The 60,948-nt window shown below is 35.1% G+C and overlaps 3 protein-coding genes across 3 annotated transcripts in view; 1 reads left to right on the forward strand and 2 right to left on the reverse strand.

Annotated features, from left to right (window-relative positions):
• LOC145666778 (facilitated trehalose transporter Tret1-like) overlaps positions 1–1,683 on the reverse strand; it is a 17,694-nt gene extending 16,011 nt beyond the window's left edge. The window contains exon 1 of the mRNA XM_081734332.1: positions 1,614–1,683. The gene's annotated coding sequence lies outside the window, so the exon portion shown is untranslated. The remainder of the gene's footprint in view (positions 1–1,613) is intronic.
• A 20,695-nt stretch (positions 1,684–22,378) lies between these two features.
• On the reverse strand, positions 22,379–52,861 carry LOC145666779 (facilitated trehalose transporter Tret1-like). The gene is made up of 3 exons (XM_081734333.1): positions 52,799–52,861; positions 45,583–45,715; positions 22,379–26,589 (listed from the first exon to the last, which is right to left on the reverse strand). Exons 1-3 carry the CDS (start codon positions 52,823–52,825, stop codon positions 25,277–25,279), a joined length of 1,473 nt encoding a protein of 490 aa, XP_081590459.1. The 5' UTR covers positions 52,826–52,861; the 3' UTR covers positions 22,379–25,276.
• On the forward strand, positions 39,708–40,824 carry LOC145667129 (trypsin eta-like). Its single transcript, XM_081734872.1, has one exon. The coding sequence runs from the start codon at positions 39,778–39,780 to the stop codon at positions 40,822–40,824; it is 1,047 nt and encodes a 348-aa protein (XP_081590998.1). The 5' UTR covers positions 39,708–39,777.
• Positions 52,862–60,948: the final 8,087 nt, after the last annotated feature.

Genomic DNA, 60,948 nt, shown 5'->3' on the forward strand with positions numbered 1-60,948 from the left:
ACAAAATGCTTGTATTCTGAATATACTTATAGTGTTTTTTTGTCAACAAATCAAAGTATTAGAAAATGGTAGTACCGTAACAATAATTTTAATCCCATAAGATTGCTTCATTAACCAGTCTTAATTCTTGCAAATTGTTTTCGCAAGGAGATCCAATCGTTTTGTCAAGATGATTAGCAAAGAGGAAATAATGCCGAAGGTTGCAAGTGAAATAAGATCTAAAGAACCGACATCGACCTTCTTCTTTCTTTTTTCGGGATCCAGGTTGCTTTGTGTATTTGAAGTTCGGCAGTGTCGACGATGCAAAGGAGTAAACCATAGATTCGAAGTGGCTGCATACGTAAAAGACCAGGTACGTACATCTCGTTTGTGAACAAGCTTTCGAGCATCTTCTTTGGACTTGACTTCAGTTTATCTCTTTTCAAATTATTCTTGTCCTGAATCGGTGCCAGAATGCGAATAAGCACAATTTCTCCAGAAATATTCAAATCTGAAAATAAAAGATGCAGTACGAGATGAATATCCGAGGAATTAGATTTTTGTCTCTTATTTTGCTCTGCAAATCGTGGATCGTTCCGTCGCGGAAAATATTATTTCACGAAAAAGTGTTCATTCTGTTTCACATGCGTAACACCTTAGAAAAATAGTGGGTAATGATTCAAATCAGAAAGGTTTAAATAATATTCTCAGAAATAGTTATACGAGTGGGAATGTAATAGCATTTTCAAGCGATGGTTGCGATACGCAATGCTGCGAAAGCCACAAAACGTAGTTTTATAATACACGCAGGGTTCGTCACCAATCACGCTGGTGTCTAGTAGAGCCTTCGAATCCCTTCTGTGTGATTCAATTTATATAGGCTATAGTTCGATATTTTCCAAAACAATAGAAATATTTATTTATAAAAATGAAAAGAACTGGATAAAATTATTTGTTTAAAAGATTGTATATAAACCTGTGAATAAAAATAAAAACTACAGAAAAAACATGTAACGAAGACGTAATCCCCCTCCTCCCCGTTGTCACAGTTCGTAACGCAAGGCCGAACCCCTCCCCCCCTTTACCGCGTTACGTAATATGTGAAAGACCCCTAACTGCACTCAACATCATACGCTCTGGCATCACACTCACGACCTCATGTTTACATAACCAATTCAATACTACATTCACTCGAACTCAAACTGAAATCTCCAGTTTGACCTTACGCTCACATCATTTGCAACTATCCCACACTCAACGTCACTCTCAATTTATGAGGGTGAGGTCAATGAAGAAGAGTTCCTTACTCTTGAGGAACGATATGAGTTCGGGCACTTTACACATATTAAACACACAGACAAGTCAAAAGAATTTTCCAGAACATTACGTTAGCCAAATCTTTCACTTTAGATCTAGAAAATATTTTTCCAATGGCCAAATGGAGTAAACAGAACTCCAAATGTCAGCTTTCGTTCTTAAACTTTTAAATTGTTACAAGAAAATCGTAATAAGGCCTTTCTGAACTCTGATCATAATCACAGAACTATGCAATGCTACTAAGTTACTTGGAAAAATACCATCTATAACTTGGAACTCGAATGTTGTTAATTAAAGTATAGAATTTTCACACTTACTTGCATTCGCTTAGTTTCAGAGTTTATACAAGAAGAGCAACGAGAATAATGTATTTACTGAATTTTAAGCATTAAATTAAGTAGTTTATGTCATAAGTAACCTAGATATATATAGAACGTAATTTGCGTTGCAGTCATAATCTTCGAGATAATTTATAGCAACTAACACTACACAAGATTACTGACGTATTTAAAATGTTTGCTTTTATAAACTATCTTCCAATATTTGCTAAATATGTCATTTCTGTTTTATTGTAGTAAATATTGCCGAGATATCTTCATGATGTTTCTTTATTCAGTTATTGGGTACTTTACTATTTCTTTCTTGCTTTTACTTTAGCTATTGTCGCAAGGTCAGGTTATTGCCCCTTTTGATAAGGATATTTGACACCTAAGCGGACTTTCGTTGATGACTCGATAAAAATAACATAAAGCTCCCTTGGAACATTTCCAAACTCATATAACGCTACGAATTTTCACTGACTCTCGTTACGGTAAATACCTCGACGTCTTTCTCAGGTATCTTTGGAACAGATTTAAGATCTAAATTTTCACAGTATGCTGTGAAAATAAGCACTAAGCTGGCTACTGCAATAAATATTTGTAAGATATGTTTCTTTGAAAGAGATAAATAACAAAAAGAGACTTAGATTACAGGGCCCGAGGGCAACTTAACTTTATCCCTCCATGCCTTTGATCTCATACAGAGAGATTTCTGGAGCGAATTCCGATTATAACTGTACGTGTTCAGCGAATTTCAGGGTTTGTAAACAGTTTTTAACATGTGTGCATTTGTATTCCCCATCTGACAATCTCAACTTAACCATGTGTGTTCTTCACCAGTTCTTTGCCTATCAACCAAGGACCGCTATACCTATTAGTAATGGACTCCTTATGTTCTGCGTAGTGTTGTAAAAAAACGGTTTTTTTTTCTGTGAAGTTTTTTTTCAATAAAAAACATCGTTCTTTTTCATGTTTTTTTCAAAGTCTGTTTTTTTTCTGGCAACTATTATTTATTGATTTATGTTGCAGATTATTGAAATAATCAACAGAACTTGAGTCGAAGCCCTCGTAATTTACAAATCGTTTGTTTCTTTGTACCTATACGAGCAAAATTGTGTGATAATTCCTTTCGGCCCCAGGTCATTTTTGGCGTATTCCTACATTTCCAGTTAGTGACTTATTGCTCAAAAACTATTCATTCGATTGATATGGTTAAGGCCTTGTTTTTTAGAAAATGGATGTGGCTATTTTTTGGTGTACGTTGCATTGCAGTGTTGAAAACAGGTGGGAAATTATTGAGGGAAATGTAGGAATGAAAATTTACAAAAAAATTCCCTAACTGAATTTCAAAATTTTTTGTATCTAGCACCACTGCTGCTATATGGGTTCAAGTCACTCAAACAAATCTTTGGTGTGTTGACAAGGTACAGTGAAATCCTGAAGTCGCTGGCTTCCATTCAAAGAGGGAAAGAAAAAATTCTGTCATACACATGAAATTTTGACACTTTTTACGCCTCAGAAGCAAAAATCAAATATGCCGGAATACAGCTTCTCTAATTATCCTATTGAAACTTTTTATAGTGCGTTCTGTAGGGCAAAGAGGAAGCTTTCAGGTAGTGGTACGTTTGTTTCAATGTAGCCAGTAAGAGGGTAATAATAGAGGGGAAAAGGAAAATTTTCCGAATTTTTCACCTAACAGCGGGAATTAATTGTTTTGGCTGGAAACGCTGCCACCAGACAGACGAAACTATCTGAAAATAAACCGTAGTACTCCAAGAATATATCCTACAAGTATCATGGCGATATATAACAAAGTAAGCATGAAATTTAAAAAAAAAATCTCATTCTATCCAGAAATTCACCATTTTCTTATCACTTCCAGAACATGGTTTATTATAAACCTCAACTGTACTTCCCCTAATTATTCTAGTGAAACTTTTTATGGTGCGCTGTGTAGACTAAGGATGAGGCTGTTAGACACTGTACATTTGTTCGAATGTAGCCAACAAGAAGGAAATAATAGAAATAAAAAAGGGAATTTTTTCCCAAAATTTGCCCCTAAAATCTGGAATTAAAATTTTCTGTAGCTGGCAACACTACTAGCAGACACACACAAACTATCTTAAAATAAGCTTTGCTGTCCATCTAATATATCCTACAAGTATTGTGACGATATCTAATAAAGTAAGCATGTCAATAAAAAATATCTCATTCTACCTTTAAAAAAATCACAGTTATCTTTCCAATTAGAGAACAAGGTCCACTGTAAACCTCAACTGTACTTCCCCTAATTATCCTATTGAAACTTTCTATAGTGCGTTGTGTAAAGCAAAGACGAAACTTTCAGATACGGGTACGTTTGTTCCGATATGGCCAACAAGTGGGAAATAATATAGACAAAACATATAATTTTTCCAAAATTTCCCCCTAAAATCTGGAATTAAAATTTTCTGTAGCTTGTAATACTGCTACCAGACAGACGCAAACTATCTTAAATTAAACTTTGGTACACCACTAATATGTCCTACAAGTATTATGGCGATATTTAAGGAACAAAGCTTCTAATTGCCGAAAATATATTACGGTAAACAGAAAAGTAAGGAAAAACTAGAAAAATCAAGGGTTAGAACCTAAATACGAATTTTACGTGCGCCCCCTAATTACCCCATTGTAACGATCTGTACTTTCGTTTGTTAAGTAAGGACAAATGTTCGATTGGCGTAAATTGACTTGCACTCGGACATATAGGTGCGGATTTATAAACAAAAATTTCTAATTTTTTGCCCAAATATAGGAGAATTTTAATTTCCCTAATTGACAACACTGCGCGCAGGCCCGTCCAATTGATGTCAAGAGTTAGGTATCCATCTGAGGTATCTACCTGGCAAGTCTTAAGGATGTTTTTCTACAACGAAGGAAGCTACAGGGAAAAAGAGTAAAGGAAATTCGACACCAGAAGAAAAAAAAATATGATAAACTATAGTCCAACCATATTTTGCAAGAATAATATCCCGATATCTTAATTAGTTTCACACAGGAGCGGATTAAACAAATGACACAACCGTGTGTGCCACTTTGGCCACCTGGGCCACCGAGTATACATTTGATTACATTTTTTTGACTACTAACTCGTGTTGTTGTTGTAGCTATAGTCTCGACTAATAATAATATCGTTGTAAACAATAACTTTATAAGGAAAATTTTCTTTCATTTTTACATCTTAGTTCCAACAGTGTTGGTGAGAAATGCAGGGTGTTTCAAAATAAATTTTGGGGTTTTAACTCTTCGTAGTACTTATTACATTTTACGTACAATTGTAAGCAATGCATCAAGTAAAAGAGCACCTCAAACAGTCTTTGCTACAAGTGTTCAATGTGAGATTCATTCGTTGCACGGCACACATCCAGTCGATAAGCGAGAAAGGCCCATAACTTTCCGCCATATGGCACAAAACACATTCAATTTAGGGGAGTTTCGCTTCAAGTGTACCATCTCCTGAGGATTTGTTGACGACCAGATGCAAACATTATGAGTGTTCACATTAGCTCTTAGGTGAAATGTCGATTTATCACTGAAGACGACACGATCCAGAATATCTTCATTGTTATGCAGGAATATTTCACTTGCGAAATTGGCACGTAAACCGCAGTCTGTAGGCTTTAGACCTGTAGCAACTGCAAACGATAAATACGTAGTTGAAAGCGTCTCCTTAATATTCTTCACACAGACGGTTGCACTGTACAGATTCAGTCTTTATTAAAACACAAAAAGCTTTCTGCTCTCTAGTCTACATTTTTGCTACTTGCTCTTTCTAACGGCGGACAGAAGAAACAATGCATGTACATGCGTGCGTACAAAACTGTTTGAGTTGCTCTTTCATTTGAAATAATATTTATAATTGTAAGTTAATTGTAATAGATACTACAAAGTTTCAAAACCCCAATATTAATTTTGAAACACCCTGCATTACTTCAAATTGAGTCATACTATATTCATGTCTTGTATACACATATCATCAGGGCCGGTCCTAGTCAATTTGTCTCCTCGTGCAATGGCATAATTTGCCGCCTCCCCCTTTCTCCAGCATGCTACTCCAGCATGAACAACAAAGGCGAGGGTAAGTGCAGTCGCACTCAGAAAGGCTTAATTACTTACTAAAAATGCAATTCCGTTGTGTCTGTTTTTTTCTTTAAATATTAATCTATTATGTTAGTGAAAGATAAAGCAAACACACCTGCAGAGGAAAGATGGTAATCCTTTTTATAGAATTCACTATCGAGCTTCAATCTCAGTGTATCAGTTTGCAATTCCAGTGCAACTAGCTCTTATCTTTATTTCTTGATTTTTTCTTCTACATCTTCTGACATTTTTTTTTTAAAAAAAACTAGTTTCTATCTTCAATGATAAGGAACTCGTTTTTGACAAAAACAAGACTAGTTTCATATCAAAACTGTGATAACTTACTAAATGGAACAGATATTCACTACTATTCGAGAATTGAATTCTTGCATTTGACAACAATCAAGCAATTTGTGCTCGGATTTATTCGACCATTTGCTTTAGCATTGTCCATGTGGCCTTAAACTAATGCAATCTAAACATAATTTATGAATGTAGTATTCAAATAGAAGGTCAGCTTAATAAATGTAACTACCATCATCATGAAGTCTGTTTCCAACAAGAAATATTTAATTTAAATAATATACTTGTGACAGATTTTGCCGGACCATCCAGGCTTGCCGTTCCACGCAAATGCACGTGTTGCATATATGCAGTGGCGTATTTAGGGGGGGGGGCCTTCCGGGCTTAAGCCTACCCCGAAATCTTACGTACTGTAGTAAAGTATATGAAATATCTTGCAGAATTTTCACATTTTAATCAAAGCCCCCCCCGAAAGTTAGCAAAGCCCCTCCCGAAACAAAATCGTAAATACGCCACTGCATATATGGTAGAGCCGGCTCTGCATATCATATATATCTAGTCGACAAATTATTTATATATGACTTTTAGAAAAATACTATTAGGCAAATTAGTATTAGTTTTTACCTTTAGACAAGTTATTGGAATTTTATACTGTTTGTGACATTATTTTAGTACTTATTAAAGGCCTGCTTTCACAAAAAAACAAAATTTCATTTCTACTTCTATTTCTTAGTTGATATTGATGAAAACTGCTGAAACCCGAATTGTTAATAGGTATGGTATTCATGTAAATTGTAAAATATTTGTAGCGTATCAGTATCTAGCGTTTAATTTATGTTGCATTTTACGGTGATTACACCAACATAAAAATATTTCATACTTAAATAGACGTAAGATGCATTACAAATGACTATTTAAAAAAAAACGAAATTTAGAAAAAAACGAGAGGCAATGTTTTTTTTCTAAAAAAACGTACATTTCTGAAAAAATACGAATCGTTTTTTTTCTATTTACAACACTAGTTCTGCGTAGGGGAGAAGATAGGTATAATTCGCACCCATATTTCTTGACCCAAGGGTTGAGTCTCCTGCCTCTATTGTACATTTTCCATATTCTTCATGTTTTCGATTCTGTATCTCATTTGCCCTGTGCTCTGGTGTTTTTAGGTGAAGTTCACATTCTAGGTAATCAACTTGAATATCACCTTTCTTTTACCTCTTAGCTCGAATATTAGATCAAGGATGTCAAATTTCCCTACCAATCTGCAGCAGCATGAATGGCGAAAATCCTATACTGGAATGTTTTCTTTTGAATTTAGAGCAAATTCAAGAAATTTTTCATTTCTCGTATTTTGCATTATAGACACCCAATAAACATTTAATATCTTTGATTATTTTTCTGTTTTGTTACCGCGCCCTCTAAAGGAACTTATAAAAATGTATATGAATCCAATACATTCAATCGCCCTCTTTTAAACATTGCAAACGAAAATGCTATGATATCTCTCATTCTCTGGTCGTTGGCAACAAACTCCGAAAGGGAAATTATTATGCATTCGAACACATTCTCAAAATAAAAAGTTTCACCAAAAGAGTAAAGGCGTCAACAAGAACTAAAAAGGATCGATAACCGCTGCCACTATTTTTTTGCAATTAGACCTAAATTATCGTCATAAAGTAATTTGTTAAGTGCATCTACTAGATTACATTCCATAAAACCAAATTTAGTGTTTATATTTTCCTTATAAATACTACACGGGACAGAAGCACAACAAAATTTCTTTGTCTTTACTAATTCCCTTCTAGCAAAATTGATGACAAATCTTGTCTAAAGTATCCACGTATGAAGGACGTTCTGATTCCTTTTCGATGTATGCCACTGCACAAACTGTAGCCCTCAGTTCCTAGGGAGACCCAAGTTTCCAGCTCATAAATTTTAACGATCTTCGTTAACATACTTTCGTCGTTAGAAATGTTACAAGGTCTATTTATTAATTAAAATTATTAAATATGTTATTAAAATTAAAAGAATTTCTTATTTTGAACACATTTATAACTGTTTTATTTGTTATGAAAATATCGGCCACTTATCATAATCTTGCAAGTCTTCGAGGCCATCTTGTCCTTTTACACACTTTTTTTCTTCACTGAGAGCAAGAATGTTAAACGATAGTTTGGACAACTTTCTCTTTTCACTTTCAGAAAATGAACATACAGAGCTTTTTATAAATTTTGATCATTTCATTTCTTTCAAATCTCTTCAGAAATTTTAGTTCTTTGCTACTTCGAACATGAATAAAAATACATTAGATAGAAGAGCATGCACGTCAACAAGCCTTTCCTCTTCAAATTCAACCTTTAAAAATTTTATGTTACATTCAGATTCTAACGGAATCATTTCAATTGCTTCGGGTGATCCTTCAAAATCTGGTCCCTCGATAAACCCATTTTTAGTCTGAAGAGGATGCTTACAAGATAGTATTTCCGGAAAGAAAAATAACACAACCGGGAAACGCATTTTTCTCGCTTTCCAGCGATCTTGCATTAGAGAAATTTTAAAAGGTGAACAAGAAATTGGTAGACTAGAACAGTTATAAGGATTCAGATGTGTTTTTGATTTTTTCCAAACTCTGATACTACATGAGAATGAGGACTCCGTAAAAAAAAAAAAAAAAAAAAAAAAAAAAAAAAGTTAAGGATGGCGTTATGGGTGCCTCTGTACCCAATTTCCTGCAAATTATGTATCTCCCTCCGCATCAGGCCGAGTCTATTAGATCGCGCAACTTATTGACTGAGAGATTTCTAAATCTGCGTAAAGTCACGAAGGTGTTTAGCTCTGTCGGGACGTTCAAGATACTTCTGTTTTCACATAGGTCACATCACCCACTACGAGGACTTTGTACAGGAATTTTGGTAAACGTAACAGCACCCTAAATTCGCACACTCCTCCTGATCGTTTATGTACTTCGGTACAGTTTTGTTTACGTATGCCTTAATTCCCCAATTTTTCTGCTTTATAAACTGCAGAGTTGACTGCCTCAGCTTCCAATTCTGTGCAGCACGACGAATCAACATTTACGAATCGCTTTCAAACAACTGCACTTTCGCCATCACCTTATTTCCTGATTTCACGGCTGGACGACTTGCAGATTTAACGTTAAACTCGTCTCTGTAAAATATCTGGAAGTTCCTTCGGAGTATCACTTCCAATAAACAGATCGTGATAGTACACAATTACTTTAGTAAAATATAGTTCCTTAAGAAATAACTGCATTAGCCTAGCTAGAGTAAATGGCAAATCACGCAAATTATAATATCCTCTGACAAACTTACTGTATAAAACCTTTATGTGTTGCAAATGTAAAATCTTGATTTCCCTCCTCTAACTCAACTTGTTTGTATCCGAACATAACGTTCAGATATATGAAGAACTTCTTATTTTACAAGGATAAAATAGTCTCAGTCATACTCGGCATAAGATACGCCTCTTTTCCAGTCATACAATTGATTTCACATGACTCCAGGATAAGTTTATATCACCGCAATTGTTTTTGTACAAGATTGGTGCATTAACTTAGGAAAAATAAACCAGCCTTTACAATAATATTATCTCGTTCCATTTCCTTTAAAACGGTTTCCATTACCTTTCTTTTTTCTAAAGATAGAGACCTAGGCTTTGTTGGGAAAGGTTTGGGGTTTGAAACATTAATACAATGCTTAATAAATAAGTATGATTAGCCTTATGAGAGAATACCTGTCTGTGTTTTTCTAAAATACATTTAACTTTTCCTTTCAAGCATCATCGACGTCAACGCGTGAGTCTTGACTCCTCTCCAGGATGGCACTGTCAGAAAGAGTATACTCTTTCTGTTTCTTCACTAAGTCAAAACTACAAACAGGTTGTTGACTGTTGTCAAAGCATCGAAGAAATCAATTTTGCTTTTGTGTAAGAAGTTTCTACCATGAAGGACCGAATTCAATTATTGTGACAAAAAAAAAAAAAAAAAAAAAAAAAAAAAAAAAAAAAACGCGAAACTTCTGTCTTATTTTTATTTCCTGCATATAAACATCCACTACATTATTTTTGAATGAAGTAGCCAACTTTTAAACAAATCCCTCTTGAAACTAAAATCGCGTTTTACTAAATGTTTGACTCTTGCTGTGAAATGTAACAGCGGCTACTGCCTCGTCAACATACAGCAAGACCTGACTATAATTGTCACTCCTATGAGTGCTTCACAGTTCCAAGATGTTTTGTCATTTGTACTCGTAGCCATAAAATGATCTACTACTGGTGTCTTTTTCTTCCTATTTAACGGTTTGTTTTCCACTTTTCCTCCTCTTTCAGAAAAATATTTCTGTCCCTTTTATGACCAGTTAGATCCTTTCTTTTCAGGTGAATACAGTATTTGAATGGGTGTATTTTGAGCTTCTGTTTGCCTACTGAAAGTTGTTTTCTGTTTACCCAACAAACTCTTGATCTTTGTGTCTAGATTCCGGCACAATAAAATTGGTCAATTTTCTCTCTCCCTCAGACTTGCAAACTTGTTTTGTTACCAAGATGTAGTTGCATCTTGGTCTTATTCAAAAAAGTCATTTCCTTGATCTTATTAAAAAAAAAAGGGGTAATTTACTCCCTCTAACACTTTAAAGAATATGTCATACGTTACGTTCACAAATAAAACATTAGATTTTTTCAAATAAGGCACATATTATGAGGCTACCCAATCATGCCCACAGCTTAGGTTTAAAATCAGTTGAGAGTTTGGAAGTAAATTTATCCTTTCCCTCTCATGATCTAGGAAATATGTTCCTTGATAAATTTCGTAAAAATTGTTCGATTATGATAGACTATAGTGCAGGTGTTTTGTGGGGCTTTTTTTCACAATCCCAACAGCTTGGAGTTAAAATCAGTCGGTAATGAGAGAGAAAATCTTCCTCCCCGTAATATATTCCCCGTAATTTTCGTAAAAAATATCCCATTTTTTAATGGAAAATAAAGAAATTGGTAAATGATAAGGCGATGAAAATTTTTATTAATAAGAACAAAAGAACTACCACTTGCTTCTACAGTGCATTACGCCAGTGGTAAAAGAAACATCAAAATTTCACAAGGACCAAAACTAGCTACAGTGTTGGCCATTCCTTAAAAGAACACTGTCTTCAACGGTTTGTCTATCGTCTCCGTTTCAACTTGCAATATGTATTGGAATAGGAGTTAGATGTTAATGAGCATGTAATTTTTCATTGGTTTCTTCTGAATGAAAATAGGGAAGATGATGATGAACAAAATTTAATTCGTTAATTCAAGCAATTTACTGGTTTCATGGTCCTTATAAGCTGCAAAAATAATTTTAGATGTCTGTCTGTTGGTCAGTCTTCTATTTTTCTTTTCGCTCATTAATATTTATACATGCTGCATGTCAAATTTTAAATCTTTCGTGACACTCTTAAGAGTGGTTTCTGGACTTTTAGCTCTTTCTGCACTAATGAGGATAATACACATTAAAGTGAAAATCAAAATTCGATGTACTCGAAACCAACTCCAATGATTTTATTTATATTTTAGAAATCACTCTTTCATATTGATGGAGCCTTTCTAATTCAAGTATGTTCTGCTGGCGCTGCTGTCGATGTGTTTTCCCTTTCCTCCCTCGAAAGAGGAAGGACAAGTTGCTGTGACCGAGCTGGATGCGAAGGGGTTGTCACATCAAGTTATTTCACGGGCTTCGCTGTGCATTGTCTTCTTAGCCATTCTAAGTAGCCTACGATCTTCACTCGCCAAGACAAACGACCGAATGACAAATTGACAACACAGCCGAGGTCATTCACTTCTCTCCCCAAAGCAAAGGGAAGATTTCCTCCGTAATAAGGCTGCGGAGGTAGGGGCGAAGTACGTTTTACATATTTTCCGAGGGCACACTTCAAATAGAAATGCTGTAGTGTAGCTGACAGTGACAGACACTGGAAGTACTGAAATTAGGTTATTGGTTTTCTTATATACAGTCCGCGACAAAAGTTCATTTCGTTTGGTAAAATTTATTTTGGGAATAACGGTGGTATTAGTGGCGTAACTACGTTTTATGTCCCCGAGAAGTTATCCGAAAACAGAATGAAGATGTATGTTCGTCCGACATTTTCCAAGATGGCGGAGTTAGCACAAGGCGGATCATTCAGGATTTTTAGTATGTTGATTAGGACTACTATTACAACAATCCTCTGAAGAGAAAAATTCATTACCAATTATGTCCACGAGCATCATATACGAGAATCCTAATTCGACTGGCCTATAATTTGCCGAAGCTATGGTGTGCAAGCAAGGGCGCCGATTTCTCTGTAAATTTTTGGGGGGGCATTCAGATGCAGAAGGTATATATATAAAGATTTTAAGACAAATCGCACTCAAATTATTCCAAATATTGTATATGCATAAATACAATAGAGGGCCCACATGAGGTTCGGGGGGCCCGGGCCCCCTCATCCCCCAGGATTGGCGCCCTTGTGTGCGAGGCGTGAAATTGTAGGTTAGGCTCGTTTATTTATTTATTTATTTGTGTGAGAGATCTTATGGTCGTAGATAACTTGCTTCAACTAACTGCATACCCACAAACATTAACTCTCCCCCACACATACAGAGAATATTTTACTTATAATTCATGTATTCTTTTTTCCACACTGAAAAGTAAAAATAGTGCAATGATTCACACAGAACCACAGAATTAAAAACAAAGAAAGGTTTGCACTCAGTGGTGTCAGTGGTGTACTGATAAAATGTATAAAATTTGGGATATTATGTGTAGTAATAAAGTGCTGTATAGAATGTATACATGGAATAAATGTCAAGCTTCGTTTTTATATATACACAGTAAAAGAAGATATTAACAAACAGGTATGTTTCTGTATTATTTGAACATTATCTAGGACTTGAATTAGTTCTTAATTGTATTAAGTATTTATCTGCATTATTTCGAGTTATTTTAGTGCCTATTTTACTACCTATTTGCCTGCTTATTTTCCAGGTTTTTAATGCCTAAACATCCGCTCTCTACTCATAAGGAACAACAGGAAGCATTTCTTTCAGTGTCTCACACTTATACCATGGTAGCCTTTGGAGTATCTTTCAGTGTAATGCTTTGACAAATATACTATATAAGAGAAGAAGCAAATGGTAAATTTACTGAGAAGACAGATATAGGGAGGGATTCATGCTTCTTAGAATTAAGTTAGCGGCGTCATATGTGTTGCAGATGACTTCGTATGTATGTAGGGGTTGGATGGCACCATGAAAAGCTTGGTGGTACACATGGTGGAAGGGTGCTATATCAATTGGTCGGAGAGGGGGTTAGGTCTTTTTCTGCTGTCTATTATCACAGACATGTCATATTATGATCATAATTGCATATGATTTTAACTATAACATAAAACATACTTTTGAAATAAAGACTTAAAACTAAATTCGAAATTATTTTTTTATTTTCAATTATTAAGATTTACAAACATTATCATCATGAAAAATATCGCATTAGGAAATCAAACTTAACGAATATTTTTTATTTATTATAGGCCTATGTATTTACAGACAATGCCTATTACAAACTAACTTAAATTTGCAGGTTTTTTGAATTCTGTGCTCCTCTCACACATTTTGACTATAATGTTATTGTCCATTTTGGCCAAAATGTATCTCTCTGAATTCATTAGAAGTAAGGATTTCAGTTGTTCGTCAGTAAGACTGAATGAAGCCTGGATTTTATGTAACTAAACTTTGAAAAAGAAAACTCGTTCACGAGATGTTTAGTTTATTCGTCTAGAAAAATAATATATTTCATTTTATTTTCCATTATTAAATAGGTTTTCTGTAGGACGCCATAAAGAGCAGGGCATAAACGCTCGATAGCCCGGGAAGTTTCGTGGAGCTGGGATCTACGTAGGCTACGAATCAAGAAGTGGCCTGTTCCATCACTAAATCTACAATAGTAAGGTGTAAATCAGTGGCCAAATTTACGCTGTTAACGAATATTAACACCTACCTATTGTAACGATCTATAACACTTTTATTTTTTTTCTTTTTTGATTGCTAAAGATCATGTAGCTATGGAGGTAGAGCGGGCTGGGGGACAGGACACCCTAGAACACTATTTTCCCCTAGAATACCGTTGAGTAGAGGATGAAACCGTTGTCGTTGAAAGGTTCTTTCAATTCCCACAAGTAAGGAGTTATTCCTTCCTAGAAAATATTCAGTTATGCCAATGTTGAAGATAAGAAATATGTAATGGACAATGACCTCTACGGAAGAGTCTTCTGGGACGCCAACCATCTTCAACTGGAGTTATGTCGGAATAGTTTTGTTACAATTAAACTATTATACAGTAAAACCTGTCTTTAGCGGAATCAAAGGGGACTCGCAAAAATTTCCGTTAAAGATAGGTTTCCTGTTAATGAAGGCAGTCTTTGCAAAAAAGGACTGCATGCATATAATGGACATACTGAGATAAAGTAAGATGCTGTACGATCTTAATCAATTTATATTTATTTGTACTACAAGTTATTACACACAAAACTTACATTGAACAGGAAAATACTGTATACATGTTAACTTAATTTTTTAAATAGTCAAGATGATTTATGTCGGAATAGTTTTGTTACAATTAAACTATTATATAGTAAAACCTGTCATTAGCGGAATCGAAGCTGCTTCTTTGCTTAACTTTACACGAAGATTTTAGTCTGAGAAATCACACTAAGCATAACACTGTCATTTCGACGTACGGCAAATGATGTAGTTCGTTTAAACTTTTGGCAGAATCTTGGTAAGTCTTTAGCTTGCATTCTTCTTCCAACTCAGTGGCTTATTTCTCTTCTTCCACCCTCTCCTCCTCTCCTTTCAGATTTTTCGTATAATTCTCAATTAAAGTAGTATACTCATTGTGTCTGCTTTGATTTGCAAATCATTGTCTGTTTTGATATATATATATATATATATATAATATCTCTCATAGGATGTCTAAAAACTTTCTAAATGCTGTGCTCTGAAACTTGAAATTTTTCATTAAGAGGATTATTTTAATTTCCGTTGTTCGCGTGACATAATTTCCGTTTAATGAAGGGAATTTAACATGGTTTTTGCAGTAAATTCGCGGTACCGCGAAATATATCCGTTTAACGCAAGTTTCTGTTCAAAAGGGTCCACAGAAGACAGGATTTATGTATTTCCTTTATTTACTCATTTATTTTTGTGCGTTGGAATTTGAGTTCTTCTGAACAGTATGACCAAATTTTATTATCTCCGAAGTTTCTGTGCTCGTGTCCCTGTTGCATTGGAATAAGTAGAAAACTCAATTAGAAGACCATGGAGACAAGTGTCCCAGTTAGAACGATATAAAAAAAAAACGGTACAACTCTCATATCTGGTGGAAGGGATCCTTGCTTCGATCCCGGACCATTTGAGTTTGTGGTAGGCAACGTAGTATTTGTTGGTTTTCTTGAGATTCTCCCGTTTCCTTCCACAATTTTCTTATAACATCTATTCTTTCATAAATATCACTTTCATTAATCATCACTTTCCTTTAGCCTGCAGGACATAACCATGACGAGAAATATTATAAACTTTGTTTCATTTTTTTCCAGTAACATACAATAAGAATAAAATGATCATATTCTCCATTGTACCAGCTTTGTCTATAATTAAAAATAAACTAATCGCTGAGGAAAGCAACCAATTTATTATTTCAAAACTAATGTGTTGTGAAAGTCTAATCACTTGGCATACCAATCACTTGGGTTCATCAGTCACTATCCCTAAAAATAAAACAAAGAGATACAAACCTGGGAATGTTCAACTATTCCCATCTCAGTTTCCCCGATTTTCAGTTAACGCCACAAACCTAAGTCCCTAGCGAGGTAACGTGGAATATTTTATTTTAAATACGTTAGGGGAAAAGTAAATCCGATGCTGGCTTTGTCTTTTTGTCTCATAAAGCGAGATGAGCCTAAGGTGAGACATCCTGCCAATCAGTTCTACACTGAGCAGTGTGACCACCCAGCAAAAATATTTCGTACTAACCTTGCAGAAAAAAAGTAATATATCTGGTGAAAAAGCACTAAAAGCAGTTTATCTGCTCCCGTTTCACAATATTTACATTTTACGATATTAATATCTTATTAGAAGGTTTCTGCAGCTCCCTCTTCCCCTGTCGGTGGAGGAGCGACCCCTCACATTCTTGTAAGAACCCCAACTTTAATTTTTTTTTTACAGTTGATCCAAACCGTGCAAACCACTTATACCCTCCCAATTTTGATTTTACATCCCCCAAACTAAAAATCCTGGCGGAATCCCTGTTTAATTGTAGTATTAGAACTCACTGTAAATCCATTAAAGTAACACAAGCAATGTTTCTTCCAGACATGTTGTTGGGGGTCACTGCCCCCCCCGGAGGAGACCAAACTAATACGTCTATAATATAATAATAAATAGAATAATACGTGTGAAAGTAATATGTGTCCCCTCGGAACATATTTTTCTGAAAGAAACACTGAACACAAACAAGTATGACAAATATTGAGGATATCGGGAGAAAACAAGAAATATCATAAAATGGGCTTATTGAGAAAATCGAGTTTTAACGGATCACCAAATATGTAATATTGTATACTGCGGCCATTTATTAGTTTTAACCCTTTGTTCTTTGACACTTTTGTACTTCCTATTTTCCCCAGTAGAATGAACAATAAGCCAAATTTTCATGACATTTGTTTTTCTCTCCCAAATGTATTTATGAGAAAAGAAGAGGAGAATAAAAGTACTAATTTGTTGGTGAACGTAGTAGAACACTAAAATATTATAAAAGGTACTAGATCTAGTACGAAAGTACTAACATGGACACACTTACTCTGAGGCAGGCAAGGTTGCGATTGTAGCTCTTCCCTAATTTTAAAGAGGTTCCAGATCATTGGTTGCAATTTAATATTTACAAGAGTAGTTTTCTTCTTCTTATATTATTATTATTATTATTATTATTATTATTATTATTATTATTATTATTATTATTATTATTATTATTAAGTGCTATACGCGAGGATTTAAACTTATTAACTCTTAGTGATAGACGCAGTTTGTTTGATCTTATTTTTACATAATCTATTATATGGACGTTTTTATTTAGATGGTTTCATTTCGTTGAGAGTTCCATACTGTAGAACCAGGAAATATACTCCTTGCTTGTACTAGGCTATTTCCCATATCTTCTATTTATAGCTGTATTGAGACAACTAATACATTTTATTCTAACTTAGATCTATTCCAATTTAAATTTCAATTGTTAGTCATCAGTTCTTTAAATTTTTGAAAAGTCGTTAGTCTTGTTCGGATGAGTGCTGTGTATTTTTTATTTTAATTTTCATGCCTGTAATTTTGCCATGTATACATGCAGTTTTTCTGGATGTAATCTTATGCATGTGTTTTTATTAATTACATATACTACACGTTTTTTTTTAATTTTTATATTTATTTATTATGATGTACAGGAAAAGCTCTTTATTCGCGGGGTACATGTTCCATAAATATGCCGTGAATACAGAAACCGTGAATACGAAATGGTAATTTATATGGGGTTATAGGGGATACGTTCCTAGGTGACAAAATAAAAAAAAAACAAATACATATATAAAAAAAATCAATTTACTGTAATTGAAGTTTTTGACCATATTGATTAATTATTATCTTCAGGCTTAAGCAATGGTTTGAAGAATTTTGTAATTTTTTCTTGCTTGGCAGTTTTTAAAAGCTCCTTCAATTCAGACTGATATTCAGCAGTGAAATTAGCAATTTGCCTCTTAAAAATAAGACTTCGTTCCATAGACGGATCAATTTTCATAAAGAAATCGCAAAGCTCATTTGCCATTCTTAAACCTTCACTAAGATTTTTCAAATTAAATGTCACGTTTTCAGTGCTTGTTGAAACCTCTTCTTCAATGGGCTGTGAATTTAACATTTCCTCCAAGTCGGTTTCAGTCAAATCTTCATCTTGCGATTCAAGCAATTCATGAATGTCATTTGATTCTATCTGTTCGAACCCATCTCGTCCTATTCCATTCGCAATTTCGGCTATGTTTGCAGTCAAAGTTTGAATTTGCACACATTCTTCTCATTTTCTGCAGTCAGAGCAGGCCACAGTTTTTTCCAACATGACTTCAATGTGTGTGGCTTCAGTTCTTCCAATGATTCTTTTAAGTTTACGATGCATTTTGCTATGTCAAATTTCTTCCAGCATTCCATAACATTCATATCAGGATTACATTCCATATTATCCAATACAATTTTGAAGATTCGTCTAATGTAATAGAGCTTAAAGGCGTGGATTATTCCTTGGTCCATAGGTTGAAGCAAAGCCGTCGTGTTGGGAGGTAAAAATATCACTTTTATATTTGGATGCATAGTTTCAAGTTCGCGAGGATGACCTGGTGCATTGTCCAAAACTAAAACTGCTTTAAAGTCTAAATTCTGTTTTTTAAATAAGTTTCAACTTCAGAAACAAAACAATTGCGGAACCAGTCACAAAAAATAGCGCTTGTAACCCACGCTTTCTTATTAGCACGCCAAAACACTGGCAGGTCGTCCTTGTTTTGATTTTTTAAAGCCCGAGGATTTAACGATCTGTAAAGCATCAGTGGTTTAATGACACAATCTCCAGATGCATTAGAACATAGCAGCAGTGTAACTCTATCCTTTGCTGCCTTAAATCCAGGAGCTGACTTTTCGCTTTTAGAAATGAATGTTTTGTTTGGCATTCTCTTCCAAAACAGTGCAGTTTCGTCTGCATTAAATACTTGCTCAGGTTTGTATCATCCATCAGCTACTAAGTTTGCAAATTCTTCTGGATATCGTTTTGCTGCAGCAGTGTCTGCAGATGCAACTTCTCCAACGATTTTAATGTTACGCAATGTTTGTCTCGCCTTAAATTTATTGAACCAACCTTCCGATGCTTGAAGTCCTCCATCTGTACATTCACCACTACAACTACCATCAGGTTCTTTAAAATGAGCGTAAAGACGGTTTGCCTTCTCCCGGACCATTGGACCACTCAGGGGCACCCTTTTTTGGTTGCGGTCTTCGATCCATAATGACAACGCCACTTCCATTTTTTCTATTGCTTTATCACGAACAATTTTCGCTGACAGTGAAGTTGAAGCTACAGACGACCTTATTTTATCTTCGGATTTTTTTATCGATCGTACAGTTGATTCGTTGGCGTTGAATGAGCGTGATATGGATGTAAACGACTCTCCAAGGCGTAAACGATCAAGCATTTCTATTTTCACTTTAAGCGGTAACACAGATTTTTTTCGTGTCGAAACTCGTTTCTCATTTTTTTTAGTTGACATTACTGTATAAATTAGGAAGACAGCGGTAGAGACGTATTACTCGATCACAATTTTTGTAACGAATGGAAAGACGAAACAATAAAACACGCAAAGCGGCTCTTACCAAAGGACGGAACGTCTAATAATGTGGCGACGTTTAAAAATATACTTTATTCATTGAGTAATAAGGTTGCTTTCATTCTGTTTGTTTACATTCTCAAAAACACCGATCGTGGCGAAGGCGGCTTATGTCAAAGTCCGAAACAATACAGCGGCGATATCATTTAACAACATACGGTAATTTACGCAAAGTCGTAATAAGGTCTATTTTACATTTTATTAGTCCATTTGACGGCGTTTACAAAAGATATTGGGTTGGATACCTATTGGAATCCTTTTTATTATTATGTATGTACGTACTGATTAGATCCGCGAATAAAGAAATCTTTAGCCGCGAATGTAGGAATTGGGTCGCATTTTTTAAATCCGCGAATAGTGAAAACGCGAATGAAGGAAGCGCGAATAAGGAGCTTTTACTGTATTTAGCATGTTTCTTTCATTATTAAGATTTTATGTATAAACTGTTTGTTTTATAGGGTAGAAGGGGGAATTGGGCGCTGGAAGGAAATGGGCGGAGAACTTTTTAAAAATTTATATTTTCATTCCGGTATATTTTTATGGAATTTAATTACATCGAGTGCATAGATGTTGATTAGAAGAAAAAGCTTAGATGAATTTTGAGAGTGTATAATAATGACAAGTAAACAAAAAATGATTTGGTTGAGAATTGACATATTTGAAACTGAGTTTCAGGTTTGTGTGTTTTGATTTGAGTCACAATAAATCGCTCATCTACAAATGTTTTGAATCAGATTTTTTACTGCTGCTTAAAAACATCATAAAGATGGTGCCGTGAAGAGCAGCCATCTTGAATTCTCATGGGGGTATATGGGTGGAATGCCTTAAGTGAACATTTTTTGCTTAGAATTCATTTGAATGATAACTTTTAACCGCTTATAGTTTTTCCGTATGTGATATATTTTGGATTAAGTTCACAGGACAATATACTGTGCTATAAACAATAACTGCAAGGCTTGAAAGGGCATTCAAATATCTTTGAAATTTAGAAATTAATTACTCCTTATTTTGCGTAAACAAAGGTATAATTTTATTTTCTAGGCCAGATAATACTGTTAGTTTTTAAGTGGAATACAAGTTGTATACACCAAATGAAAGCTTGAGTTTTCTTCATTTACACCCAATTACTCCCACAGGTTTATGTGCACCGGCAATGGATTTAATCATTTTGCACCCAATTATACCCTTGGGTGTAATTGAGTGGAAATTAAATCACAAAAATAAAAATGTTGCAGCATCAAAAGTAAAGATGCCGGAAGATTACCACTACCACAGTAGAAGCAGAAGAACCTGCGACATACAATCAGTTCTTAAAAACTAGAAAAACATCTATAACCTGTGAGGAAAAAAGGTGACAAAAACATACCTCCCAATTCCCCCATTCTACCCTAATTATCATTCAATTATTTTGTATTATTCTTGTATTTTGTATTATTCTTGTATTTTTTATTTTCTATTATTCTTGGCGCACTAATGGCTGTCAAGCTGTTGTTACTAATGAACTGCTTTGAAATTATTATTATTATTATTATTATTATTATTATTATTATTATTATTATTATTATTATTATATTTGCTATTTTCTCAGATACAACTTATGCAATTTTGTTGATATTTCATAAATAAATGTTTTATAAATATCCCTAGTACATGCTAGTTGTTTGCCATTAAAAAGTCCACAAACAATAGTTTACTTGTGATGTTGAGTTCTCTTCGGGCGAAGTTTTCCGAAAATGCCTTATAATTTTTTCGTATTTCACAAATAAATGCTTCAGTGATAACTGCAACAACTCAAAATTTAGTTTAAGAAATCAGCGTGAGAAAATTTAGTCCGGTAACCCATACACGTTATTTACATTCATAAAGTCAAAACCAAACAAGTGGACTTCCTAAAATACTTTTATCTTTTCGTATAACCTGTGATTCTAATTCTGCACAGTGTTAAAACCCATGCTTCAACTACTAATAATAATAATAATAATAATAATAATAATAATAATAATAATAATAATAATCTTTATTTCACTGCTGCAAAAACTTGTTACCAAAAATACAACACATTGTGTGGTATGAGAGCAATAAATTACGGTATAATAATAAGTAAGAAAACGGTAAGAGGAGGAAAACTAATATAAACATAATATAGATAAAAGTCAATTAAGCAGAAATAACTGTTGGTCAACGCTGTAAAAATGGTCAAACTCTCTTATCTTAAACAAGGAAAGGAAAGCTAAGAACAGCAGTATTAACATTATATTTTAGCTTAATGTTCCTAAAGTTATTGCTTAAAAGCAGTCAGATTTCATAAAATTTTCAGTTGCTTAATAGAGTAAGTTTAAATTTATATACTGAAAGAATCTGTCTATCTTTTTAAAATTTCACATTTCCAATACAGAAGAACTAAAGTTGGCTATTCCTCATGCTATGATTTGGTACCTTAAAACCTATGTTTCGTAAACAGTATATATACATTATCTAGTATCTTTTGCATGCATACTGCGTCAAAATCTTTTTATTTTATTCGTAACTGTCCAAACCCCAATAATCATTCCAATATTCATAGCTATATGAATAGTAGCTCATTTTGATTTTAAAACATAGCAGTCGAATAAAACATTTTCGCGCAGATTCTATCTTGCTTGTCAAAGTTTTAGAAACTCTCTTCCATAATACTGATCCAAACTCTAGTTTTGGTATTATAAGTAATATATATATATATATATATATATATATATATATATATATATATATATATATATATATATATATATAGATTTTCTCTCTTTGAAACAAATCATTATTTAATAATAATAATAATAATAATAATAATAATAACATGTACAGTATTATAAATGTAGTCAATTCATAGTGAGTTATTAATGCTTCTGAAACAAGATTTTTATTTCGCTTTTAGTAGGTAAAAGTTATGCCCCCTGAAAAATTCTTGGGCCTCCCCCAAGAAAAAGTTGCTAGTTACACCCCTGGCTGAGATTGAGAGATTGCTGACCTGAGATGAGTGGATGTATTTCCTCAGTTTTACCGCTCATCTATTATTAGGGAGCCTCTCTGCTAGTCTAGTGGCTAGCGTGTGCCTTTATTGCACATAATCTCGGGTTCAATTCCCAGCACTACGTACACCAGTGGGAAGCACTAGCAATTTTATCGTCTTGCCTCGACTCACTGTACGAACTTATATACCTTGTTCATGGATCATTCATATACTTCTAACTGAGAGTGCTTGGACAATATGGGACGATCCAGTACACAAAGGATTCAAGTTCACTTTTGGTCATTTTCGACATGCTTCATATTTAAGATGTCTACCTGAAGCTCCTTATAGTGCTTTAAAAATTCACGCCCAGTTATTGTAAATTACTCTTATAATGTAAAAAGACAGTGTTCAACTTTATGTCTCATTTTCTCACAATTCGGTAATTGAATTTGAATCCTTTGTGCTTTGAACGACTCATATGACAAGTAGCATACTTGTTCTCTCGAGACTGTCTGCTTGATGCCAGAGTAGCCTGTCATCTTAGAAGTTTTGCGTATTATGAATACACTGTATAATATCATATAATCGGTTGTTAATTGCTTATCCAACCACAAAGCTACCATACACTTCGATGAACAGTAGTTTCCTCTTTTCTTTTATAAAATACACACAATATAAGGGTTGTGTAAATGAAAATGAGAATTGTATTGCATTCCTATAATAGCTAATAAGATGGAATTTGTGGACGTGCGAAAGTAAGAGAAAAGTGAGTTACATGTCTACTATACATTATGATCAGTTTGACAGTCTATGTACAGTACCAGCGAGCTAGTAGATTGTAGGTACTGTGAGAAGAACATATGCTCGGCTGTAGTATCAATCTTTAACAACGTCGGGGTCATAACATCGTTGAAGAACCGGTAACCCTTCATTTTTTTAAGCCCAAAGATGTAGTAATCGCAGGGAGATCCGTCAGAACTGGAGGACTTTCCAGTACAAATACCCAGTAGATCATGGTACCTGCTTTGTCAGATTTGTTTTGCCGTCTGAGCACTGTACTGTGTGATAGATCCTTATTCTCATACACATTCTTCACACACGACAATACAAGGTCTGTTCGGAAAGTAATGTCACCAAGACAACAAGTAAAACAAAATGGTCGATTTATAATCTGCGAAGGCATCCTGGAATGCCTTTTCAGGAACTGCGATTAAAGTCATTTCACAAGTTGCTTTCACGTCATCAATTGTTCTGTAACAATACGCTTTCAGGGGAGATTTCAAACGGAGAAACAAAAAGAAATTTATGGAAGCGAAGCAGGGATTGTAGGGTGGCTAAAGCAGCGCTGCCACGTAAGATTTCGTGGTAGCTGATCACAACGAAGGCAGTATGGGATGGCACGTTGTCATGATGAAGTTTCCAATCGCTGTTAATATTTGGTCTAACACGCTGGATCTTTGCTCTCAGTCTCGTGAGTACTTCTACGTAAAATTTAGAGTTAACGATTGTCCCGGGAGGTAGAAACTCGCGGAGGACAATTCCCCTCATGTCAAGAAACACAATGAGCGACGTCTTGATTTTTGATTTGCTCATTCGAGTCGTCTTGGAGCGATGGGACGCCGAGGTGTACCACTCGACACTTTGCCTCCTTGTTTCGGGGTCATACTTGAATATCCATGGTTCACCACCCGTGATAACATTGTCCGAAAAGTGAGGATAATTTTGACACAGTTCCAAAATGTCTTGACAAATTTCCACTCGGTGAGATTTTTGGTCGTCTTCAAAATTCATGGGACAAGCTTCACACACTTTCCTCATATGCAAATTCTTGTTCAGAATCTCGTGGACGATAGTTTTTTTTTTTTTTTTGGAATATTTAACATGTTGGTAATTAAATGTTCACTCATTCGACGGTCTGTTTGCAAAAGTTCTTTCACACGAGTCACATTTTCATTCTTTGAGGAGGTTGATGGGTGTAAAGCGCTAGCTTCGTCGACTTCTTCTCGGCCTTCCAAAAACATCTTGTGACATCTGTAGACTTGTCTTTGTGATAAATACTCATACCCGAAGACCTGTTGAATTATTGGAAAAGTTTCCGCCGAAGACTTGCCAAGTTTCACACGAAACTTAATCGCTTGTTTTTGTTCCAGTAAGCGCTGCTTCGTACAAGAGACAAGAGACGAAACGAGGTTTATTAAATTGCCCGTCCTTCACTTCTGAGAGCTCGGAGACAATTGAGCAAGCGCTTACATCACCATCGGTCCCAGCAGATAGACCGCGCTGCAACGTATAGTTGTTTCACAATAAAATATATGACATTACTTTCCATACAGACCTTGTATATTTCGGCTCGACTAATACCTTTTGCCATCAAAAATTGAATATCTACTGGTCTGGCATGTTCTGACAAGACGATTCCAGACTCGTAATTATGTAACCTGCTTCTACTTTAGTAAAGAGCATACAAGTAATAATATCGTCAGTAGCTGCTAGTTGCTTCCACACACGCGAGTTCATAAAGCAACACAACAAAAACAAAGCGCTGTTTCATGAAGCAATGATGCTACTTGTAAAGTCTCACTTTCATTTGAACAATTATTGGGATTTAAATTAGCCGAATAGGTTCTAATTTGCCAGAATTAGGAGGAATGTCAGAATCCTTATAGTGACAAGATTATGATTCTCAATTTTAACCTTGAATAGTTTAAAAAGATCTACGGTCAATTATTTGTTCACTTTCTTCATTCACTTCAGACACAATCCTTTTCTAATTCTCTTTGTATCTGCAATAATGTTTTTCCCTTGGTTTCCGGCACAAATTTTATTATAAAAATCACACCTATAACACTAAGACCACTAAATATCCAAAATGTTACGGATTGACCAAGAATATCAAGAAAATTCTGAAAGAATTTGGTCACAAGGAAGACAATAAACCAAAAAAAGGCTATAATAACACCAGTGGCAGCACTTTTAATGGATGTAGGCAGAACTTCACCAAGAACTACCCATGGAATAGGCCCCATTCCGATTGATAACGCAGCTATGAATACATTGAGTGATATCAATGGTATCCAGCTGAAAGATTCAATGTCATATCTGTCCTTGAGGAAAAAGTAAAGACCCATAATACCCATACATAAACACATGATGAATTCGGAAATAATCAACAGAATTCTACGACCAGCACGATCTACTAAAAAGGTGGAAAAAGATGTAACAACAAGTTGCACCGCTCCTACTGTAATGGTTGCGATATTGGGAGACAAAGAACTACCAGCGTCTTTGAAAATTTGAACAGTAAAGAAAATTATAGTCAGGCATCCACTCAAATTTTGAAATGCCAAGAGACCAAGACATATCATAAAAGCCTTTCTCGTTACGGGGGTATTGAAAATATCTTTCAAAGATCCTTTACTGATTTCAGCTTCTCTACACATTACATTGATTTCTTCCAATTCGTTGTGTATCGGGTAATTTCTGCCTCTGAAAAATTGTAAAGATTTTTCGGCGTCAGACGTTCTGTTTTTGGATATAAGATATATGGGTGTTTCTGGCATCCATATAAAAGTTAAAAAGAGAATTGCAGGTACAATAGCACATATAACATTCAATAATGTATATGAAAGAACAGACCCCATCACATAAACAAGTAAAACACCTGTACAAAGAATCAAAATGAAAAAAGATGACAAAAATCCCCTTATATTAACTTGAGCAATCTCACCAATATACATTGGAGCCATTACAGAAATGGCTGCACAACCTATACCAATAATAAATCTGCCGCAACAGATAACCAATGCAGATCCAGCAAATATGATTACAATCCAGCCGACCAGAAAGGGAATAGCTATAAGCATAATAGTGATTTTACGACCACGAGTTTCTGCAATATATCCTGTGGGTATGGCTCCAACAATACCTCCGATGGCTAACATTGAACCAATCCATGATCCTTCCTCGTTGGTAACTGTCAGTGTGCTATTCGTTGATTGCAGCATGGGCAGCGCTGGTGAAGTCCATGCTATTCCAGTTGCAAAACAAAATCCACCGATGGAAACTGAAATAAAATCAACGTAACGTTATTTTATATCGAGATATTTTTTGTCTCTTAGATTAAAAGCATATTACATGAAATATTATCTACGTACTACCCTAATATTGCGTCACTTTATCGCTCCATTTCAGTACCTTAAGTGCCTCTTTTCCAAATGCTACTGCCATTTAATCTCCACCTAAGTTCTCTAACTGTCGACCTGTCCCCATTTTAACAGTGAATGCACTATGTTCGTTTGTTAACCAACTGATTTACGAGTACTGAAAATAATAAATCAATTTCTCTCTTTTCTTTGCAATGAAGTGAAGTTTTAATGCTTTAATATTGTATTTAAATCCATCCCTCATACGTATTAGCTTTTCATCCAAAGTCCAGACAGAAATGATGGTGTGTCAGAATCAGGAGTGCTTAATTAAAGATCCTTCACATAAAAAAAGCATATTCAAGACTACATAAAATATGATATATATGCAAAACAGCATATAGAAAGTGGCTCATTCAAGACACTACACATCAAAAATGACATATTCAAGACTGTGCACATGAAAAGTTCTACATTTAAGACTCTGCACATGACAAGTTAAACATTTAACGCTCTGTGCATAAAAAGTTTCTGAATATGAAAAGTTGCAAATTCAAGACACTACACATCAAAAATGACATATTTAAGACTCTGCACATGCCAAGTTAAACATTTAACGCTCTGTGCATAAAAAGTTGGACACTCAAGATTCTGAATATGAAAAGTTGCACATTCAAGACTCTGGAATTGAAGTTTCACATTCAAGACTTTCAAAGAAATAACATCCACTGATAAGCTAATCAGATTCCACCTAGAATAATTAATTTAGACTATGAGTTGTAACTACAAATTATAAGATTCATAATTTTTAAAACAGTGCTCAAAAATTTTTAAGCAAAATTTTTGATACATTATGAAAAATTAAACAAAGATTTGAAAGTGATCACTTAATCACGTTTCATCAAGAATAACTTTCTAGTGTTCGACTAATCAGTTTGCACCAAGAAAACCGATTCTCTAATGATCTTAGACAGTGAGTTGTGTCTAAAGTTCAAAGTGATAAATTATTGTTGTTGCATATCAAACAATTTTAATAATTACATATCAGATATCAAGTCTGAAAATTTTCACATCAATGACGTTAGACTGTGAGTCATAGTTAGAATCCTAGAGTTCAACGAGTCAAATTCTTATGTTTATTAATGCTCAACCAGTCAAGTTCCAGCAAGGATAGCTTTTCATTAACGATCTAAGATTATGAGTTGTTAACTAAAGATCAAAATGTGAAATTGTTGTTTTTATTAGATATTAAACGTGTTCATACTTACCTATTAGGTTTCAATTCATAATATTTAATAAGAGCTGTAACTATAATCCTAAGATTCAATAAATTTTCGAACTAAAATATAAAAACTGATCAAAAGAATTTCAAAAAAAAGTATAGAAACATTACAAAATTTTAAAATTAAAATTTTAAAGTGATCAGCTTATCAGACTGTACTAAGAATAATTTTCTACTGTCAGGGCCGGCGCAAGGGGGGTCGAGCCGTGCCATCGCCCAGGGCGGCACGTCTAGTGGGCGGCAAAATTTGAAAAAGAAAAGAATACTATTAAAATATAATGCTTCGTAATAGGCCCACTTGGAAAAATAAAATTGTGTTCCCTGAGAATGTAAGTAAACTTACTTCACTCACATTCAGGAAAATACTCACTCAGGAAATTCAGAGCATTCCCCCTCATTTCCAATTATCAAACTACTAGCCACAGGTATCTCTTTCAAGATTTCCTTTGCAGCGGCGTAGATAAGATTTTCAGCTAGGGCGGATAAGATTGTCAAGTGTCTTTTATATTTTTTTCTATTTAGCAATACTCTAATGCTCCACTCCAAGTACGCAAAAGGTACACTCCCACTTGGGACAGGTCGTTCTAGCCTACAGCACCTAGAGACATTTAGGTTGTAGCAGCGAGTTTTTAACCAATTTACAAATTGTTCATTATCATATCTTATCAACAATATATCTTCTATATATATATATATATATATATATATATATATATATATATATATATATATATATATGTGTGTGTGTGTGTGTGTGTATGTGTATATATATATAATTGTTTTTATATTTAAGCAACACGAGTTTAGCAGCGTCATGGCCGAACACATTAAAAGAACCATGGGAAGACAAAATAAATACCACCATTAGTAAGGAAAAGATGTCCAAAAATTTTTTATTTAAATTCTTAGTGAGTAAATTGAAAGTAAAATACTGTTTTTGTTGAGAGCTGCAACATACTATACAATAATGCTAGACTGTCTGGTACAGAGCAAAGGATCGTTCATTTTGTACAAATTACATACAGTAATGGAGAATGGCTTGTAAAAATTTGCGAACATTTTCTTGGTTTCGTACCAGTGAAAGACATCACTGGTCTATATATAGAACTGACATAAGTAATAATTAAACAGCTAAAAGAAATGAACTTCTATCGAAGACATGAAGGGCCAAAGATATGACAATAGTTCCAATATGAAAAGCAAAAATAAATTCCCAAGCCTTCTATATTCCTTTACTAAACTTTGTCGTTAACGATGCAGCCACAACATCTCAGTCCACCGTTTCATTTTTTTTGTATAGTTAAAAAAAAGTTTATGGCTTCTTTTCTGCAGCAGTTCAACGTTGGGCCATACTAAAGGAACATATTAGCAGCCTCACTTTAAAACCATTCAGCATCACAAGATAGAAGAGCCGAGTTGATGCTCTGACTTCACTTAGATTAAAAAAAAATAGAGGTTTATGATACCTTACTTCAAATAAATAACGATAATAGAACACATAGAATGGTCGCCTAGGATGCTCTGTGTATAGCAAACCAGCTGCGTGACGTTACTTTATTTTGCTCTTTCGTTATCTGGTATGACTTTTTACTCCACCTAAAAATAGTAAGCAAAAATCTCGAAAACATTGATTCAATGTGTTGGATGCAGTCGGTGGTTCTTGAAAATATATCTGAGTACTTTGAGTGGAGCTGAAATGATTCAAAATTTCAATATATCTTAGTTGATATGAGTTGGCATCAGCATTAGATATGGATGACCCACGGATAGGTAATACAGTGCAAGCTCGAAATCGAAAGGAAAAGAGAGTTTCAGTACGTGGCAGAGGATGAAGATATTGAATATCCACAAACAAGATACAAGCTCGATTTTTATTACAAACTTCTAGACGTGATTGTGTTAGCTTTAAGAGAAAGGTTTGAGCAACTTAAACATCACAGCGAGTATTTCGATTTTCTGTACGATATAAATAACCTTAAATATATGCCACCTGAAGTTTTGTCTGAAAAATGTTCTAAACTTGCCAGCATTTTAACACACGACGAGTCGAAAGATATTAACCCCAGTGATTTGAAAGACGAACTGAAACTATCAACCGCTGTAATTAAGCCTAAAAGTTCACCAAAAGAGACTAAAATTAATTAAGGAATATGACTTTGCTCTCTATGTCAGTGTTGCAGTTATGATTTTGTTTACATTACCAGTAACCGTGGCAAGTAGAGAAAGAAATTTTTCGAAACTTACTCTAAGCTTAGTACACGTTTAAGTGGTCTAGTGATGATATCAATGGAACATTAATTGGCTGAAACATTGGACTACGCGAATGTAATAAAGGAATTTGCTCATATCAAAGCAAGAAGTTTTTTTTTTCAATTAAACTATGTTAAATTTGTGTATTTCTATTGTGTTTTAGTACATTATAAGTCTTAAGCTAATTACTTACTTTTGCCGTAATATTTGATTCACTATATTATCCTTTTGCTCCATACTGTATTGGAAACACCTTTTGATATAAAATAAGCTTAAAAACTAAAATTCTTAGTCGGACTAAAGCATATATTAAAAAAAAAAAAAAATCTGTATGCCCTGCTGTATATCACATACAGCGAAATCGAGCATACTGAATATTGTGTCATTTAAATATTAAAGCATTCGAGAGAAGTAGTTCTTTTTTTTATGCTTAATTTTCCTTTTCATACATGTTTTTAAATATGGTATGTTACTTTTTCTTAATACCTGAACATCTTCTATCAAAATAAGGTTTGCGGATTAAAGGGGCGGCATTTGAAAGTACCACACAGGGCGGCAAAACTGCTAGCGCCGGCCCTGAGTTCTCGACTGTATACTTTTGTTTTATGCGGTCAATTGACTTCCGTTTCTTTTTCTTCACGCTATGTTGTACAGAAGTGCTATACCAATAAAAGTTAATTAATAGAAAATTATTATTGACGATGTAAACAGTAATCAGTTATTTTTTTAACGTCTCAATATCAAATTTTTGAATTTGTCTAAGTTAGAATGTTGGGAGTACAATGAATGTAAGAAATATTTTTTTTCAACTTATTAGTGTCTTACCGCATACGTGGGTTACCATATGAGAATATACCTCCCTACTTAGAAATGTTTTTTTTTTTAGGTGGTCAGATTAGTTAGATTACTTGTATTGGTAGATAAAGCAACTTCTACGTGAGCGTGTTAATTTCTTTCTAATTTATATTACAAAAACCAAATTTATATTACAACTAGCAGTTACTATAATATTTCGTGGAATTTTTTAAAACGAAACTCGAATTCCAAAATAGTATTTGAAAAACCATAACACATGACGACATAGGGGAGGCCGGGGTAATAAGAGACACGGCCAAAATATACCCCAAATATCAAATCAAAATTTATATATATATATATATATATATATATATATATATATATATATATATATATATATATATATATATATATATATATATATATATATATATATATATATATATATATATATATATATATATAAGTAATGGCAACGTCAATACCTTTACTTTCCTATTCCACTTGCACTTATGAACTAATATGAGTTTATATTGTCACGCTATAAAAAAATACCTTCACTTTGAACTTACCATAGAAGTTCGTGACTGTTTTAAAATAAAATTTTATTGTGAAAAGTGAGTTACAAATGTGGAAATGACTGCTATGTAACTTTGTGACTAAGATTATGAAGATTGATGTGAAATTTTGAAAAATGCTGAAACATTGCATTTCAGATCTATTGAGAGCATGACTCTTATGACCCCTTTTAGAAATTTTGAAATTATAACGTGCTATTTTTGTATATAGAAAGTAACTAGGGAAATTCCTACTCTGGCAATTTAGTCAGAGTCTGTGCATAGATAGTGACAGTGGAGAATATGCTTTGAATCAACTAATTTCATCATCAACTGGTGAAAGTTTGCCAGGAGAAATGGATCCAACCAGAGCAGAATCTTGCTTAGAAATGTATTACGCCGTGTACTATGATCCTGACTGGTATATTAGGAGGGTTATTGCTTTCCCAGAGGAAGGACCGCGCAAGGTTACATTTTTGAAAAAAGTACTAAGTGGGTTCAATTGGCCTGCCTATGATGACATTCAAACAGTGACATCCAAATTTGTATTTTATGGACCTATCAAACTAGATGGAAATGGAAATGGGTTATTACAGATTTCCAGAGGATAGCTCCAAAAAATTCGTTGTGTTGATAGCAAAGTGAAAAAGGACTTCTGAAACCAAAACAAAAAGATTAAATATGACTCCTCCTCTTTTGATAGGCCTAGGTATTTGTAGGACTATTCTTAATATTTGTTAAACTCATGCCTACATGCCAACAATCCTTTTTCGCCTATATATTTTTCCTATGTTTGTTTAAGTGGTCCAGCCTAAGATAATTAATAAGGCCTACCTGCTACAATTATGTAACACTAAAGTTTAAGTTACATTTATGAGGTTTTTAAATGTTAACAGAATTTACATAGGCTAGCATGACATTTCCAAACTCTGTTGTACATTTTTCATATGGTCGTTCGACTGTACATCGTAAAAGGTTTAATATTCATCTTACATATTTTTCGAAAATATGGTTGTACACAGGCTACATTTTACATAAAATTTGGAAAACAATACGTTTACAACATTTTTCAATGTTCTTTTCGTGTATGATTACAACTTAGTAGCTCTTCAATCCATTTAAGTTAGCTAAAACTATTTTTCAAATGCGGTGTTTTTTTTTTATTGAGAATGTAGGCACTTTTTAAGTTCATTTTCGACATTCTCCAGAAAATTTCTTGTCAGCATTCTTTTTTATTTGGTAGTGTGAGTTTTATCTATAATGTATCTGGATTCCGTAAAACGCAACTATACTTTGTTTCAATGGTTTTTGATATTTAATACTCAGACAAATAAATTTTCCGAACGAACTATTGAATTTCATTTTTTCAATCTTGATATTTCGGGAACATATGTACATATTTCAGATCTGAAAAAAGTAAATTGTTCAGAATTGTCTGAAGATTTTTCTTTAAACCACTACTCATTTTCTATTCTATGTGTATGAGTACTGAGAGCAGAGACACTGACTTTAACAAAACTGTTCGTGATTTTTTTTTACTGTGGAAAAGCAACTGGAAAAATATGTTAATACATCAGTAGTTTTCATTTTTTTAAAATACAATCACATATATTTTTTTCTAATTCCTCAAGAAATCAATGCAAGTGCAAGAATATTTTTTTGTCTCTTATTACCCCGACCTCCCCTATCTGTTTAATTGGACATTTGATCACCCTGGTCGCAACATGTGTGTTAGTAGTGTTTTTGTTACTTCACCTTTTCAGCACCATCACCCTCTCAAAAAAATAGTACCTGAAGCTTGGAAACAAGAGGTAGTGCTTCGGAAGTAAATAAATAACTTTATGTAAAACAAATCTTATTCTGTTACATTCGGTAAAAAAAGTTTATCTTAACAAGAAAAGTAAGTAACCTTTAGTAGTGTTCGGTATTTTATATATCATCCAAAACTCTTTCTGGGTTTACTTTGAAAGCTACAAAATCTTTGTTTACTTTTATTGAAAAGGAGGAATGATATATATTCCTCTTCCATAACGACACCAGCCAGACAAGAGGAAGAACCAGGAATTCGTTGAGACAAAATTTGAGGCTAGCTGTAACATAAACTTCTTATTCTAGCGCATGTTTCTAATTGGTTAACTGGGACTATTTTCTTGCAAACTGAGTAGTTATCGAGGGCAATGATCATATAGGGTTAAGCCCAGTCTGGTCTCCGCAGAGCTGTCCCTTATGCTTGTGGTCGTTCAATGAGCTCATTGGCCGGTAACGAGAGGAGCTTCCGTGTCTTTTACCTGCAATTGGATGATGAAGGCTAGGAATACAAATAAACAAAACACGTCGTTTAACTTCCAAGAATATATTGGCGAATAATTAAAAAACATTATACAAAAGTCGGAAAGGGGATATTCTTTAGAAAAAGAAAAAAAAAGCTACATAGCTTTGAATATCCGCAGGGCTATCAGTTCTGTTCCGCTTCACAGGTCACTAAAGTCTTCATCTAAAGCCTGTTATAGACGAACAAATATTCCATCATATATTGCATCAAATATTTCATCAAACTGGAATTTGAACATGTATGATACCAAGTTGTATGCAACTTTTGGGTTGGTTACAACATTTGATACAACTGTTCTAAATTAGAACATGTTCTATTTCTATCCAACATTATATCAAAGAAAACAAACAAAAATCAGTATGCAGTGGCACTAAAATCGAGTATAATGTGGACACAGAAAGCAGTTGACATTCTTTTGATGCATACTAGCAGTAATCTGTTTTGTATAACTATTAAATTAAAGAATATTAGGGCTAAGTACAACAGGTGACTTCCCAAAATTGGCGTCGATTGAGAATACTCCGTGAATTTTTTTAACAAACATTTTCTTTCACTTTTCTTGATTTAAATGATTTCTTAAGACGTTCTGGCATGCTATTTCTTTGGCGCATGCTCAGTTTATTGCGTACAGATTGACAATATGCCTACATATGATGTGTCTGGAATGATCATGTGTTATCTTATTATATGTAGTTATTTCTTCACGAAATTAATTCGTAATGTCTTAAAATTTGTTTCTCAGGGTAGGAGTTGCATTCATGAGTGCATATTCACTTTAGGGCCATTCCATCGTCACGGGCAGGACATTTACACTACATTTTTGATGCATTAAAGTTGTATATTTCTAAAAGTACAATATAAATTCTGCTAATTGTATGATATATGAGCAGTACAGACTTAGGAGAATATGTAGCTGATGTTTTTCAGTATTATTTCTGTTTAGAGTAGAAAATATTAATTCCTAAACGTCTGTCACGGGTGGGGACAAAAAAGAGAAGTGACTTTCGACACACCGAATGAATGTTACAAAACTCTGTGAATTCTTAGCTCAAAATGTTTTTATTTAAACGGAAATGTATAAATGATGAAATTTTTAAACAAACTTCACATAAGAGAAATTTGTCAAATATTTATTTAATGAATAAACTAAACTTTACTGTGTCACGGGCAGGACACATGGTTGTCACGGGCAGGACACCGTGTGAATCAACACACAACATCTCAATAAGAATTATTTCAAAAATGAAATAAAATCGAAAATAAGTCAATCTACTGTTCTGTTATAGCATTTTACACAAATAATTATATTTACTTTACTTGAGGCTCGCTTTTATCACTTAAAAATAATAATATGCCGTACACTTATTTCTCACCACCTACACTTTAGGAAAAGGTTTTATTTGCCCATTTACACCCACCTTGTAGGGAAATTCGTACAAAACACTGTCTAACAGTATATAAAATAGGTGCTGGTATCCAGTGCCCGTGCCGTGGAAAATCAGCGCCCGGGGCGAGAGTATACGACGCGTCGCGGCGGCGCCCCCGTAAATATGAGTGAGGTCGACAGACCAGGCAAAGCGTCACCATAGTTGACGCGACGCTTAAGAAAATTTTCAAAAATAAACCCTGCTTTTCCTTGATTTTGTGCACTTTTCAATACTGTTTTCCTTCCATTTTATATATATATTTCCTCCTGAATTTTGCGCCCCCTTACTTTGACGCCCGGGGCCGTCACCCCGCTCGCCCCTCCTCTCTCCCCCCGGGGCACAGCACTGCTGGTATCAAAGGTATTATTTGATCAAAATGCACGTAAGACACATCTTCATCAGTCTTGAAAATTTTTACCGCAATCGCTTACGGTCTTCATACGAATTTCCTTGACTTCTTCGTTCTCTTCCACTGGGCTTTAGTTGCGCGATAGTTGCATGTCTATGTTTTATTTTTCTGTCCACCAGACAAAAATTCCATCAACAAAAATGTTTCTTGTGTTATATCTTCAACAGCTGGTCTAACACAAGCCTTGTTAACATGCAATCCTAAGTCGTCGCTCAGGATAGCTTTATGGCTTTCGGAATCATCATTTTCAGAATCTGTTAGAAATTTAAAGATTTTATACGGATGAAGCTCTGATTTAAAAGTTCAACGAGCTACCAGATTTTCGCTGTCAAATTGCAGGATAAACTATTTTGATTGGGGACATTCAATTGACAAGAGCATTTTCCCGTCTTTTATTCAAAACGTTTTTTTTTTTTTTTCAATTTCTGCTGATGATAGTAGTAAAACATATATTTTGAAACGAAGAGCTTACAGCTGCTACGAAATCACCAGCACATTCTACAATTACTTTCTTTTGTTTCACAAAGTTCCATGCTGGCCGTTTGGTACGTACTCCAATCCCATCTATACTGCTCCCTTGAAACGAACAGAAAGGTGACGCTAATGATAATATTTATATGACACTTATTTTAAGTTAAAACATCATACTAACAGTAATAGACAATCCTCTATTTAAGTAAATAATGTTCATGCTTAGAAAACTTTATTTTAGTACACATGGAGTCATTTTCTATCATGAATAACCAATGTACACAAACTATCCCACCAGTGGCATGCCCACTGTCACGGGCAGGACAAGTTTTCAAATTGAAATAAATCGAAATATATTGTTAGCATTAGTCTAAAATTTGGTAAATGTGAAGTACACGTGCAAATTGTTACTTCTACTAAGTACGAACCACTTTCACAAATTTAGTAATTCAGTACAAGAACTTTTGGTAGTTTTCTGTCACGGGCAGGACACTCAAGTTGATCTTTAATATTATAAACAATTTTTATCCTGTAAACACTTTTTCAACTGCAGCTTGTAGCAAAAAGAAGCATCTTGAATAGCTCGAAGTTACTTCAGCCAAACATGCACAATATACCGCAAAATGTTGCCAATAACAAGAATAAAAAAAAATCCTCGCAGCTGACATGTTACAAGTTCACAACTCAGACTTAAAATTGTACGTGAATTCTAAGTATAAATAAGTTTTTCTTTGTGAAAAAGTAAATTTCGTTCTATTTACTTCATATATACGTAAAAATGCATTGGTTTTGACAGTTTTCGAAAATTTGGGTTCAGGCTCACTTTCGCGTGGAATGGCCCTTTACGAGGACTTTCTTTAAGGGTCTTCACTACAGCGAAATTAACATACGGTTAATTTTAGAGTTTTTCTGTAATATATTCTAAACTAACAAAAAATATTCGAAAGGCAATTTACTACAATTCACCTATCTGCTTTTGGTATACCGCTATTAACAGAACCCGCAAAAACTGTTAAATCTATCTACAGTTGCAAATCGAAAGCAGATAGATGAGTTGTGATAACGGTATCACACGCAAAATCGTATTCTTTAGTTCACTACGTTTATGCTTTTAGGATATTTTTATTTGTTTTGAGGTTATTACAGAAAAACTCTAAAATTAGCGGTAGTTTAATTTCGCAGTAGCGAAGACCCTTAAGGTATAAATACGCATCGGACGAATAACATTTAAAAAGAGAGTGCAGGAAAAGCAACTTACGATAGGTGGCCATTAAAAGCGAGGATGATATTTAATCGATTTAGAGCAGGAGCACAACATGGGACCCACAAGTTAGCACAGGGTTGGGTTCGCAAGAGGTAGACGTTCCATAAAATCACAGGTTAGAGTGCGTAATATTTTCGCATTTCTAAATATACATTAGTAGTTTCCTACACTGAAAAATTCGTCCGGAATTTAATATCCTACAGAACCCTCCTTAATATGTACTCTCTCATTTTAACTGTAAAGCCTAACATTGGGTAACTGTTTAGTAATGGGAGACCAACACTAACGTAGACAGAAAACAACGTGACCTGCGAAAGACTCGCTAACGCTCGCTCGGCAATACTGACTGAATTGAATGTTATTAACCTAACCTAACCGAATGTGAATAGAATATCGCAAAAAAGTCGATTAAAAACCTGGCACCCCAAAGCTAAAGTATAGCCTAATATTTTTATGACGGGTTATTTATTCTTAATCAGTGCCCCAAAGTTACAAAAGTTGCTCGAATATTAACTGAATTAGACGAAATTTAAGCATCGGACCAATAAATAGAATATAGATTCATACGTATTTACTGAACAAGAAAGGAACCATGAAAATAAGATTTATTTCGGAATAGCAATAAAGGAGGGAAATGAAACAGAAGTAATTGTGAATAGTCATTCCATTCATTTCTACAACCTTATTCATTATGGTTATACCAGCAGGTGCTACCATAAAATTAAACAAACGTTTAGGTAACCTAACAATTGAGTCAAGAAATATAAACAAATGTGCAAGTATATTCATCCTTATATTTGATCGTTTATAATGGGTGCGAAAGTTTTAGCCAACTTATTTGACCTAATTACCATCAAAGAAAAGTTTGATATAATATTTGAAGGAAAAGTATGACGATGTATAATAGGCTTTAGACTATAAAATGTCACTTTGAAACAATACATTCCGTAAACTAGAATCCACAGGGACCCGGGATCCTCATTAAATTCGAATGTCACTTAAATCTTTCATTTGGCGTCAATTCAATTCCATGTGCCGCTTTCCCCACTGCTATCTGCCGAATTTGTAACAAAGGAGAGAGATACTCGTGCTTGCTCTGCACTTATATAGGGTGAACACGTGATAGTGGTGTTGTCAGATCCCTAGTAGAGAACATGTGGTACCAGCTCCTACCACATGCTCTCCCAGTCTCTATCAGAGAACATGTGTATGAATTACAAATCCTATCATTGACTTATCCCTGCAATAGCTATTGGAAATGTTCCTCACGAAAATTCGGATGTATCTGTGTGGGTTTATTCTTATCGATGACTCTAAGCAGTTGTTTACGTAGAATGTTTCTGGTGAAATCAGAAATAGCAGTTTGAAGATTCGAGAGCGTGTGTATTTTATTCTAGCATTGTTCCTAATTAGTTAACTGGAGTTATTTATTTATTTATTTATTTTGCAAAGTTGGGAGCTATAGAGGACACAAAACATATGGGGTTCAGCGCACTCTACCTCCCACAGAACTGTCGCAGTTTCTATCAGAGACTAGATGTATTAATAATAAATCATATCATTAATTTACCCTTTCAATAGTTGTTGGAATAATCCCCATAAACATTCGGATATGTTTGCATGGGTCTCGTCTCGAAAATTCCTAGAGTGGTTTGTGTAGAATGTTCCTCCATAAACAGTACTTTTACCACAACTCTTTCATTGTCTGTATGTACTCATCATGCTCATGTAAGACGTATATATAAGAAATATTTGCTGTTTTAAAGGTAATATTTTTCTAAAGTAACACAATTCTCAGCAGATACAGAAACATATGTTAACAATCATTCAAATTAGATTAATACAGAATTAACAACGAAGAACGATATTCCTTAGACACACCTTCTTGTCTCAAAGTCATCAACCTGACTGAGTCTTGGATGCAAACTGTATATAAAGCTGTATTACCTACTCTTGTAGAAAACATTACTCACTCGCAGCGCACGGAGTATAGTTGCTCAGCATATTATCCTGTTTTTACAGGCGTATAGTTACTTTCCGAAAGCACTGTACTTAATATTATTTTTAACTATACATCCCAATAATTAGAAAATGCCTACAGGAATCAATTTGAGGACCCTTCAAATAAATGAATGAATGCTGATTTATTTTTGAATAGAACAATGCATTAATAGCATTGAAACAATCACTACACGTTTGATTATTGCCTTGGTTACCATACACACTATTAGAATTTGTATATACAAGTTGATTTACATAATTGTATATACATAGTTGATTTTTATAATTACTTTCTTATATATATATTTCGTATTAAGAATGACCAAAATACATATGGAAGCTCTTCACATCATACTCCTCATAATATATTGTGAAATGATACAGTCGTCTCTGTTCTCCGATGACAAGAAATCCAGAATTATTAGTGGGACAACTGTTGGAAATTTTTCTAAGTATACGTTTATTGTTCGAGTGGTGAGAAAAGATCCAAATGCCTTGTGTGGAGGATCCATCTTAACGACAGAATGGTTAGTTACAGCCGCTCATTGTGTTGTTAATAAGGTAACATCTGAAATATTTCCGGTTGAGAAATTCACACTATATGCTGGAACACCTCTTCTAAAAGATAGCAAAACAGACCCAAATCGTCAGAAAAAACAAGTTGAAAAGATTTATGTTCACGATGGATATTGGGCCAAACACAAAGAAGACATAAAACATCATGACATTGCATTAATGAAAATTGTTGGTGAGTTTACCCTAAACGACTTTGTATCACAAGTGAGTTTTGCTTGCCAAGATTTCTTGAACAAATACGATTTTAGTGTGAAATGCTTTGTGGCTGGTTGGGGTAAAATTGGTATTGAGGAAGACTCACCGGCAGCTGATGTATTACAAGAAGTTGACGTTCCTCTTGTCGACGCTGCGGAATGTGCTAAAAAGTTAAATAGAGACTTATTTGAGGCTGGCACAATCTGCGCAGGATACACGGAAGGTGGGAAAGATGCGTGCCAAGGAGACTCTGGAGGACCTCTGGTATGCAAAAGTGTTCTTGTTGGATTGGTTTCTGGGGGTATTGGGTGCGCAATGCCTGATAAACCGGGTATTTATGCTTACGTTGGCTACTATACAGAATGGATGAACACCACCATGAATGGAATACTACCTCCCTGCACGGCGGCAGAAGCTAGTAGTACAACGGCGGCAGAAGCTAGTACTACAACGCTGATAAAAACTAGTGATAGAACAACAAGTACTATATCGCCAGATCAAAATTTAACCACTAAAAAAAATTCAACAGCAACGAGAGGAAATCGTTGTGGAATATTATTGATGATTAGCTTTGTATTAAGCAGTTTAGATTAAACATAGTTGATATCACTGAAACATATGTAAGATAATATAATTCTTAATAACTTTTAATTCAACTCATTGATTTATATGCTTTCTTGAAATAGCATAATCAGTAGCGTCATTTCAGACTTTACCAAAAGGAGAGGGAGCAAAATTGTCCACCGACATAAGAATTTCAAGTTTTTTATTAATATATTAATATACAATTTATTAAAAATATATGTTTGTCAAACTTAGGGATCTGGCATTTACCCCTCTTCCCTCCGTGAAGGACGCTCCTGAGCATAATTAGAGTGAAGCTCCTATTTACTCGACTTAAGCGTGTGGTTATCCGGGTACTCGAACCGTTCTTAACAACCGAACTTGACACGGTGATTCGAGAGCACGCGGTTGAGTGTCGTAAGAGTTCGCATGTCTAGATCGAACCTATCATTGAGGAATAATAACCAAAAAATCAGGTTGTCCATAGACTTAACATTAGAAAACCGTTTGGCGTGCGAATTGTCATTGTAAACAATGGAAAATAGAATTGAATTTTCAGCATTAGAAATAGAACGAAACCCTTTTCATTTTGTTCTGCGAATACAATTATTCAAAGGGAAGCTCCTCTTTAATCGACTTAATGGCTGAACCGTTCTTAACAACCAAATTTAACATGGTAATTCGAGAGAGCGCGCGCTGAGTGCCGTTAGGAGTCGCATGTCCAGATTAGACATATCATTGAGGAATAATCACCGAAAAACTGGAATAACCAATAAAGGTCGATCGTTTCGCTCCAAATTTGCAATTATTGTATACCTAGTATATTAAGGGTGTTGAATACCTGCACCTTCTATCCTCAGTTACTTTTCTATTTCTGAAAACTGGAATTTTAATGATGTGACTTTACTTATTTCTTCTTCAATTGTAGTTAAATGAGCAGACCGAGCGAACATAGGGGTAACGAGTTAGACTATGAGCTGTGACTAAAGTTCAAAGTGTGAATCTGTTAATGTTTTATATATGAACTGATTTCAATTATTACAAATTTGGTTTCAAGCTGTAATTTTTTCCACCAATAACGTTAGACTAAGAGTTGTAAATATAATCTTAAGGTTCAAAAATTGTCGAACTAAACTTTTAAAACAGTGATCGAACAACATTAAGTAAAGAAGTTAAAACTTAAAAGGTTTTAAGTAAGGATTTTAAAGTTACCAACCAATCACATTCCACCAAGAATAACTTTCCACAAATAACCTTAGACAATGAGGAGTAACTATAATACTAAGGTTCAAAAATTTTTAAACTGAAAATTTCACACAAAACTTTTCAAGAGCTTTAAACAAAAATTTGAAAGTGAATAGCCAATCAGATTGAACCAAGAAAATTCATTGAAGTCCTAGATAATGATTACGTTTTCTTTTTGACAATTCCAAACTTTGTTTGTTAGCTATGCACTTCTACCGATCTCAAAGTATTCATGTTCAATGAAAGACAATGGTACCTTGTGTTCATTTCTATGATGATATGTTACAATCTATCTTATTAAACGTTAAGCACAATATTAAAAACTCACACGTCGTGCTATTTCAATTTTAGCGCGAAAATTTAGATTTCCCGTCAAATATCAAATGTTACTATTGACAGTTTTATACCCATAAAAGGGATAATCAGGACCAACAAAATTTAGAGAAGTCCTACGGAACATTTACTACTATAATTTTTTTTTCCAATTCCCAAATTTAAGAGATAGGTCAATGTACTCCTCTCAAATTTGAAAAAGACACCATCCATGTACCAATATCATATAAAAGAAAATGGATCCTGTACTCATCCATAATCATATGTTGTATTAAAGCCTCATCTAAGAAGATAAATTCGGTCAATAACCGACCACGTTGTAATATGAATATTTTGGAGATTTTTTATTCATAGAAATGAATTAACAGGACCATCCAAACGTTTAAACTTATACATTCGAGTCCTGAACAACATTCACCAAATTTTATTTTTGACAATTCCCAAGTTTAAGGAGTGCTACTATGCATAACCTCCCAAATTTTGGAACAAAGCATCATTGTACCCATGTCTTATGAAAGAGAATTGGCCCCTGTACTCATTTACTAATATATACGCAAATAATACACTAAAGCCTCGTAAAAAATTATGTAATAGGTCAAAAACCTTCAAATTCACAATTTTTGACAATTCTTTACCCATAGAAGGGGATAAGATGGACCATTCAAATTTACGAAAATACATATTCGAGTCCTAGACAACATTTACCGAATTTTGCTTTTTCACAACTCCTAAAATTAGAAGTGGGCAATTCAACCTCTTTCAAAATTTAACAAGAACGCATCAATGTTAACATATTAAAGTCTCGTTAAAGAAAACAAATTAGGTCAATAACCGAACACGTGGCAATACTAATATTGACATTTTTTACCCATAGAAAAGTTGAACAGACCAATCAAATTTGCAAAATTATATGTTCAGTTCCTAGAGAACGTTTACCTAATTTCACTTTTTTTTTTTAACAATTCCAAAATTTAATGGATGTTCCAATGTATCCTCTCAAAATTTGAGAAGGTAGCTTCAATGTATCCATGCCCTATGAAAGACAACCATATAACTAAATAACGTGAAGAAACCTCATCAAAAAAGATTCATTAGTTCAATAGGGGGCACGTGGCTCAGTGGTAAAGCTCTTACCTCTTGTGGTGGGGTCCTTGGTTCAATCCTCAGCCAACTAATTTTGTGATGTACAACACAGTGCTCGTGGGTTTTCTCGTAGTACTCCCACTTTTTACTTCAATTCTTCCATTATCATTCAGTTGTTTTAATCATCGTTTCTCTTAGTCTAACGAGCATAACGTGGGTCTTTAAACTCAAAAATTTCATTTTCATTTCGTTTACATTAGTTCAATAACCTACCACATGGTATGACGTAATGCTTACGCTTATATTTTGGCAATTTTTTACCTATAGGAGAGGATAAGCAGGTCTAACAATTTTACAGAAAATTATATTTGGATCCTAGAGAACATTTATTAATTATTGTTTTAACAATTCTCAAATTTAAGGGGTGGTCCTATGTACTCCTCCCAAAATTTAAGAAGTAAGTATCCACGTACCCATGTCCTATGAAAGAAAATGGACTTCTATACACATCCATATAACCATATAAGTTAATAAGACTTCATCAAAGAGGATAAAATAGATGTTTGCAAGAAATTCCCTTTATTTAAACTGCTGTCATCTTCATCGTTGCCTCGGAAAGCCAATCCCTATCGACCCAAATGGATCACAATCACCACTATACGCTTTAAGCACTCTCGACCGGTTCTTATTTCTTCTCCACATGCGTGGTTTTGCAGATTCAGGACATCTCCAGTTTCTTTGGACCTCTGATATCAGTCATTCACATGAATGTTTTGCTGTGGGATGCTAGCAACTTCCTTATCAACACTGTCCGAATGAATATTTTCCTAAGCAACGACACGCACCTTATCAGTTTCGCTGAAGGCACTCACCAATTGCTTATCACTTTTTTCGTGTGAGATAAAATATCCAGATTTTATAAATATCTCCATACTTAACTTAATTTCAAGAACACATGCATATCAAACTTAACACTGCGCATTTCACGTTCAGTAAGAAAATAGACTTTTTCCCGTTCAGCCACAGTTGCCAGCGCCAGCACAGGTAGGGGTATAAATAGTTTACATATTCTATCCTCCTCTGATTTGCCAGAATCGCTGTTAAATATAATAAATATAAGAAAGTAAATCTACACTCAATATCTTCTCGTAAAACAATTAAAATATAAGATACTATGTTGCAAAACCCAGCAATGTGAGAGAGGTATTCTCCTAGCCTTTGAGTCGAATCAACTTTTCATTTTTTTTTCTTAGTCGGTTATACAAAGGGCATTCGTATAGCTTTTTAGCCTTAGTACTTCAAGGCGATTATAAGACTGGAATCACTCTAAGGGCTGGAAGAACCTCACAATGTTACGAAGATGACGGTGTAGAAGTTATTACCGTTCACTTTTAACGTTTAAGAAATACCTATAAATGGATTTTTTTTTAAATCTTAGAAATATGAATAATTTCAGTTTACTATGGATAATTTTTTCATTTATTGTCAGATAAAAACAATCTGTAACATATAATTTTAAATAAATATTTGGGGGGCCAAGCCAAGATTTGTGGAGGCGGATGCCTCCGGGCCCCCTTTAGCTACGTCCCTGCTCTCACCCAGTCATAGTAGTTTCCTTAAGTCAAGCCAATGCACCTAAGTTCCACAAGCAAGACTCTGCACATGGAAAGTGTCATATTCAAAACTTGGCAAATAAAAAATAGTGAGTTCAAAACTTTGTATATGGAAAGCTGCACATTCGGTAATCTACACATGAAAAGTTACATATTGAGCACTCTGCACGTAAAAAGTTGCACATTCAAGTCTTCTACTCATAAAAGTAGTAAGTTCAAAATTATACATGATAAGTTACATCTTCAAGACTCTATACATGAAAAGTTTCATGTCTAAGTCTCTTCATAAAAATGACATTCAAGACTAAGCACGTGAAAAATTGTAAAACTAAGACTCTCAATATGAAATGTTCCATATTCAAGTCTACGCACGCGAAAAGTGGCACATTCAAGACTGAAAATGAAAAGTTGTACGTTCAAGATTCTGCATATAGAAAATGTGATATTCAAGACTACACACAAAAAGTTTCTCGTGGTGAACTACAGGTGTTCCACCTCTGATTTATAGACTTACCTATTAATGCCGCTAAATATTGATTAAATGTTCTACTATTAACGCTTCCATTGTGATTTTCTTTTGCTATATAGCTCATAGTGAAAGGTTTTCCTTCGTCCATTTTTAGATAGGTTATCCTTTTGTTGCTTTCCTGCAAAATTATGAGAATATTAACATTTTTGACATACAACTACATAAATGAAAGAATTATATGAATTGTGCATCAAAAACATTCGGGGCACGTATATGGGTATCAACGAATTTAAGAAAGGCTTTCAACCTCGCGCTTATATATTAAAAGAAAGCCGACGGAACAATTCTTACTGACACAGATAACATCTTTAATAGATGGAAAGATTTCTTTGACGATTTGCTTAACACAGCCAAAAACTAATGTTCGTGGAGAAAGGAAAATGCACACAGCAGACCTGTACAATCCAGATCCTAACCGAACAGAAATAGAAATCGCTATAAGAAAATTAAATAAATACAAATCTCTACGTGTAGACGAAATTCCAGCTGAGTTAATTTTACCTAGAGGGTAAAAATTGTGGAACAAGACACACAAACTCATTCTCCTTATCTGGAACAAGGAGAAATTGCCACAAGATGGAAAAATCAATCATTGTTCCAATTCACAAGAAATGCGACAAAACTGATTGTAACAATTATCAAGACATCTCTATTCTATAAACATCCCAAAAAATCCTCTCAAACATTCTATTACCAAGATTGACCCCATACGCAGATGACATTATTGGGGTTATCAGTATGGATTTAGATAAAATCGATCAACTATCGATCGGATATTTACCATTCGACAAATACTCGAAAAGAAATGGGAATAATCCGGTTCATCAATTTTTTATTGATTTTAGAAAGGCCTACGACACGGTTAGGACAGAAATATTGCACGATATTCTTACAGAATTTGGTACATCGAAAAAGCTAGTTAGATTAATTAAGCTGTGTTTAAATAAATCCCAAAGTAAAGTCCGAGTAGGGAAATTCGTGTCAACGTGCTTTCACGTCAAGAATGGCCTGAAACAACGAAATGCGTTGTCGCCATTATTGTTCAACTTTGTTCTCGAGTACGATATAAGAAAAATCAAAGATAGCAACCAGAGAGTAGATCTGAATGGTATTCACCAGGTTATGGCATATGCTGATGTTATACATCTGATAATGGATGATGGGAGAACAATAGAAAGAAATACAGAAGTCTTATTAAACGCTTGTGGGGACATGGGTTTGGAAGTAAATGCAGACAAAGTTAAATATAATTATGGAAATTCACCGAGATCGTACTACTGCAAATTATGGCTGCATCAAAATCAAGGTGACCAGACGTCCCGTTTCAGCCGGGACAGTCCCTTATTTTCAACCGTTGTCCCGTTTTCTTCTGTTCCTCAAATGGGACGCTTAAATGTCCCGTTTTTAAGCAAACATGATCCAGGTGTCCCGTAATTATTATTCAAAACATAAATGGTCAATGTTAATTCTACACTCTTCCGTACTAACACTCATTGGGAAGGTTCAGCCGTGCCTAGAACTTCTGAATATACAAATGAGAATTGAGTGTTCTGTGGTTCAACTGGGAATCGAGTGGTAATTCTGAGTGTTGAAGTAGTTAAAGTATTTTTGGGTAGTACTTAAGTTAGAAACGCTGTGTTATCATTCTTACTTGTGTATTTTGTAAATTGAAAACACTGCTGAGTCCCAAAATGCAATGTGGAAGTCACCCCCCCCCGGTCGCCGATTCGTATGCGTCCCGTTTTTAAAAGTAGAAGTTCTGGTCACCTTGATCAAAATATCAAATAATACTTTCAAGAAAGTAGATACTTTCAAATTGGATCAATATTAACAGCTCCAATACATATTCACAAAGAAATTAAATGTCAATTAAAAGCAGGGAATTCGTATTATTATTACGTTCAAGATCTTTTATCTTAGCGAATTCTCTCGAGGAATTGGAAGCTTAAAATATATGCAACGATAATCATGCCTGTTGTCCTGTATGATTGTGAAACATAGTTGCTTACTCTGAAAGTAGAATGCAGACTAAAAATATTTGAGAATAAAACCCTGAGACGAATATTCGGACTCAAGAACAACGGGAATGGAGAATGACGGAAACTTCATAACGAGAAACTACATTATTTATGCCGTTTACTATATGTTGTTAGGGTTATTAAGTCTAGAAGGCTCAGATGGGCAGGTCATGAAATGAGAATGGAAGAAAGTAGGGACGCTTTCAAACTTTTAACTGTAAATTCAATCGGAAAACGACCATTACGAAGACATAGGTGCAGATGGAAGGATAGTATAAAGGTAACCAAGTAAGTTCTTCGCTTTTTCATCCACCACCTTCGAACATCGATATGTCATCCCCATCAGCATCAACGTCTCTCTGTCAACGTTATGGAGAACATGGATTCCATCGCGATAGAATTTGGTATGTCGTGAAGCTAAGAAGGTATCAAGTGCATTTTGCACCTCTACTAGGGAACTGAACTGGCGTCCTCTAAGGTGATTGTCTAAGGAATGGAACAGGTGATAATCGGACGGTGCAAGTCCGGGGAGTGTGGCGGATGCAAAAGGTGTTTCCTATTCAAGGCGTAGAATGGTGTCCCGGGTCATCCTGGCCATGTAGGGCTTACCGTTGTCCTGTAACAGAAGGACCCCTTTGCGATTCAGAAATGCTGGCTCCAGAGTTTTGAGTTTTTTCTTGAACACGGCTCAACTGCTGACAGTACACAGTTTCATTGATTCTCTGACCAGCTGGTAGCAGTTCTCAGGCACGATGCATGATGCCACGAGCAGTCCACCAAACACACAGGAGGACCTCCTCCTGAAGATCTTCATTTTGTACATGTGTTGGTCTTCCGGCAGGTGGTGCGTCTTCGCGTATTTCGTCACCGTCCTTAAACTTGTTAAACCACCGCTGCAGTATCCGCCTAATCACAACACTGTCATCAAAGGCCTGGCATATCTTTCGCCCCTCTGAAGCGGCGTTGACCCCAGTTTGAACTTGTACAGCATACACAATCTTATGACGCTCTGTGGAGGTCCCATGTTCACTCGAACTGCCACAACCAGATAGTATGTTGGATATACCCACACCAACAACTGACCTTCGCCTTATCTCCATTCGCATTCAACTCACAGTGTAATAGCCAATTGAACACAGACTTCCACAAAAGCTACAGAACTTTCTTGGTTACTTTCTTATATTAACATGAATGTAGGGTAAAACAGAAATAGTAATACAAAATAGAAACTGGATTCAGTTGGCTAAGGTCATACGTCAATGGCGATCTTTTGTGAACGCGGCATTGAACGTCCAGGTTTCATATACCATAGAGTTAGATTCTCACGATTCACTTAGATCTGACTCATGTTCCCAGCATTTTTACCATATATAGGGTTGGAAATTAAACGATAGTATTATTGTATGCGTACCGTAGTTTGGCTGACTTAAGGTGTGCGATCAAATCCTAGGTACTGTAAAGAAATTCCTATAATCTTTAACCACAAATTTGATACATGATCTGTATTTCAAATCATGAACGATTTTTTTAAAAAAGGAGAAATTTGTGAATTTTTCTTTTTCATACCGCTATAGAAGAGAAGATGGAAGGAAAGCAAGGCGTAGGAAGAAGAAGCTGATTGATTATTTGAAAAACAGAAGAAACTATTGGGAGTTAAAAGAGGAAGCTGAAAATCGAGAAACGTGGAAGAAACATCTCTAAGCTCAAACCTAAAATTAGAAAAATACACATCATTAGTCCCAGGACCTGCCAAAGGTCAGAATACATATCAGGACCTTGGAAGAGAAAGGACAAACCCAAAAAATCGATTTTTTTCCACGCATCGGACAGGTCTGGACAACGCACAGATACCGCTTTTTGCCATGGTTCGCCCTTAGTTTTGTCAGAGTTTCAACATAAACAAAGATTCTCCCATGTTATCTTAATGTACTTGCAAAACTTTTAGCTTGATTTCCCAACATGACACAGTCTCTCCTCAGCCAATGTTCCAACGATATATTTTTTCCTCTTTGCAATTACATCTAAAATCGTTCTTTTCTCTCCTACTATTTCTAATACTTTCTCATTCGTTTTCACTTCAACGCTGTTAATTCTCTCAATTCTTCTCCAAACCACTTTTTCGACATGCTCCAGTCTGTTTCCATTGCTTCTGCTTCGTGTCTATCTTCATTCATGTTCTTAGACTTTATTTCTTCCTAAATATTCCTTTAAATACACATTCCTATATTTGCTTTCAATCCACAAACGCATTCACCAATACACATTCATATATTTGGTTCAATCCACAAACGCATTCACCAATAATGCTACCAAGGTACCGAAAACTAACCACCCGTTCTATTTTATGTTCATCTAATTCTATATTTGATACCAATCACTTCCTTCCTATTAACATTTAATTTTGCTTTCTAATGTTTTCATCTCACAATCTTCACAGCTTTTCCTCAAATTTTCTAACATCTTATTACTACTCTTTTCATATTCCACAACAAGTTCTATATCATATATACCGGTAAATCATATACACCTACTCAATCTACCTTCTATCGAAATACTGTCTTTATTATGCCAATCCTTCTTCATTATATTTTCTAGAGCTCCTTTGGCGTGGGAGACCCGGATTCGATTCCCAGTGGGAGCTCATGTAGTTCGGATTCCATGTTAATCAATAGGTCCCGTCTCATATAGCCTGGCTGCTGAACGGGACGTTCAACTCAAAATCAACTCAACTCATTATATTTTCTAAATTTGAAATAATATTGGCCAGAGACAACCTCCCTGTGAAACTTCCTTTCCAACTGCACTCTAGTGTGTCATTTCATGATTTACATATAAGTGTCTTATGAGTCATTGATAATTCCTCCAATCCAACTTGCTTTATAGCTCTCATCAACAATTTCCAGTTTTCCCAGTCAAAAACCTTGTAACTGAATACTAAATAAAGTCATCTGCCGTTACAATCTACAAGCAGCTATGGTCGAAAAAATTTAGTTATTTGATGTTTGTTTGTTTATTTGTTTCTTAGAGTTATTTGATCTGTGGTCGGCTTAGTTCCCATCACTTTATCTCTCGAACTAAATATAATAAAAAATATAATTAATTTTTATCTCAATAAAATCTTTTTATAAAAAAACATTAACCTACTTCAAAAAGCGCTGGAAAGCAGAAAATAACTCTAAAACCGCTAGAAAGGGGAAAGTAACTTTGAAAGATGTTGATATACAGAAGGTCGGTCCACATTTATGGAAACGAAGTGGAATGTCCGCCAGGGACGCTAGAATCGCACAGCCAGCAAGCACAACAGAGCAATCAGAAACCAGTTGTGTGGAGAATTCGGTAGCAGGAAGTGAAGTGCTCCGAGTGTAAAATGCCTCCAAAAGTGACCCCATTCTGAGAGGGGTACATCACCGCTCTTTCCGACATCGGATACAGCTACGGTGCAATTGTGAAAGAGTGTTCGTCCAAGAGTTTCATCATTTCCAAGAAGGGTATTGCCAATGTACTCAAACGCAACAAAAATGCACAGCCAAAGGAAACGGAAGTGCGCACAGTGACACGAAAACAACATCCCCGTCCCAAACGTACAATGGATTTCGACAAGTACAGAAATTGGTGATCCAGGAGAATCCGCCGCCACAAAGAGACATTGCCAGGAGTATTAAAAGATCCGCACGAGCCGCAAAAGTTTTCCCCGTGGCTTCATGGTGGTTGCAGGTTTTTGCCATAAAGGGAAACTTCCCCTGCATAGAGTTCCACGAAATGTGAAAATTAACGCATCATACTATCAACAACACGTCCTGGAGATATTATGCCGGCAGCATATTCCGTCGTTGTATGGTGCTGAGGTGTCGAAAGTCTTCATTCATCAAGACAAAACAGCCAGCCACATGGCTTGAACAACTGTGGCATACATGGCCTGCAAAGGACGTGAAACTGGAATCCATGCTATCCAATATTTAGACATCCCTGTCAAGTCTCCCGACGCTGCACCAATGGACTTTTGTGCATTCGGGTGTTTGAAGCATGTAATGTCGCTCATCCTCTGTACCGCTTCTTAAGTGTCTCCGTTCAATAGAACATAGTTGTGAAGTTGAGTAGACAAGAGCAGGTTGCAATAAACTAATTTCTCGTGAAATGCAGTAAGATTTTGAGAACAAGAACTACAGGATAAGTGACCTTGAATTCCCTCTAGAGTTTAGAAATTTTTAACAGATATAATTGTAGTATCTGCGCTTTATATCGTAATTATTTCAAGGCAAATTATTAATGTTGTTCATGAGAAAGAAACAAAAGAACATACGACGACTATCTGGTAATGGTGGTAAACTTGAGCAGTATTTTCCTTCTACTTTATTATTACGAAATTCTGTGCGAAACACAACAGAATCTTTTGATGGTGCCTGTAAAACAAGACTTGATTAGAAAGGTATGGACTTCGGATAAGATGTAGCAATTGTTTGTGATGGGAACATGAAGAATACAAAGACGCTTCTCATAACAAGTGTCCAACATTTGCATTTGTGACCAAACTTTTGTTTATTTTTTACCTATATACACGATTATTAATAAATATGAGTGCGAAAAATATGGTTTCTGTGTGGTTCAAAAATTGGTATTGATTTATTATTATGCAGGTTGCTTAAAGCCATTACCTTTCTGGTAGGACAATTGCTCTCGAACGTATACTGTTATTTATTAACGTTTGTAGGAATAATAATAGACAAATGTATACTACAATCATTACTACTTCTAATGCGCCTTGTCTTTTGGTATCACTCCATTTAGTTTTTGAAATTTTTGTAATTTTCGTAAGTCGCCATTCTCCATTATTATTATTATTATTATTATTATTATTATTATTATTATTATTATTATTATTATTATTATTATTATTATTATTATTATATTGCAAACTGTGTGCAGGAAATCAGATGGCTAAGCGGTTAACGTAGGCGCCTCTGGCGTGGGAGACCCGTGTTCGATTCCCAGCAGGAGCTCATGTAGTTCGGATTCCACGTTAATCATTAGGTCCACGTCTCATATAGTCTCTCTGCTGAAATGGACGTTAAATTGAAAATCAAGTCCATCAACTCTTACTTGAGTAGAGCCCTTCATGACCAAATGTGCAAAACACTTATGGCTGCTGCTAATATTTAACATTAAAACAAATTACTCTTACTTACCGATGTTCCAGGTACTTTTGACATCATCCAACAAAGATTTCTATGAAAACGAACGGTTAACAATCACAGATACAGTTCCAGTTCTTTTATAAAGTTGTTAAATTCAGAACTTGCTATGGAAAGTACAGATAAAGAACAGTTTGTATTTACAATTCTAATCTTTAAGACAGTTCAATGCGTAGACAGTTAAGATAGTAGAGGGGTCATAAATACGTTAAGTATTATTTGCGTGTGCTAATTTACTTACCATTTGTCGAGCAAATTTCGTATATTGTTTCATCATCCAGTTCGTTGGTACTTCTAGTGTTCTCATTTTTTCTCCGCTGATATTAGTAATTCAAGTCGTGATTCTCCTCGATAAAAATACTTGTAAACTAGTAACGATTGCAAACGTGAAGCACACTCGGTCAGTTCTCTTAAGGTGGATCATTACCCGGAAGTCAGTATAGGCATTAGTTCATTGCCTTAACCAATGCGTAACGAAATGGCACATATTACAAGTATTGCACTATAAAATAGAGTTATGCGTTAGCTACAACATAAGATACTAATTCCTGTGCGTATGTATTCTGTTACCTAAAAAAGTAACATAAAACAAGGAAACTTGATGAGTTTTAAGATGAGTACGAGAGATGGCGCTTGCTGTTAGATCTTGCTACTCCTGTGCTTAGTTTTATGAAATTTTTACTTATCAGCATAAATTATTTTACAAGTAGTTATCTCTTTACGGAATATGGATATTATATTACCGTTTTTTGTGTTATATTTCACATTTTATCCAAATATTATTCTAAGTTTAAGGAAATAGTTTTAGAAACTAAATCTCATGCTTGCGCAGGACGCCATAATGCTTCGTTGCCAAACTTGTATGTGTGCTGTTGCAGTCACAGTAGTAAGGCAATTTCTTGTTAGCGTTTGAAGTCCAGAAGCGGAACCTGTGAATTGTGACAAAACTATTATAATAAAAGTTTAAAGTGGGGAAACGGGAGGAATCATATAAAAGAGAAAAGAATCCAACTGAAAGTAGAAGGTTTAAGAGCCAAAGGAAGCGAAGGAAAAGGAAGGATAATTTTAAGAAACGGCTGAGCGCTTTTCAATTGTTTTCACTATCATTTTGAACGTTAAATATGTAATGTGTGTTCTTTCTTCTTTTTTCTTTTCTTTGTTTCTTTCTTTATTTTTTATGAAATTTAATTTGCTTAGGTAAAATATTATATTTTAGGTAAAATATTTCCTCCCTTCTTGAAAATAATTTATTTATGTTTTTGAGCTTTCGTATGTACACGAGTAGTTGCCTGAACCCGTTATTGGAAAATACTAATTCATTTCGCTTACTAGGGAAGGTCGTGGGGTGTTACTGTAACTTCATATTGATCCTATGGTCAGTCGACTCCTTTTTAGATATGAAACAATTAGGCAACCGGAGAAATTCTCAATAGCAAGCGTGTCCGAATTATGAGCGTTAAAAGTTCAAAATCGAACAGTTCTGAAAAAAGTTTGAAATAACAATTTTTTGAGATACATGCTTCATTTTTGCCAACTGTTTGGCGCACCGGGATTTCCTGTGTGGCCATCTTAACATTGAACAATGACATATGTCTTCGAAACGCTTTGCCGCGGAACTAACGTGAACGGGACTCTGTGTATTATGGAAAAAATGAAATATTTCAGTTTAACATCCAACGATTATGCCCTTAAATCTAAGGAAGACGATGATTAAGGCAAGTGAATGATGATGGAAGAATAGGTGGAATGAGAAGAAGGGAGGAAACGGAAGTACCCCGAGAAATTCCATGGACATGATGGTATCCATTGTGGAAGACAGTGTTTCAATATTTCACCACTAGCCATTTTTTTAATTCAACGGATTTTAATGACGATTGTTTAAAAATAGTGACCAAACTTCAGGCAATATTTTACGGTATTCCGCGAGAAATGTGACCGAAAAGCACACAATCGGCTAGCGATGATGTGTGCAAAAAGCGGTTTTCTCGAGAATAAAAACCACCTTTTCACAACTTTGAGCGCACATTCTCGTTAACATTTTTTTTAAAAAATTTTTTGGTCTAGTTTGTCGTTGAATATCTTAGAATATTTCTTGAAGTTGGACCAATATTTTCCCATAATCGACATTCCAATTCACTGAAAACTAAGCACATAGCTACCGATGATGTATTAGAACACCGAATTCTGCGATGCATAAACATAGGCCGACAGGGTCGGAGTACCGCTCAGGTTTGTTCTGCGGCAGACCTCTCTGGCGCTGCGCGAGCTCTTTGGATCGCCATTTACGCATAATTAACCACAAATGAAATACCGGTGGTATAAATTAATATTTGTATTCACTGTCAATATCAGCCTGTAGTGGATAATTTATATGATTTAACTTCATTTTAACAATAACCTAATTTTCGTATTCCATATATGATACTGTGTTGTAGTGCGCCCCAGTGTTTTTTTTTCTGAACAACTGATCCGGATAAAATAACATATTGGTGACAGCGTTTTGAGAAAATATTGGTCTCACTCCAAGCTACAAAAGGGGGAATAACACTACAATATAGATAATCATACACGACGTTCTTCATTGAATTTTGCACGCCTGGCAAAGCGTTTCCAAGACTAATATTATTGTTCAATTTGGTGGAGGAAAGTGATATTTGAATGACACTACAGTCGAATAGGGGTAGCAAATACATTTTATTAGCCTATTGGTCCAGTACACCAAATGGGAGGCAATTTGCAAGGTGTAAGATACCATAAGCCTTCACTCTCTTCCAAATAATTGCCCTTATCTTGCAAAATGCGTACGTTTTGATCTTACCACTGTGTTGGGCGCCCAACAAAATCCCCTGCTACTAAAACTGAAGCGTTTATCTCAAGAAATGGTACTTCAAACTTTCTGCAAAATCTGTTCAATTTTGAACTTTTAACGCTCATAATTCGAATACGCTTGCGATTGAGGATTTCTCCGGTTGCCTAGTTGTTTCATATGTAAAAAGGTGTCGACTGAGCATAATATCGATACGAAGCCAGAGTAACACCCCGCGACCTTCCCTAGTTACTATTTAAAAAATCATAAAACCTACAGCTTGAATTATTTTTTTCCCTATAGAGAAAAGAATGTATGTATAGCTTCAGTTCAGAAACGCAACGACTCCTGTAGAAATGCATATCTTTTTTCTACTCCTTTTGCTGCGGTGGCTGCGTAGTAGAGCATTGACATTTTGTACGTGATGTCGCTGGTTCGATCTCAGCTTTGCCAGGTGGGCTTTATGTGTGTGTGGGGGGGGTTCTTGGGGTTTCCCGCGTGCTCCAACTTTTCTCAATCTATCATTTCATTCATTCTTAATATCACCGTCTCGTTTAGCCTACATGACATAAACGAGAAATATGATTTTTTTTTCTGTAACGTCCTATCATTGTGCTTCGAAGGAAAGGTAGGCGGTGATGATGGCAACGAATGAAATGGTTGAATGAAAGGGAGGGACCCGGAGGAAACCTCACATATGGTTTTTCCACCACAAAGAACACTTGGCGCGAGCTGGGATCCAGCCAAAACCTTACCCACCAGAAGTGAGTTCTCTATGTCTAGCTCTTATTGATCCAATATTCTGACCGTAAGTGATACGTTTACCACTTGCGGTTTCAACATAAGAATAAGGAGCGGAGATGGAACTCATGCTTGGAACGCTGAATCTATACCAACAAATAATTTCTTGTAATCGCTTGCCGTCTTTGCTCTATGTAAATTGAAAGTGTGGGAAGGGGCAATGCAGAGTGACAGGATGAAGTAGCTACAATCATTGGCATAAGTCACAGTTCAATCTGTAACATTATCTACGCTGTACTCAGATTTCGGAATGTACGCGCTAGGATGATATCACGCCAGTTGATAGACAAACTGAAGCAGCGATATGTTGATGTGTGACGAGATTTTGCCACGCCATAAACGAGAAGGTAGTGACTTTCAGAAGAGATTCGTTATTGGATATGAAATATGGGTGCACTATTACATTCCGGAACTAAGGAAGCGAGCATGCAATGGCAGTATCCATTATCGGACACAATCATCTACAGGAAAGTACTAACTTTCTTCTGGGACCATTACAACGATATATTCTTGTTATAATGGTATTATAATCAATCTGTACCTATTTTGTCAATACATGATCACAGGCGCAATAAACAAACATATAGCCTATATATAGTTAAAAGAAAAAAAAACATTATTATTGACATGACATGTTGTCATGGTATAGACTATTATCGACATGATACACGAAATGGACGGATATAGATGGAATATGTTTGTGTAAACAAAAAGAATAAATCAACGATAACTGGGTACGAGTGAGGTGATTTCGAAGCATATTAAATAAAATGGTTAATAGCTATTAATTGATATGTTTATTGTAATAACTTGATATATCTGCGAATTAGTTCTAAAGTGATTTTTTTATTCGCTTTATCTGGTGCCGTAGACCCGGGACTATACCGAAAACCTTTAGTTCCGAAGGATAGTAAGAACGGAGTTTATGTGCATATTTTACCTTTTATGAGTTTCACTACTTTGAGAAGTGGAAAGAAAATCCAAAGAACTGGCATTATGCAGGATTCGGAGATTGAAGAAGTGCCCAGTACTTTAGATGAAACCATGTCTGGAAATGCCGTAACTGTGTCCGAACGTTCCCATTCTAATCTTATTGATATGATTAGTCAACTACTAGATGCTAAATACGAACAACACAATAAAAAGCTAGAACAGATACAGAAATCGAATGATGAGAAGCTGGAGCATATGAAAAAGTCGAATGATGAAAAGTTTGAGCAAATATTGACCCAACACAAATCTCTTGCAGATAGAGTTCAGGGTATCCATGAAAATTTCGATAGGCTACAGCGTAATTTGAAAGAGGACGTGCGAGTATTGATTGAAAAAGTAAATGGTACTGGTGTGAATATGAAAGTAGAACCGGAAGAAGGTCAGAAGAAGATCGATAGACGGAATGAAAATATTGAACAACAGGATGTAAACGAAACAACTGAACATATGGTGAATTGGGATGCAGAAGATGCTACAATTAAAGAAGAACCGTCATCTCCGGCCAAGGAGACCACCACCACTACTACTACAGGCGTATTCAAAATTGAAGTGAATACAGGCGTATTCAAAATTAAAGTGAAAGGTCTGCCGAGATTATACAGGTTAGGGGAATTGAAGAAATTGTTGACAGACGATTTGAAGTTGGGAAGCCATACTATTAAGTCACCGAAAAGAGCGAGTTCTTGGATTTATTTGATCTTCAAAACTGAAGAAGACCAACAGAAGGCAGTAAAGACTTTGAATGGATACAGTTGGAAGAAGCGAGTACTTTCAGCCGAAGTTGCCGAAGCTGATCAACGTAAGCGAAAATTGGAAAAGTCTGATGATAAGGATTCTAAAAAGGAGAAAGTTGAGTTACCTGTAGAAGAAAGAATAAAACAGGCTACAATACCTTTGTGGGATGTTATTTATGGAGAACAATTGAAGAAGAAGACTGAAGAAATAAAATCACTCACGCGACTGACAGATTTGTTGCTGAGAAGGAATCTGGATTCAGCAGGTTGGACAGAAGAAAGAAAAAAGAAGAATGAAGGACTTGCAGACTTTCTGAAGCATTCGCCTATAGGGAAAATTAAGGATGATTTGAAAGATTATTTCCAAAACAGAGAAGGAAACTGCTTGAATGTAGCATCGCTCTATTTCCAGACATTCACTGAAAAGGAAGAAGGTGAGATACCTCCATCGCTGCAGCTGTTGTTCGGAAAAGAATATGTGAAAGAAACTATCTATGACATGAGTTTCCGAGTATCTCCAGATTCTTATTTTCAAGTGAATACTTCGGGAGCCGAGCAGCTTTATACTTCCATCGCGGAAATGGTTGAAGTTGACGAAGAAACTTCCTTGATAGATGTCTGTTGTGCCGCTGGAGGAATTGGATTTACTCTTGCTAAGAAATGTACTCAAATTCTTGGCATAGAAATGTCCAACCAGGCAATTGAAGATACAAGAGTCAATGCTGTAAGGAATGTCATCACAAACAGCGAATATTTTGTCGGACGGACTGAAGATATTTTGCCCACCGTAGTGGAGAAAGTAGCACTCCACTACGGTTATGATGTTATTAATTTATTTTATCTTTGTACTAGTTTTGAGTGTTATGTTTATCTTTATTTTATCTTACGTGTTCAAAAGAGATTTGATTGTGTTAAATTGAAATTCATGACATTGATCTTAAATTGAAGCTTCTAAATGTAATTATTGCCTTCTGATCTTGTTGTCGTTTTGATATGATGACGATCTTAATTATAAATAATGTTATTTGTATATGAATGTTATCGCTCGATGTAAAAAGGAACAATTAACTCGTAACTCTGCGCAAGTCATCAGTTAGTTATAATTTTGAATAGACCCATAAACAATATTTTTAATGAATCGACGTTTTCCTGATATGTGATTTGTAATAAAATAAAATGTTGTTATGAATGAATTAATATATATATGGAGAAAGAAGAGAAGTGAAAACTACTTATATTGATGTAATAATAATTAATACGAGGGCTATTCAAAAAGTGAATGTTTTGAAAATATCCAGGGTTCTTTCCTTCACTGTAATACTGTTACGGAATTCCCGTTCTGGACGACATTTTATACAACGATATATTCTTGTTATAATGGTATTATAATCAATCTGTACCTATTTTGTCAATACATGATCACAGGCGCAATAAACAAACATATAGCCTATATATAGTTAAAAGAAAAAAAAACATTATTATTGACATGACATGTTGTCATGGTATAGACTATTATCGACATGATACACGAAATGGACGGATATAGATGGAATATGTTTGTGTAAACAAAAAGAATAAATCAACGATAACTGGGTACGAGTGAGGTGATTTCGAAGCATATTAAATAAAATGGTTAATAGCTATTAATTGATATGTTTATTGTAATAACTTGATATATCTGCGAATTAGGGCTAAAGTGATTTTTTTATTCGCTTTACCATAAGGGTGTCATTTTGGAGCATTAGAGCCTAGGGAAGGCATAGTCAATAATATCTTGTATTCCGATCTCCAAAAAGATCCTAAACCTGCTATACAACGTGACGCGGACTTCTAGCAACAAATTTCCTTCTACAACATAACAATACTCGGCCTCATACTACTGCCTGTGCAATGGCTGTGATGATTGAAAATCTTCATTTTGAGTGTCTACCTCATCCACCTTGCGTACCGCATCTCGCCTCAGTGGTTTTCACATATTTGTATCTCTTAAAGAGGCACTAGAGAGAAAGAAGTTGCACTCTGACAAAGAGGTGCAACAAGCGGTGTATAACTGGTTGCGTCCCCAATCAAAGAAAAAAGTTTTCAGAGGCATTGGAATACTTTGTAACTAATGGGAAACTTGTATTGAGCGTAAAGTGTAGAAAAATGAAATTCATGTGTTTCATACGCACTCAATCAAAAAAAAAAAAAGTTTTTAAGTTTTTCTTTTTTAACTGTCTTTGTAACTCTAGAAAATTGTTATTTCCGTAAGTACTGGATATGGAAGTGGAGATACAATTTTAACAACCGATTCCAAGAATCTGAAAAAATTTAATAACCAGCTCGGGCGAACCAGGTGAATGACATCATTGAACAAAAGCAATATGCTCTGTCAACGATAGAGCCATGGGTTCCCGCAGCGGAGGCAAGGTGGCAATTGCTTTTCCCTGCATCTCCGAAAGGTGTTTGGTTGTTTTAAAACGCTTTTAGCCAGAAACACACGTCAAGGCGCATTATATTTGGTTACATCCAGGCCTATTTAATATAGGCCACAAAGTTATGTAATATGCTTCAATAATAATTATTTTGCATTAAGCGTTATGCGCATCAATGTATGTAGGGCTTTTGTTCCTTTCTCGTCCTTGTGTGAAGTATCTGTCTATTGGAAATGAAGTGACTGTGTATTTGATATAAAGAAGCATGAACTTTTGAAAACTTATGAAAGAAAACTTTGACTAGAAGTGTACATTCTCAGACACTTGTTGTAAATGCATATTTGTTAAATAAACTCGACTAGCTTCCTTCTTTCTTTTTCCGCATACCTTCGAGCA

This window comes from Thermobia domestica, chromosome 12 (assembly GCF_964235325.1).
Source record: "Thermobia domestica chromosome 12, izTheDome1.hap1.1, whole genome shotgun sequence".
In the NCBI taxonomy this organism is placed as follows: domain Eukaryota; kingdom Metazoa; phylum Arthropoda; class Insecta; order Zygentoma; family Lepismatidae; genus Thermobia; species Thermobia domestica.

Excerpts from the sequence above, each read along its gene's own strand:
- LOC145667129 (XM_081734872.1), top strand. The coding sequence starts at position 39,778 with ATGACCAAAATACATATGGAAGCTCTTCACATCATACTCCTCATAATA.
- LOC145666779 (XM_081734333.1), bottom strand. The coding sequence starts at position 52,825 with ATGATGTCAAAAGTACCTGGAACATCG. Across the intron at positions 45,716-52,798 it reads CAAAAGTACCTGGAACATCG|GAAAGCAACAAAAGGATAAC; the intron begins GTAAGTAAGAGT and ends ATAATTTTGCAG. Across the intron at positions 26,590-45,582 it reads ATATTTAGCGGCATTAATAG|TTTCCATCGGTGGATTTTGT; the intron begins GTAAGTCTATAA and ends ATTTTATTTCAG.